Source organism: Manis pentadactyla, chromosome X (assembly GCF_030020395.1).
Source record: "Manis pentadactyla isolate mManPen7 chromosome X, mManPen7.hap1, whole genome shotgun sequence".
Classification (NCBI taxonomy): domain Eukaryota; kingdom Metazoa; phylum Chordata; class Mammalia; order Pholidota; family Manidae; genus Manis; species Manis pentadactyla.
This window is the reverse complement of record NC_080038.1, coordinates 99,829,702-99,897,491: the sequence shown is the minus strand read 5'-3', so window position 1 is coordinate 99,897,491 and position 67,790 is coordinate 99,829,702. Positions and strand designations below refer to the sequence as shown.

The window sequence follows — 67,790 nt, the reverse complement described above, 5'->3', positions numbered from 1 at the left end:
TCTCTTTTCTCTTTATAATTCTGGCTAGGGGCTTATCTATTTTGCTTATTTCCTCAAAGAACCAGCTCTTGGTTTTGTTGATGATTTTTTTCTATTGTTTTATTCTTCTCAATTTTGTTTATTTCTTCTCTGATCTTTATTATGTACCTCCTTCTGCTGACTTTGGGCCTCATTTGTTCTTTTTTTCCCAGTTTCAATAAATGTGTCTTTAGATTATTCATTTGGGATTGTTCTTCTTTCTTTAAATAGTCCTGAATTGCTATATACTTTGCTCTTAGGACTGCCTTCGCTGCGTCACATGGAAGTTGGGGCTTTGTACTGTTGTTCTCACTTGTTTCCATATGTTTCTTGATCTCTGTTTTAATTTGTTCATTGATCCATTGACTATTTAGGAGCATGTTGTTAAGCCTGCATGTATTTGTGAGCCTTTTTGCTTTCTTTCTACAATTTGTTTCTAGTTTTATGCCTTTGTGGTCCTAGAAGTTGGTTGGTAGAATTTCAATCTTTTTTAATTTACTGAGGCTCTTTTTGTGGCCTCGTATGTGGTCTATTCTGGAAAATGTTCCCTCTGCTCCGTTGAGAAGAATGTGTACCCTGCTGCTTTTGGGTCTAGAGTTCTATAGATGTGCGTTAAGTACATCTGTTCTAGTGTGTTGTTCAGTGCCTCTGAGTTCTTAGTTATTTTCTGTTTGGTGGATCTGCCCTTTGGAGTGAGTGGTGTGTTGAAGTCCCTTAAATAAAGGCATTGCATTCTATTTCCTCCTTTAATTCTGTTAGTATTTGTTTCACATATGTTGGTGCTCCAGTATTGCATGCATATATACCTATAATGGTTATATCCTCTTGTTGGATTGACCCCTTTATCATTATGTAATGTCCTTTATCTCTTGTTACTTTCTTTGTTTAGAAGTCTATTTTGTCTGATACAAGTACTGCAACACCTGCTTTTATCTCCTTATTGTTTGCATGAAATATCTTTTTCTATCCCTTGACTTTTAATCTGTGTATGTATCTGAGTTTGAGGTGAGTCTCCTGTAAGCAGCATATAGATGGGTCTTGCTTTTTTACCCATTCTATTACTCTGTGTCTTTTGATTTGTACATTCAGTCCGTTTACATTCAGGGTGATTATTAAAGGTTATGTACTTATTGCCATTGCAGGCTTTAGATTTGTTGTTACCAAAGGTTCAAGTGTAGCTTCTTTACTATGTAACCCTCTAACTTAACTCTCTTATTAAGCTATTATAAACACAGTCTGAAGATTCTTTATTTCTCTCCCTTCTTATTCCTCCTCCTCCGTTCTTTATATGTTAAGTGTGAGTAGTTGGTTTTATTTTTTGCCTTTAGTTAGTATTTGGTTGGTCTGCTTTCTTTGCTGTAATTTCATTTTCTCTGTTGACATCTATTCAGCCTTAGGAGTGCTTCCATCTAGAGCATTCCCTTTAAAATATCCTATAGAGCTGGTTTGTGTGAGGCAAATTCCCTCAACTTTTGCCTATCTGGAAATTGTTTAATCCCTCCTTTGTATTTAAATGATAGTCATGATGGATACAGTATTCTTGGTTCAAGGCCCTTCTGTTTCATTGCATTAAATATATCATGGCATTCTCTTCTGGCCTGTAAGGCTTCTGTTGAGAAGTCTGATGATAACCTGATGGGTTTACCTTTGTAGGTGACCTTTTTCTCTCTCTGGTTGCCTTTAATACTCTGTCCTTGTCGTTGATCTTTGCCATTTTAATTTAATATGTCTTGGTGTTGTCCTCTTTGGGTCCCCTGTGTTGGGAGTTCTGTGGGCTTCCATGGTCTGAGAGACTATTTCCTCCCCCAGTTTGGAGAAGGTTTCACCAATTATTTCTTCAAAGACAGTTTCTCTCCATTTTTCTCTCACTTGTTCTTCTCTTGTACTCTTTTTTTTTTTGAGAGGGTACCGCGTTCGCCCCTTGTGGCGGTGACGACAGCGATACGTACACAGACCTGGTTCACTTCAGTTCTTTACTGTCGCTCGGAAGGCCGGGAGAAGGTGAGTGAGAAGAAGCAACAGCCGGGGGGAGCGAATGAGAAGAAGAATGAGGGGAGAGAGGGAGACAGAGATTGAGAGAGTGGGAGAGTGAGTGAGTGCTTCTCTTTCCTGCTTATGCCTTATATAAAGGAAGCTGGCCTATGGTGATCAAGATCATGCAAGCCTATAGGAGCAACTTCCTTATGCTAATGCCACCAAACCAGGCAGGGTGGCGCCCAGGAAGCGTGCGCCATCTTAGGGCATTGGTCAACTAGAGTGGAAGGGCGGTGTTCAGCCATAGTGGGATTCAGCCTTGGCCGTAGGCCGGCCCCTACAAGAGGGCATCTCTCATGATCAAACGGTTGTTAACAACAATAAAATTCTGTATAGTGGACCCAATGCACAATCATTAATCAACCCCAAGCCTAATTCTCAACAGTCTCCAATCTTCTGAAGCATAACGAACAAGTTCTTACATGGTGAACAAGTTCTTACATAGTGAATAAGTTCTTACATGGTGAACAGTGCAAGGGCAGTCATCACAGAAACTTTCGGTTTTGATCATGCATCATGAACTATAAACAATCAGGTCAGATATGATTATTCGTTTGATTTTTATACTTGATTTATATGTGAATCCCACATTTCTACCTTATTGTTATTATTATCATTTTAAATAAAATGCTGAAGTGTTAGGTAGATGCAAGATACAGGTAGAAAACATAATTTAGTGCTGTAAGAGGGCAAATATAGATGGTCAGGTGTGTGCCTATAAACTAAGTATTAATCCAAGCTATACAAGGGCAACAAAACATCCACGGATGCAGAAGATTTCTCTCAAAACAGGGGGAGGTGAGGTTCTAAGCATCACCTCTGTTGATCCCCAATTTCTCACCTGATGGCCCCCCTGCGACTGTGCCTGTCTTAGTTTGTTCCTCCCTTGAGGAATCTTACCCGTCTCTGGCTAACCAGTCATCTTCCGGGGCCATACAGGGAAATGTAACATTGCTAAGTGAGAGAGAAGAAATATTATTTTAAAAGGTTAGATTTTTACTTCTTTGCAGATTTATGCCCTGTGGCTTCTATGCCCAGCATTTGTCTTGAGGTATCTTTACCACTTGGAAGAATTATGATACTTGGTAATTTCGATATGAGGCACGAATTCTACATAGGGGTTGTAATTAGGAATGAAGAAGAAAAGCTATAGAAGTAGCAGATGGAAGAAAACATGGGAAGACTGATTATTTCTTTGACATATCTTCTTGTAGAGTAACATAAGCATGTATAGGGTTTAAACTACTAATTAAACTGTGTACACACATTAACGTAATAGGAATACAGCTACATAACAAAAGTAGACCTACAATTACCAGCCATCTCCAGTGAAACCAAAAAGCCAGTTAGGCACCCTAGGCATTTGTGAAAACTTATCAGTGATATGATGGATACCGTCCAACTGAACTTGAATAGTTTGAGAAAAATCAGACAAATTAAAACAACACATTCCTGGGAACTGTTCACATCCCATATGTTATTTTAACAGTAGATAGTCTATAGTCGCAAGATTTTGGAGCACTGCAACTTGCACTTCTCCTAATTCTTGGTTGAGTTCCTACAGTATAGATCCAGTCAAATTTGTTGTTTTACTGTATGCACTGGCCAGCTTAGATATCTCCTTCTTCATTCCAATGGCAAGTCCAGGAACCGGTGGGATGAATGCAGCTACAACTGCAGCAGCGCCAGGATCCTTGTTGAAGTTTTTTGCTGATCATCTTCTGGAATGACTCTTCCAGAGGATGTTGATGTTGGAAGTTCTTCTTCATATCGTATCTTAATTTGTTTTCTGGGATGCCAAATTAGGCCTTGATTCTCTGTACAAACACAAACAAACCCTTTGCCCACACTTTGATATGACCTTTCAAAGATTGTGAAGAACTTATTGGAGATCACCACACAGGAACTGTTAGTCCATTCTTGGGTTCTGCAATTCTGCTGCTGTTTTGTTCCTTCAGTTTTTCCTTTGTTCTAGTACTCCGCAGATGAGTGAAATCATTTGGTATTTCTCTTTCTCCACTTGGCTTATTTCACTGAGCATAATACCCTCTAGCTCCAACCATGTTGTTGCAAATGGTAGGATTTGTTTTCTTCTTATGGCTGAATAATATTCCATTGTGTGTATGTACCACATCTTCTTTATCCATTCATCTACTGATGGACACGTTGGTTGCTTCCAATTCTTGCCTACTGTAAACAGTGCTGCGATAAACATAGGCGTGCATCTGTCTTTTTCAAACTTGAGGCCTGCATTCTTAGGGTAAATTCCTAGGAGTGGAATTCCTGGGTCAAATGGTATTTCTATTTTGATCATTTTGAGGAACCTCCATACTACTTTCCACAATGGTTGAACTAATTTACATTCCCACCAGCAGTGTAGGAGGGTTCTCGTTTCTCCACAACCTCACCAACATTTGTTGTTGTTTGTCTTTTGGATGGTAGCCACCCTTACGGATGTGAGGTGATACCTCATTGTGGTTTTAATTTGCATTTCTCTGATAATTAGTGATGTGGAGCATCTTTTCATGTGTCTGTTGGCCATCTGAATTTCTTTTTTGGAGAACTGTCTGTTCAGTTCCTCTGCCCATTTTTTAATAGGATTATCTGTTTTTTGTTTGTTGAGGTGGGTGAGCTCTCTATATATTTTGGACGTCAAGCCTTTATTGGATCTGTCATTTACAAATATATTCTCCCATACTGTAGGGTACCTTTTTGTTCTATTGATGGTGTCTTTTGCTGTACAGAAGCTTTTCAGCTTAATATAGTACCACTTGCTCATTTTTGCTTTTGTTTTCCTTGCCCAGGGAGATATGTTCAAGAAGAGGTCACTCATGTTTATGTCTAAGAGATTTTTGCCTATGTTTTTTTCTAAGAGTTTTATGGTTTCATGACTTACATTCAGGCCTTTGATCCATTTCAAATTTACTTTTGTGTATGGGGTTAGACAATGGACCAGTTTCAATCTCTTACATGTAGCTGTCCAGTTTTGCCAGCACCATCTGTTGAAGAGACTGTCATTTCCCCATTGTATGTCCATGGCTCCTTTATCAAATATTAATTGACCATATGTGTTTGGATTAATATCTGGAGTCTCTAATCTGTTCCACTGGCCTGTGGCTCTGTTCTTGTGCCAGTACCAAATGTCTTGATTACTATGGCTTTGCAGTAGAGCTTGAAGTTGGGGAGTGAGATTCCCCCCCCCCCGCACTTTATTCTTCTTTCTCTGGATTGCTTTGGCTATTCGTGGTCTTTGGTGTATCCATACGAATTTTTGAACTATTTGTTCCCGTTCGGTGAAGAATGTTGTTGGTAATTTGATAGGGATTGCATCAAATCTGTATATTGCATTGGGCAGAATGGCCATTTTGACGATATTAATTCTTCCTAGCCACGAGCATGGAATGAGTTTCCATTTGTTAGTGTCCCCTTTAATTTTTCTTAAGAGTGACTTGTAGTTTTCAGGGTATAGGTCTTTCACTTCTTTAGTTAGGTTTATTCCTAGGTATTTTATTCTTTTTGATGCAATTGTGAATGGAGTTGTTTTCCTGATTTCTCTTTCTATTGGTTCATTGTTAGTGTACAGGAAAGCCACAGATTTCTGTGTGTTAATTTTGTATCCTGCAACTTTGCTGTATTCCGATATCAGTTCTAGTAGTTTTGGAGTGGAGTCTGTAGGGTTTTTTATGTATAATATCATGTCATCTGCAAATAGTGACAGTTTAACTTCTTTTTTACCAGTCTGGATTCCTTGTATTTCTTTGTTTTGTCTGATTGCCGTGGCTAGGACCTCCAGTACTATGTTAAATAACAGTGGGGAGAGTGGGCATCCTTGTCTTTTTCCCGATCTCAGTGGAATGCTTTCAGCTTCTCGTTGTTCAGTATGATGTTGGCTGTGGGTTTATCATATATGGCCTTTATTATGTTGAGGTACTTGCCCTCTATACCCATTTTGCTGAGAGTTTTTATCATGAATGGATGTTGAATGTTGTTGAATGCTTTTTCAGCATCGATGGAGATGATCATGTGGTTTTTGTCCTTCTTTTTGTTGATGTGGTGGATGATGCTGATGGATTTTCGAATGTTGCACCATCTTTGCATCCCTGGGATGAATACCACTTGGTCATGGTGTATGATCCTTTTGATATATTTTTGAATTTGGTTTGCTAATATTTTATTGAGTATTTTTGCATCTACATTCATCAGGTATATTGGTCTGTAATTTTCTTTTTTGGTGGGGTCTTTGCCTGGTTTTCGTATTAGGGTGACGTTGGCTTCATAGAATGAGTTTAGGATTATTCCCTCGTCTTCTATTTTCTGGAAAACTTTAAAGAGGATGGGTATTATGTCTTCTCTGTGTGTCTGATATAATTCCAAGGTAAATCCGTCTGGCCCAGCGGTTTTGTTCTTGGGTAGTTTTTTTATTACCGTTTCAATTTCTTTCCTCGTAATTGGTTTGTTTAACTTTTGTGTTTCTTCCTTGGTCATTCTTGGATGGTTGTATTTTTCTAGGAAGTTGTCCATTTCTTCTAGGTTTTCCAGCTTGTTAGCATACAGATTTTCATAGTAGTCTTTAATAATTCTTTGTATTTCTGAGGAGTCTGTCGTGATTTTTCCATTCTCATTTCTGACCTGTTGATGTGTGTTGATTCTCTTTTTCTCTTAATAAGTTTGGCTAGAGGCTTATCTATTTTGTTTATTTTCTCAAAGAACCAGCTCTTGGCTTCATTGATTTTTGCTATTGTTTTATTCTTTTTTTAAAATTTCTTCTCTGATCTTTATTATGTCCCTCCGTCTGCTGACTTAAGCCTCATTTGTTCTTTTTCCAGTTTCGATAATTGTGATGTTAGACTATTCATTTGGGATTGTTCTTCCTTCTTCAAGTGTGGCTGGATCGCTATATACTTTCCTCTTAAGAGTGCTTTTGCTGCGTCCCACAGAATTTGGGGCTTTGTGTTGTTGTTGTCATTTGTTTCCATATATTCCTTGATCTCTATTTTAATTTGGTCATTGATCCATTGATTATTTAGGAGCATGTTGTTAAGCCTCCATGTGTTTGTGAGCCTTTTTGTTTTCTTTGTAGAATTTATTTATAGTTTTATACCTTTGTGGTCTGAAAAGTTGGTTGGTAGAATTTCAATCTTTTGGAATTTACTGAGGCTCTTTTTGTGAGCTAGTATGTGGTCTGTTCTGGAGAATGTTCCAGGTGCACTTGAGAAGAATGTGTATCCTGTTGCTTTTGAATGTAGAGTTCTATAGATGTCTATTAGGTCCATCTGTTCTAGTGTGTTTTTCAGTGCCTCTATGTCCTTACTTATTTTCTGCCCAGTGGATCTATCCTTTGGGGTGAGTGGCATGTTGAAGTCTACTAAAATGAATGCATTGCATTCTATTTCCCCCTTTATTTCTGTTATTATTTGTTTCACATATGCTGGTGCTCCTGTGTTGGGTGCATACATATTTAGAATGCTTATATCCTCTTGTTGGAATGAGCCCTTTATCATTATGTAATGTCCTTCTTTATCTCTTGTTACTTTCTTTGTTTTGAAGTCTATTTTGTCTGATATTAGTACTGCAACCCATGCTTTCTTCTCTCTGTTGTTTGCCTGAAATATGTTTTTCCATCCCTTGACTTTTAGTCTGTGCATGTCTTTGGGTTTGAGGTGAGTTTCTTGTAAGCAGCATATAGATGGGTCTTGCTTTTTTATCCATTCTATTACTGTGTGTCTTTTGATTGGTGCATTCAGTCCATTTACATTTAGGGTGACTATTGAAAGATATGTACTTATTGCCATTGCAGGTTTTAGATTCGTGGTTACCAAAGTTTCAAAGTTATCCTCTTTAGTATCTTACCACCTAACTTAGGTCGCTTATTGAGCTGTTATATACACTGTCTGGAGATTCTTTTCTTCTCTCCCTTCTTAGTCCTCCTTCTTCATTCTTTATATGTTGGTTGTTTTATTCTGTGCTCTTTCGTGTTTCCTTCAACTGCTTTTAGTGGGTAGTTGATTTTATTTGTTTGCCATTAGTTAGTATTTGGTTGGTCTGCTTTTTTTGCTGTGATTTTATTTTCTCTGGTGACATCTGTTTAGTCTTAGGAGTGCTCCCATCTAGAACAGTCCCTCTAAAATTCCCTGTAGAGGTGGTTTTTGGGAGGCAAATTCCCTCAACTTTTGCCTGTCTGGAAATTGTTTAATCCCTCCTTCATATTTAAGTGATAGTCATGCTGAATACAGCATCCTTGGTTCAAGGCCCTTCTGTTTCATTGCATTAAATTTATCATGCCATTCTCCCCTGGCCTGTAAGGTTTCTGTTGAGAAGTGTGATGATAGCCTGATGGGTTTCCCATTATAGGTGACCTTTTTCTCTCTAGCTGCCTTTAAAACTATTTCCTTTTCCTTGATCTTTGCTATTTTAATTATTATGTGTCTTGGTGTTCTCCTCCTTGGGTCCTTTCTTTTGGGAGTTCTGTGTATTTCCGTGGTCTGTTCGATTATTTCCTCCCCCATTATGGGGAAGTTTCCAGCAATTATTTCTTCAAAGACACTTTCTATCCCTTTTATCTCTCGTCTTCTTTTGGTACCCCTATAATACAGATATTTTTCCTTTTGGATTAGTCACACAGTTCTCTTAATATTGTTTCATTCCTGGAGATCCTTTTATCTCTCTCTGTGTCAGCTTGTATGCATTCCTGTTCTCTGGTTTCTATTCCATCAATGGCGTCTTGCATCTTATCCATTCTGCTTATAAATCCTTCCAGAGTTTGTTTCACTTCTGTAATCTCCTTCCGGACATCTGCAATCTCTCTCCGGGCATCTGTAATCTCCCTCCGGACTTCATCCCTTAGCTCTTGTATATTTCTCTGCATCTCCATCAACATGTTTATGATTTTTATTTTGAATTCTTTTTCAGGAAGACTGGTGAGGTCTGTCTCCTTCTCAGGTGTTGACTCTGTTATCTTGGTCTGCCTGAAATTTTGCCTTTTCATGGTGATAGAGATAGTTTGCAGAGCTGGCACGAGTGACAGCTGGAAGAACTTTCCTTCTTGTTGGTTTGTGGCCTTCCTCTCCTGGGAGAACAGCGATCTCTAGTGGCTTGTGTGGGGGAGCTGCGCACAGACAGGGCTTCTGATTCCTGCCCAGCTGCTATGGAGTTTATCTCAGCTGTTGCTTTGTGCGTGGCCTGCCTCGGGTGGCTTCTCTGATATGGTGGAGCTGCATTGGAGGGGGAGCGGCCGGGAGGCTATTTATCTCCGTGAGGGGCCTCCATGCTCCCTGCTGCCCAGGGGGTTAGAGTGCCCAGAGTTCTCCAGCTTCCCTGCTGCTGTACTAAGTGTCCCAGGATGCTCCCGTTCAGTTTTGGGGTCCCTGTCCCTTTAAGACTTCCAAAAAGCACTCGCTTTTCTTTGTCCCCAGGGTGCCAGCCTCAGGGACCTGCTCACAGGTCTTACTGTCTCGTTTCCCTAGTTTCCAGCACCCCACGCATGCACTGTGTCTGCGCTCTGGTATGGATGGCTGGGGCCGGGTGTTCAGCAGTCCTGGGCTCCCTCTCCCTTCCCGCTCTGACTCCTCTCCTCCCGCCCGGAGCTGGGGTGAGGGGCACTCAGGTCCCTCCAGGCTGGGGCTTGTATCTTACCCACTTCATGAGGCGCTGGGTTCTCGCAGGTGTGGATGTGGTCTGGATGTTGTCCTGTGTCTTCTGGTCTCTCTTATAGGAAGAGTTGTCTTTGTTATATTTTCATAAATATATGTGGTTTTGGGAGGAGATTTCCGCTGCTCTACTCACACCGCCATCTTGGCTCCATCCCCCTTCTCTTGTACTCTTATAATGAGAATATTGTTCCATTTGGATTGGTCACACAATTCTCTTAATGCTCTTTCATTTTCGGAGATCATTTTCTCTCTCTCTGCCTCAGCTTCTCTGTGATCCTGTTCTTTGATTTGTATTACATTAATGGCCTCTTACAGCTCATCTAGTCTGCTTTTATGTCCTTCCAGAAATTGTTTTATTTCTCTCTTATCCCTCCCAACTTTATCCTTTAGCTCTTACATATATCTCAGCAGGCCCATCAGCATAGTTATGACCTTTATTTTGAATTCTGTTTCAGGAAAATTGGTTAAATCTATCTCCCCAGGCCCTCTCTTGGAGGTTGTCTGGGTAATTCTGGACTGGATCAAATTCTTCTGCCTTTTCATGGCCGTAGAGGTAGTTGTACGGAGGTAGCGCATGTGTCAGCTGGGAGATCAAAGTTCTTTCCTGTTCGCTGGTCACCTTGCCCTTCTCCAGTGCCTGTGTCAGTTACCTGCACACCTGGCACAGTCTCCGGTTTAATCCCCTTGGCTGTCATGGGCGGGGCCACCGTCACTTTAGCCCAGAGCCCTGCATGGAGCAGCAGGTGTCCTGGGTGTGCTCTCCTGTGAGAACGGCCCTCCTTTACGCCTTGCCCCAGTTACCTCTGCCTGTGTTGGACAGTTGTGCACCAGTGGTGGCCTCTGGGTCTGGCCCAGGTGGCTGCATGCTGGGAGGAGATTCTGGTCAGTTGCTGTGGGCACAGCCTCTCCCCGGCTGCTCCGCCACTGTGTGCAAGCGCGGGGCTGCTCTCTGGCTGCTCAGCCACTGCAGTTGGGCTGCACCAGAGGCTGAACGACTGGCAGGCTGTTTATCACTGTGAGGGGCCTCAGGGCTGCATTATCTCCCAGGGGGCTGGTGCGCCCGAAATTCTCCAGGATTCCCAACTGCTGGGCTGAGTGTGCCAGGACACTTCCATCCAGCTGTGAGGCCCCTGTCCCTTCAAGACTTTCAAAAAGCACTCACTTTTCTTTTGTTCTGGGAACCAGCTGCAGGGACCTGCTCGCAGATTTTACTTTTCCATTTCCCTAATATCCAGCACACCATGCAATGTGTGTCTGCGCTCCTGGTGCGGACTACTAGAGCTGGTTATTTAGCAGTCCTGTGCTTCCTCTCCCTCCCCACTCTTACTCCTTTCTTCCCACGAGGGAGCTGGGGTGGGCGGAGTGCTCAGGTCCCGCCAGGCCACAGCTTGTATCTTACCCCCCTTGTGAGATGCTGAGCCCTTGCAGATGTAGATGTAGCCTGGCTTTTGTACTGTATCCTCTGGTCTCTCTTTTTGGAATAGTTGTATTTGTTGTATTTTCAAAAATATATATGGTTTTGGGAGGAGTTTTCCGCTGCCCTACTCACGCCACCATCTTGGCTCCTCTCTCTCCTGGAGTATCTTTTCATGTGACGTTTGGTCATCTGAATTTCTTCTTTGGACAAGTGTCTGTTTAGATCCTCTGCCCATTTGTTAATTGGATTACTTGCTTTTTGTTTGTTGCGGCATGTGTGCTCTTTATATATTATGGATGTCATTCCCTTATTGGATATGTCGTTTATGAATATATTCTCCCATACTGTAGGATGTGTTTTTGTCTGACTGATGTTGTTCTTTGCTGTTCAGAATGTTTTTAGTTTGATATAGCCTTCGGTGAATTTTTCTATTGCTTTATTCTTCTCTATTTTATTTATTTCTGCTCTTAACCTTATTTTGTTCCTTCTGCTAACTTTAGGTTTCATTTGTTCTTCTTTTTCTAGTTTCTTTAATTGTGTGTTTAGACTCTTTATTTGGGGATTTTCTTGTTTATGGAGGTAAGCCTGTATTGCTATGTACTTCCTTCTTAGAACTGCCTTCACAGCATCCCACACATTTCAGTCCTGTTGAATCTTTGTTTTCATTTGTCTCCATGTATTGCTTGATTTCTCTTTTAATCTGTTCATTGATCCAATGATTGTTTAGAGGTATGTTGTTTAGCTCCATGTGTTTGTAGGATTTTTTATTTACTGTGTAATTTATTTCTTGTTTCACATCACTGTTGTCTGAGAAACTTCCTGATACTACTTCAATCTTCTTGAGTTTATGGAGACTCTTTTGTGGCCTAGTATGTGATTTATTCTGCAGAACACTGCATGTACACTTGAGAAAAATGTGTATCCTGCTGCTCTTGGGTGGAGTGTTTTTTTAGATGCCCATTAATTCCATCTAATTCAGTTTATTGTTCAGTGCCTCTGTTCCCTTGTTTATTTTCTCTCTGGTTGATCTGTCTACTTATGTGAGTGGTGTTAAAGTCTCCTAAAATGAGTGTGTTGCAGTCTATTTCCCCTTTTAATTCTGTTTTGTTTTACATGTTTAGGAGCTCCTATGCTGGTTGCATAGATTTTTATGATGGTTATAGCCCCACATTGGACTAACACCTTTATCATTATGTAATGTCCTCTTTGTCTCTTGTTACTTCCTTTTTTTTGAAATCTATTTTGTCTAAGTACTGCCACTCCTGCTTTTTTACACCTCTTATTTGTGTAGAGTATCTTTTCTATCCCTTCACTTTTAGTCAGTGTAAGTCTTTGGGTCTGAAATGAGCATCTTATTGGCAGCATATAGATGGGTCTTGTTTCTTTATCCATTCTGCCTCTCTTTCTTTTAATTGGTACATTCAGTTCATTTACATGTAAGGTAATTATTGATAAGTATGTATTTTTGCCACTTTATTGTTTTCTGGTTGTTTTTATTGGTTGACAAGTCTTCCAATAGCCTCCTGGGGTTTCCTTTGTAAATAATCTTTTTTTCTTTCTCTGGCTGCATTCAGTACTCTCCCCCTTAGTCTTGGTCTTGCCATTCTAATGATTATATGTCTTGGTGTTGTCTTGCTGGCATTCCTTTTGTTAGGGACTCTTTGTACTTCCATGATATGATTGTCTTTTTCTTTCCCTAGATTGGGGAATTTTTCAAAAATTATTTCCTCCAAGAGACTTTCTATTCCTTTGTCTTTCTCTTCTCCTTCTGATATCCTTATTTTGTGACTATTGTTTCATTTGCATTGGTTACACATCTCTTATTATTCTTTCATTCCTAGGGATAATTTCTCCTCTCTGTTCCTCAGTTTGGTTGTGTTCCTGTTCTCTAATTTCATTCTCACTGATTGTCTCCTCTGCTTGTAGTAATCTATTCTTAAATCCCTCCACTGTATGTTTCATTTCAGTTACTGTATTCTTCAGCTCTGAGTAGCTCTTCTTCAGCTCTTCTATCTCTTTGCAGAAGTCCTCCCTGAGATCTTGTATTTTTTTTGTAAATCAGTGAGAATGTTTATGAATTTCACTTTAAAATGTTCACCATGAAGAGTAGTGATTTCCATTTCACTTAGCCCTCTTTTGAGTGTCTTATCCTGTAGTTTTGTTTGGAACATATTCCTCTGCCTCCTCATTGAGTCAGAGTTTCTGTGTTTCTTCCTTTGTATTAGATGGATCTTCTATGCTTCTTGGCCTATAGAGTAATAGCTTTATGAAGGAGGTATCCTATGGTGCCCAGAAGCTCAAGACTCTTTACTCTCCAGTGCCTGGTTCTATTTTGTTGGAGCCCCAACTGGTGTTGGTGCACAGTGGGTGGAGGTGCCTTTCTTTCTGGAGCACTGGCAGTTTTCCTCAGCTGCCTTTGTGATCCAAGCAGAAGCCTCTACTGGGATTGCTGTGGGTTGTGTGGCCTCTTCCTGCCCAGCCACTATGGCAGAGCTTCAGTGTTAATGGGGTTGGCAGGCCAATGTGAGCCTGTGGGGAAGAGCAGGACATGGAGCACCAGGCTGGGACACCTGCACAGAGGAAAGAGCTCTTGGGGCTGGCTTCTACAGGCAGCTCCCTGTTTGGGCTGAAATGAGAAAAGGAAGCTGGGACAGTCTCTCTCTGCCTGCCAGGCAGGAAACTCTGGTGCTGCTGTTGGGCTGAGTGGGTTGAATCACTGACAGTTCATTCTGGGAGGAACCTCAGGGCCATGTTTCCAGTGAGGGGGACGGAGTGTCTTGGGCTCCCAAGAGTTCCTTACCTATTGGTCAGAGGGAGGGCTGGGGAGGTATTGTCCATCTGCCCTTTCTCCTGATGAGAGCATTCCATCCAACCCTCACCCCTCTGGCACCATGCCCACTGTTGACAAGTCTTTCAAACAGCTGCCTCTGCTTTGGGTCTCAGGACTGACAGAGAGTGCCTGTCCTCCACAAATGGCTGGAGTCTCAGCCTTCCAGAGTGTTTTAGCTGTTCCTGGTGTCCAGCCCTGCTAATCACCAGAACCCAAACTAATGTGTACTCATGTTCCCAGGGCAGATCTCCAGGACAAGGTATGCAGCATTTCTGGGCACCTATCCCCTTCCTGCTCTGTTCCTCTTCCTTCTGCCTGTGGGATAGGTTGGGGATAGGGCTTGGGTCCAGCTCAGTCATGGCTCTGCCACTATACCCTTTTCTGTGTGGTCTTGTCTCCTTCCCTGGGTGTAGTTTGCCTGTTCTGCAGTTCTCAGGTCATTTTCAGGTTTAATTGTATTTGCTGTATTTTCTTCTTTTATGTGTATTTGGGAGGTGGTTTCCACCTTACCTTTCTACTCCACCATCTTTTTCTCCCTCCCTGCAACCAATTCTTCTTTATCCCTTCATATATTGATGAAGATTTAAGATGCTTCTGTATCTTCCCTGTTCTAAATAATGTTGCAGTGAACATAGGGTGGCATATTTCTCTTTGAATTGGTGTTTTCATTTTCTTTGGATAAATACCCTGAAATGGAATTGCTGAATTGTTTTATATATTCTGGGTCCTTTGAGATTCCATATGAATTTCATGGTGGGTTTTTCTATTTCTGCAAAAAATGTCATTGTGATTTTGATGATAATTTCATTGAATCTGTATAATTCATTACATAGTATTGTTTCTTCACAATACTAAATCTCCCAACCCATGGATATGGGATGCCTTTCAATTTGTTTATGACTTCCTTATTTCCACAAACATTTTATAGTTTTAAATGTACAATTTTTTGTCCCCTTTGTTGATTATTCCCAAGTATTTTATTATGTTATTGTAAATGGGATTAAAGCATCCAGTTTGGATTATTAATTGATAGCATATATCAACCTAACTGAATTAAGTACATTGATTTTGTATTCTGCAACATTGCTGAATTTGTTTATTAGTTCTAGCATTTGTGTGTGTGATCTTTATGGTTTTCTGCATATAAGGTTATATCCTCTGTGAATAGAGAACATTATACCTCTTCCTCTGAAATTTGGTTTTCTTTTGTTACTTTCTCATGCCTAATTGCTCCGTGTACAGCTTTCTAAAAGCTGAAATTAACTGCTGAATAGATGTGGGGAAGTGGACACCCTTGTCTTATTTCTGAACTTAGGGGAAAAGCTCTCAGTCTTTCACCACAGAGTGCGATGCCTTCTGTGAGTTATTCATACATGGCCTATGTTTAAGTATTTCCAGCCTATCTTTAGTTTGTTGAATTATTTTTATCATGAAAGGAATTGGAGTTTTGACAAATGCTTTTTCTGTATGCACTGAGATGATCATATGTTTTTGTCTTCATTCTGTTAATGTGGTATATTACACTGATTTTTGTATGTTAAACCATCCTTATCTTCCAGGACTAAATCCTAATTGGTCATGGTGTATAATCTTTTTAATATGCTGCTGAATTCAGTTTGCTACTATTTTTAAACTATTTCTGCATTAATATTCACTAATATTCATCATTTTCTTGGCAGTGGCCTTTTTCTGGTTTTGGTATCCAGGTAATGCAGGGCTTATAAGTTTGAAAATGTTACCTCCTTTTTAATTTTTTGGAAAAGTTTCAAGATAAATGGTAGTTTTTCTTTAAATGTTTGGAAGAATGTACCAATTCAGCTACCAGATCCTGGACTTTTCTTGTTGGTAGATTTTTAATCTCCTTTCTAAATATAGGCCTGTACATAGTTTCTATTTTTTCATGGCTCAATATTTGTAGGTTGTGTATTTACAGTAATTTGTTCATTTTATCTAGTTGATACAATTTGTTGTATATAATTATTCATAGTATTTTCTTATAATCCTTTTTCTTTCTCTAAAACCAGTAGTAATTTTCCAATTTTCATTTCTGATTTTAATAATTTGAATCTCTCTCTTTTCTTAATCAATCTTGCTAAAGCTTTATTGATTTTGTTGATCTTTGTGAAAAATGAATTCCTGGTTTACTTGATATTCTGTATTGTTTTACAATGCTCTATTTTGTACATCTGTGTTTGAACCTGTGTTATTTCCTTCTTCTTGCTGGCTTTGGGTTCAGTTTGTTCTTCTTTCCCTAGCATAAAGTTAGGTTGTTTATTTGAGATCTTTCCCTCTCTTTTAATGAAAGTATTGGCAGCTATTGATTTTCTCTTAGCACTACTTTCTCTCCATCCTATAAGTTTTGGTATGTTGTGCTTTTGTTTTCATTTATCCCAATATGTTTTCTAATTTCCTTTTTGATTTCTTCTTTGACCCATCAATAGTTAACAGTATATTGTTTAATTTCCATGTATTTGTGAAACTTCCACTTTTCTTTACATCACTGATTTTTAATTTCATTTCCTTGTGCTAGGTAAAGATATTTTGTATGATGTTAAGCTTTATTAAATGTATTAATACTTGTCTTATAGTCTAACATTTGGTCTATTCTGTAGAATATTCCATGAGCACTTGAGAAAAATGTGTTTTCTATTTTGTTAATGGAATGTTCTGTACATATCTGTTAAGTCCAATTGGTCTGTAATGTTGTACAAGCCCTCTATGTACTTTTTGATCTTCTGTCTGGTTGTTCTATTCATTAATGAAAGTGAAGTATTGAAGTCACCTACTATTTTGACAGATTTGCGTATTTCTCCCTTGAATCCTATCAATGTTTGCCTAACATTTTAGAGCTCTGATGTTTTCTGCTTCTATATTCACCAGTCATGTTGGCCTGTATTTTTCTTTTCTTTAGTGTTTTTTTTATGGCTTTGGATTCAGGGTAATGCTGGCCTCATATGATTAATTTAGAGGTGTTCTCTCCTCCTTGCTGGAGTCTTGAGTGCCCTTGTGCTGGGGTCGATTGAATGCCTGGGACTGGGTCCTGCTGGGTGCCTGTGTTCACAGGCGCCTTGCTGGAGCCTGGATTACAGGCATCGTCTGGGGACCTGAGGCCACAGGAGCTTCTGGGACAGAAGGAGCTGGTGGGTGCTGGGGTGAGCTGGGAGTCTGCATTCATGGGAGCCTGTCAGGGACATGGTGCCAGGGAAGTCAGCTGGTGCCATGGTGGGCTGGGTCAGGGGGTGAGTGTAGCAGCCTGGGACTGTGGCCTGGGGGCCTCAGTTCACATAAGTGTTCTAAGAGCCTGGAACTGAGGAAGCTTCCCGGAGCTGTGAAATCACCTGTGGCCACTAGCCACCTGGGGTTGCTGGAGCTGGCCAATCCCTGGTGGGTGGAAAGCCTGAGTTTTCAGGGGCCCTCTGAGAACCTGAACTTGAGGCAGTTGCCTGGAACCACAGGACCTTCCTAAGGTTGCTGGGGCTAGCAGGCACCCGTGTGGGATGGACCTTAGCTTTGTGGGAGCCTGCTGGAAGCCTAGGGCTGCAGAAGCTGCCTGGGTCCATGGGAGCTGCCTGTGACCACTGGAGCCAGCAGGTGCTGTGATGAGCTGGGGGCCTGGAGTCATACTTACTGGGAGCCTGGTGCCAGAGAAGCCATCTGTTGCAGCAGGAGCCACCTTGGGATCACTGGAGCTGGCAGGTGCCAGGGTGAGGGGGAATGGTTGGGTTCCTGGGAGCCAGCTGGGATTCTGGTGCCACCAGGGACCTCCAGAGCTGTCAGAGGCCTGGGTTCTCAGGGGCCCACTGGGATCCCTGTGGTTGAAGCCACGTAGAACTATGAGAGGTGTCCAGGGCCACTGGAGTAGGCAGGCACCAGAGGGAGCACGTGGCCTGGGTTTGTGGTAGTCTTCTGGGAGCCCTGTCCTGGAAGCTGTGTGGGACAATGGAGTAGGCAGACATCAGAAAGAGCCTGGGACTGGGTTCACAGGAGGCCACTTGGAACTTTGTGCCAGGGACACCACTTGGGGCCATTGTTGCCAGTAGACAATGGGAGGATGTGTATTTTTGGGTTCCTGGGAGCCCTCAGGGATCCTGGTTCCATGGGATCCACCTGAGGCTGCTGGGATTGGCAACGGAGAAAGTGAATAGGACATTGGTTTGTGATCAGCCACCAGAAGTGCTTCCTTGGAAGCTTCTCGGAGATATGTGAGCTGCCCGAGGCCACTGAGTAGGCAGGCACTAGGGGAATCAGGGTCTAGGCTTATAGTAGCTTGCTGGGCACCTGGTGCCAAGGATGCCATTAGGGGCTGCTGAGCTGCTTGTGGTTTTGGAGCCCCCAAGTACTGGGTGAGAGGCCTGGGTTCACAGGATCACACAGGGATCCATCTAGAGCCACAGGAGTCAGCCTGGTGCAGGGCTGGGTCCTCTGTAGAGCCCATGGTATCACTGGGTGCTCACTATGTTCTCCTTGCCGCAGCAGGAAGGTGTCTCCCCACACTGGGCTGCCTGGGCTTGGTGGGACAGTAAGTGTGAACCGATCTTTTCTCCCTCCCCAATATGTCCTTCTTACTTCTGTGCTTCACCCAGGTGCTGTCATCCATCACCTGCAATCTGCTTTTAGGAGGGTGTTTTCATGCATGGATAGTTGTTCAATTTGATGGAGGTTGGGGTGATAGAAACTGCTATGCTGCCATTTTGCTTCCATCTCTTTCCTTAAAGATCTCCTGATTTTGTATTTTCAGGCCTATTTTTAAATAAGACTGGTTGTGCTCTGATTGCCAGTACCTCTGTGTGTACCAATTCAGGTAAGGTCTAATTACTTATATCCATACAGGATTATTTAACCACTCAGGTACCAAATTGAGCATGCATATGCAACTGGGCTTTTTGTATGAGGGTCTGAACCTTAGATGGAACGTGAACTTGGAAAATTCAGGTGGCCTTTGTAGAGGAGAGGACATCAAATTGATTCTCCATCGCTTAGAATATAATCTAAATGCATAGACGTGGATTTGGTAGATTTAATAAATTTAACCCTCGTTTCTGTGTTTATCATTAGGGCCTAAGACATAGTAGATCCCTCATAAATGTATATGATACAGGTATACTACACTTTTGAAGACTATTAATGTACATTTACCTTTTAACCTTTTAACATTTATTCATGTAGAAGAGTCTAATTTTCTAGATGTGCCTATTTTCCTCATTGTGTATGCTGTGTGTGTGCATAAGCGAGGGGATTAGGATTATAACAGGAATACAAAAAAGAAGAGGATGTCAGTATTAAATTTTCAGCATGTGGAATAAGATTTTTTTCCTGGTCTATAGCAGGCAATAATCTTGAAAAGAAAATATTGTCAAGAAAAAAGAGCCATAAAAACTTTTCAAGTTTTCTTTGACATATGGAGAGCCAGGTTGGTGAAATAGGAATTTCATGTGGTATCTTGCACAGACTAGAGAGGAGTTACCCCTCCCATCATTCAGGTTGGGGCTTAGTGTTCCCAGGAAGGGCAATATGATTTAAAGGAATTCCATTACAAAGAGCAAAGGTGACTGGAATGCCTGTGCCTCTGTCTCAGATGACTGTGATAGGAGAAGGAGCAAAGAATGATGACAGCTGAGGAAACATGTTTTATGATCTTTTCTCTTTTCCTGGGCTAAGATCTCAGGGTAGGAGCCTTGTTAGAGAGCTTAAGGGAAAATCTGAAATCAGAGAAGTATTTGTTCTGTACCCCATTTGGGTCTCCTGGAGGAGACTTTCATTCAGTGTTCCCTCCATATCAAAACAGGTCTGTCAGCAACCACAGCCGAGTCAAGTTGATGGGTGGCATAGTCAGGCAGAGAGATGACCCAAGTTTAGTGCTCCAGAGTCTTCTTCAGCTCAGTGTTGGGTAGAAGGTATTTACAAGTCTCTGCATGCCCTGTGGAAATACAGGGAAAGTAGCTGATGATGCTGTCTGGAGAGTCATGATACAAACTGAGGGCTGCAGGGTGGGGGGATCCTGAGCAAGGTCATAGTGATTACAGAAAAATCAAGAACTAACATTTTCTTTCCAGTCAGAGCATAGTGTCTAAATGTGCCACTTGTTGAAAGAAGAAATTAATAACTATCTTATCCTTGTTAGTTAAAACCTGCCTGATAGCTCATCTGCACTATGCCAAGGTAGCAAGGTGCCTGCCTCTGTAACTTCTTTTCCCGACGAGGCTTGACTGAGGCAAGCACAGGTTTGTTATAGTGCCTTGAGTCTCTGCAGCTGTCCATTCTGACCGCTCGGATCTTGGAAACTCAGCTAGGCCATAGAGGTCCGAGCACGATTTTAAAGTACAGCGGTGCAGCAGTAACTCTGGGCAGCATCTCTCTCCTACTAGTCATGACCTGATCAAAATGAAGCAAGCCCAACTGGACCATTAAGAAGACGGTATTCAATCTCTGCTTGCCTGACTAGGCATGACTCTGGACACGATCTTCCTGTGGGATCATCCAGTTGTGACTGGGGCATTGGCAAGCAGGGAGTGAGAAGTCCTTTGATTTTTTTCTTTTTCCCACTGGCTCACGCTCCAGTTCAACTTGAGTGGCCAAGCTGAGCTCTGAGGTAAAGGTTTACATGACTCTGCTTCTGTACTAATTGGGATATGGTATGCATTTAAAGATCCAACAGAGTTCTGTGTACGTGGTGTTTCTATCTTTTTACAGCCATTATTTCTCCATCTTTACCCATAGGACTGAAGATGTCTGTAGCCCTCTATTTAAAGATAATGGCAGGGATAAGAAGCAAACAGGGGGGAAGTTATTTTTGGAAATAAATACCTTAGCTGTTAGGAAAATATATACGAAAAAGTCAATACAAGCATCAATTCATATAATTTAAAGTCACACACTTTATAACCATAAGAAGTAGATTTTATTTAAATTCAGTTTGTCAAAGTACATATATCTTTGCACAATTTATGTAGTTCTTTTTTAAAACTTAAAAGGCAGCAGGACATTTTATAAGCATCTCTCCGGATTTTATTTGCTGGTTTCACATATGAGAATACAAAGCTTGTTTAAAAGAACATGTTGCATAAATTATAAAATAATAGTACATTTATTTGAAAAGTTACTTCTTGAAGCACATTCAACATTTCATTTTAAATATTTTTATAATAGCATAAATTTAAAGGTAAAGTACTAACCAACTATCCTTTTTTGTTGTTTTCAATTTAAAAAGCTTTTTTGTAGTGCACACATCCTTAATATTTTCTTCTGTATGACTACAACAACAGGGAAGAATGTATTGGCACATAAAATATAATTATAAAATTATAAAAATAAAAGCTAAGTGTGGATATTGGACATTTGGTGTTTCCATGTGTTAATATTACAGAACATCTTGCCAATGTTACTGTACTTTAAAAACTGGTTTTGAAAACTTGTTTAACTTTGTAGGTGTTCACAGAGTTCACAGAAATGTTTGAGGAGAACATTACTTTCTATACAAGTGAGGCCCTGACACTCTTAAAGGTGAGGTCACAGTTTATATCAATGTAAAAAATACTTGCTCTTTTTTTGTATAGATTGTATATATGAAATTGCAATAATATTTTACTAGTAATATGTGACAAGACAAAATGTTAAGGAATAACAAATCTCTGTGTGCTTTGGAAGACGGTCCTGTACAAGAGTTAGTTTGAACATTTTAGCGTACTGTGATCGGTGTAACAAATTACGTCAGTGAGCTATTTTTTGTTTTTGTTTTTTAGCCTCAACAAAAGGCTTTCCTTTTGGTAAATGTGAGGTATTATCTAGCTATTTGGGATATTATTTGAGTAAGAGAATGATATTTTACTGAAAATGAGACTTTCAATTTTCAGTTTTAGATGTTCTCTTTTATATTTGTTATTTTCCAGATATTAGAGAACGTTATTTTTCCTAAAATAGAAAATGATTTTTAACTTCTGACACTTACCTTAAAAATTACCAATGCTTTTATAACATTTCATCCCTTGGCTACTATCAGTTTCCCTTAAACATTTTAACCTTTTAAAGTAATGAGACTAAGCCTGGGACTATTGGATTTCCATTTCCACTTAACACATTTAACAGCTATATGTAATTTACGCTTGAAAACTTGTTCTGACTTCACAAATGAGAGCAATTATAACTACATATTAAAATGACTCTAGAATTTTCATCTTTGATTACTATCTGAAGGAAAGAACATTCTTCTCTTCTTCCTACTCCATTTCCTGAAAGTACCCGTTTTCTTTCCCTTTGATGAAAATGGCTTTATGGTAGCTTCATCACCACCACACATGTACCCGCTCTTCCAATGTTGACAAGAGCTTCCTAACACAGAAAATAAAAACAGGGAAAGAAATGCAGTTTGAAAGAACTCTGTCTTTAACATAATATGGCATGCTGAAAAAGTCCTTAGCTATTCTGGTCCAACCTTCATCTTGCATAAAAGTAAGGGGAAATACAGGCCAAATCACAGTCCAGAGTGGTGGAAAGAATGTACATATCTTTGGAGTGACACAGACCTGAATTTGAGGAGCAGGTGATATTGAAGAAGTTTCACCTCTCTGATAATTTTCTCCTTTGAGAAATTGCAGCTAATAATACTCATCCTTCATTTTGTTGTTTACTTTTGGGCACAAGCCAAAACTAGGAGCAGACATTTGTGGATGAGGACATTGCTCTTTGAATCATAATATATACATAGAAAGTCAGCCAGAGAGTAAAGCTCTTAAATTATTGAACATATTCACTTTCCTGTGAAGAGAGTGAGTCCATGAAGTCAAAGGAATGTTCTGCCCTCTTCCACATAAGCACTTTTGGATCCTGCTAATGATCAACTAGATCTACTAGTAATTTTCTGTGGCACACATAGAGCATGCACTACAAAATCTTCTAAGAGAATCTGAATAGCCCCTAGAGAAGAAGGTAATCCAATTAATTCCAAACATACGTTTTGTAATCTTTTATTAAAATCTGAAACATACCAATCTTATTATTTTCAATGAGTACCTCTCTCCATTCATCTTTCTGGGCATCATATGACTCAACAGCATTCAAACAAGTATGTCCATCATACCCTCCAACCACATAGAGCCTGTCTCCAAGGGGTCATATAACACCAGCAACTCGAGGAACACCCAGAGGTGCCACAGTTGACCACGAATCAGTTTTTGGATCATACCTTAAGAGGTTTAGGAAGACAACAGAGAAAAGTCCAACAGTGTTAAAATTTAAAATATAGACATTAATAAAATGTATCTTTGTCTAAGAAGTTAAAAATACCTTATAAATATCAAATGTAGTCTACTAAATGTTAAGGATCAATACATGATGAAATTCTCTTCTGCCACCAGAGTTCACGTGAAGCATATCAAAAATGTATTTCCTTTGCAAAATACTATGCATTTCTTTGATCTGTACTCAGATTCTCTGTGAGCAAATCTCACATATTAGCATCTTAACATTCTATGAAAAATGCCCCTTCTCTCACTTAGTGTACTGATTGGAGAGCTTTTGTTTTTCTATTACCTTATTCATTATTTACAAAAGTTATACATGATCCAATTTATACAAGAGCTCACATTTTAAGTAATTCTGAATATAATGGCCTTTTTGCTATATATAATATAGTATCCTGGTTTTCGTACTATTTCTCATTAGAATGATTATAGTCTTATCCTGCCTTTTCCCCTCTGGGAGTTCCTATTTATCTTTACAGGAGCCTAGGATTATTTTCCATTTATTTTTACCTGAAGTTAACGCCTTATCCCCAAGCCTCTTCTGTAAGCAAATAAAAGGCAGTTCGGTTAGTGATATTAATTAAAATCTTCTCCAGGAATTATTTCCTAAAATTTGAAGCCTATTCACAAAATATGCAATTCTAAAATCTAAAAGAAGTGACTAAAAGAAAACTCATATGATTATACATGGAAATGCTCTCCTATTTTTTGTTAGCCTATTTGAAAACCCAATGAAAAAGATTTATTTTATGAAAGAGATTTTCGTGTATTACCTTCTACTAATTTTCTTATAATTATAATACCTCTCTTATTTCTATTATTATCACTTTATTCATATTATAAATTATCTGATCCAAGCTTTCCATTTGAACTTGGCTGCACACATCCAGGAATATTTTTAATAATATCTGAAAATCAGCAACAATTAACATAACCTCAATATCCAGTAGATACTTCTTAGTGTCACAAAGCATATCACCTGGAGTTCTGATATTACAATAAAACCCAGAAACAGAAAATCTCATAGCTGCATACTTTAGTAAGTTGAATCTTCAGCACAATTGTTATTAATTGATGCTCCACTCAGCTAACACAGTACACACATGTATGAATGGTGAACCAGGGCCCACAGGATATCCTTAAAGACTGGCACCCAAACCCAAGACTTTTATACATGTGCACAATAATGCTAAAACATCTGGCAGTTAATATTATCTGGACAGTGTTTGGTTAACAAAAGTGTTTTGGGGACTGTTGAATCTTTTGGGGAAAGAACTGGCAATATGGTTGCCATCTGTAAAGACACACAGAAGCAGTTATTTAAAAATAATTAGCCACTATGTCACTTTCAAATTAAAATAGCATTACGCCTCTCCCTTTTTGTTCCTTTTTTGCCTTTCTGTCTCTCCTTACTTTGGATAAAAATATCTGTATTCTAGTGGAAATAAAATGGAGTCTGCAACAAAGGGAATCAGTCCTGGACATTTTCTTCCACTTGGAAGAATAACTAGGGATAATTTGCTAGACTTCTTTGCCTCAATTTTCTCATCAACATTATGGAAATAGTAATCCCTGAGCCAAGCAACATAAGTTTATGTGATAGATTTAGAAACCTTTAATTTATATGATTATCTTAAATAATTGGATGAGACTCCCAAGGTACTCAGTAGGCCAACAAGTTTTTAATAAAAAATAATCTCAGAAAAATCGTCTAACAGTGATTGCAGTGGGGTATGTGGATGACTTGATAATAGGGTGAACGTTGAAACCACAATGTTGCTCATGTGAAACCTTCAGAAGATTGTGTATCTATGCTACCTTAATTTTAAAAAAAGGAAAAGAAAAGAAAAATACTCTAAGACATAGAAATGAGGATGATCTGATTCCACAGAATATGCACCTTTGATTGACTTTCTATTGACAAAGCTATTTTACAACTCTGTAGAGGTGGAGGTTAACTTGCAGAAAACTGAGTTTTCTTGTGATTCTTCTCCATAACAATACAAATGAATTTTGCCTGACACAGAATTAATGCCCACCATGTAGAAATGATGATGCCCAAAGATTACATTTTATTCCCTGTAGGATATTAACTATATTTGCATCTATTAACAATTTTTTTCAGCATTCCTAAATTATCTATATACCTTTTCTTCAAAGACTCTGAACTGGTTTTAGCATCTTATGGGCTTGCTTCATTAATTAATCACATAAAATCCTTGACACAAGTAAATTATATATTTGTATGAAAGTCACAACTTTCTGAAAATTATACTTTAGCACTAGCCATTTTCTCAAGGTTATTTGAAGGAAAATGCTAAAAAGGGGATAATGATAGTAGTAACAAAAATATTGTTCACAAAAATAATACAAACAAAAACAGTATCATGAACTGACTTCTACTGAGTACTTTATGGGTGCCAGGAAATGTACTAAGTACAGTAACATTGATTATCTTGTACCCTAACATTGATTATCTTGTCCCCAAGGAGGTTGATATTACAATCATTCCCATTTTTCACATGAAGAAACTGATGTTTAGAGATATAAAGTAACAGGATCAAGTTCACATAACTTGTAAATAGAAGTCCTGGGATTGGAACTTAGACTTCCCTTGATTGGTGCAATTAATTATTTGAAAAGAATAATCTCTTAGTGTTCTTAAGAACTGGCTTTTCTCCAGGCTCTATCAGTTGGTTTTCTTCATACTGCACCAACCCCTTCTTCTAAGTCACAAATTGTTTTTCTCATGCTGTTTTCAAGGCTGTCTCTTTGTTTTTGATGTTCAACAGTTTGATTACACTGCTCAGTGTGGGTCTTTCTAGGTTTGTCCTACTTGAAGTTCCAAACGACATTTCAACCTAAAATCTCTGATCTTATCTATAAAGCTTTCCCCTTTATTTCTACAGTTTTGATTGTGCTTTTTCCTCTCCCTGAAATTCCCTCCGTTTGTTTGCATACATACAAATTACAAATTTTACCTCTTGCATGAATTTCTCTTGACGACACCATCCCGCAGTGATCTCTGTCTTCTGAATTTTGACAACCTTACTGACTGTAAATTACTCATTTGGTCTTAATTAATATTAATTAACTATTATATTTGCATTATTTTTTCTATCTTGAAATGGAGTATGAATGGTATAACTGCAAAATCATAGAATTGACTTACTTTAAACATGTCACACAAATATGTGTTTCCCATTCAAAAAAGTTACCCTTGGAAAATGAAATAGTTAACACAATAGAGTCATAGTTCAGAACATAATACCTCTCTTTGGGAATACTTTCTGTATATTTTGTGGTGGTAAGTTTTCCTCTTTTGAAGATTGATTTGATTTTTGAAACAAAGTTATTTTTAATTGAGCTGCTGAATGGTTTGAGTGATACAGCTGGGTGTAAAATTTCTTTGTTACTACATTCCTTCTGTCTTATTATTTTAAAAGTTGACTATCAAACAAAGCAGTATATTCTTTCAATATATTTCTTAATGATGGATCTGAAATGCTTAAGGAGGATTTCATCAAAATATTTTGAGTCTAAGAGTAAGTGTGCAATTTGATAAAGGTTTAGTCCCCTGAGAGGATAATCACTTATTTGGAAGCCTAAAAATCTTTCTGGTAGCCTGAAAATCGTTATCATTTCTGAAAAAAAGAAAAACAACAAATAAATACGTGCATAAGTAAATGAAAAGATTTTACAGTTCCACACGGTTAGAAAAGCTGGTGCATTGGCTAGAAGCAGAAGAATCATGACCCCCAACAACATATAAGAATCCATTATATGTTGCAGCTCCCACATGTCCCGGCCTTTTAGACACTGAAGCGCACAGACTCCATTTGTTGTGTGTGGGTCAAAGTATTTCATTGATTTAAGGCAGAAAAGTCCATCACGTCCACCAATAGCGTATATCCTAGAAAAAGCACAAGTGTCTGTATGCGTATACACATACAGAGAGGGAGAGAGATTGTATTTCCAATTTGTGCATAGAATGAAAGTGAAAGAACCTTGCACAAAGCATTTAAACTTTCTGAATATATATATTCTTCTCTGGTAGTATTTTGTAGCAGATGGACTGACTCTGTGAATGGATACTTATTTGAAGGCACATGCTAAGGTCGACCTTAATCCAAGCCTCTCTCCTTTAAAATTTTTGTGAAAGTTACTTTGACTTGGCAGATTAAAGGATTCCATGGGAAATGAAATACAGAGAAAGAAGGGAGATATCAAAAGCATTGGCAGCGTTTGTCAATTATGGTTTAATAAAGCTATAAATTTTAAAAAGTTAACTCTCTTGCCAAAGACCAACTCTAGCAACCTTATAATTTTAGCAAGATTCAACTGCCTGGCACTGGAATCCCTATCGTCGTTTTTTAAATTTTTTGTTATTAAGGTATTATTGATATACACTCTTATGAATGTTTCACATGGAAAACAGTGTGGTTAGTACATTCACCCGTATTATCAAGTGCCACCCATACACCATTGCAGTCATTGTCCATCAGTGTAGTAAGATGTCAGAGATTCATTATTTGCCTTCTCTGTGCTACACTGTCTTCTCCATGAAACCCTCCACACCATATATACTAAACATAATACCCCTCAGTCCCCTTTTCCCTCCCTCTCCACCCACCCTCCCACACCCCTCCCCATTGGTAACCCCTAGTCCTTCTGGGAGTCTGGGAGTCTGCTGCTGTTTTGTTCTTTCAGTTTTACTTCATTGTTATACTCCACAAATAAGGGAAATCACTTGGTACTTGTCTCTCTCCACCTGGCTTATTTCACTGAGCATAGTATCTTCCAGCTCCTTACATGTTGTTGCAAATGGTAGGGTTTGTTTCTTTCTTATGGCTGAATAGGATTCCTTGTGTATATGTACCACATCTTCTTTTTCCATTCATCTACTGATGGACACTAAGGTTGCTTCCATATCTTGGCTATTGTTAATAGTGCTGTGATACACATAGGGGTGCATATGCTTTTTGGTTTGAGAACTTATATTGTTTGGGTAAATTCCAAGGAGTGGGATTCCCGGGTCAAATAGTATTTCTATTTTTAGTTTTTTGAGGATACAGATTGCTTTCCATAATGGTTGAACTAGCGTACATTCCCACCAGCAGTGTAGGAGGGTTGCCCTTTCTCCGCATCTTTGCCAGCATTTCTTGTTCTTAGTTTTTTCGATACTGGCCATCCTTACTGGTGTGAGGAGATATCTCACTGTGGTTTTAATTTGTATTTCCCTGGTGATTAGTGATGTGGGGCATCTTTTCATGTGTCTGTTGGCCATCTGAATTTCTTCTTTGGAAAATTGTCTCCTCATATCCTCTGCCCATTTTTTAATGGGTTATTTGTTCTTAGGTTGTTGAGGCGTGTAAGTTCTTTATATAGTTTGGATGTTAACCCCTTGTTGGATATGTCATTTACAAATATATTCTCCCATACTGGAGGATGCCTTTTTGTTCTGTTGATGGTTTCCTTTGCAGTACTGCAGCCTTTTAGTTTGATGTAGTCCCACGTGTTCATTTTTGCTTTTGTTTCCCTTGCTCAAGCAGATGCGTTCAGGAAAAAGTTGCTAATGTTTATATTCAGGAGATTTTTGCCTATGTTGCCTTCTAAGAGTTTTATGGTTTCATGACTTACATTCAGGTCTTTGATCAATTTCGAGTTTATTTTTATGTATGGGGTTAAACAATAATCCAGTTTCATTCTCTTACATGTAGCCGTCCAGTTTTACTAACACCAGTTGTTGAAGAGGCTGTCATTTCCCCATTGTATGTACGTAGCTCCTTTATAATACATGAATTGACCGTATATGCTTGCGTTTATATCTGGGCTCTCTAGTCTGTTCCATTGGTCTATTCTTCTGTTCTTGTGCCAGTACCAAATTGTCTTGATTACTTTGGCTTTGTAGGAGAGTTTGAAGTTGGGAAGCATAATCTCTACCAATTTATTCTTCCTTCTCAGGATTGCTTTGGCTATTCGGAGTCTTTAGTGGTTTGATATTTATTTTAGAATGATCTGCTCTAGTTCCTTGAAGAATGCTGTTAGAGTTTTGACAGGAATTACATTGAATCTGTAGATGGCTTTAGGCAGGATGTCCATTTTAACAATATTAATTCTTCCTATCCATGAGCATGGAAAGTGTTTACATTTATTGTTATCTTCTTTAATTTCTCTTATGAGTGTCTTGTAGTATTAAGAGTATAGGTCTTTCACTTCCTTGGTTAGGTTTATTCCCAGGTATTTTATTCTTTTTGATGCAATTGTGAATAAAATTGTTTTCCCAGTTTCTCTCTCTGCTAGTTCATCATTAGTGTATAGGAATGTCACAGATGTCTGTGTATTAATTTTGTATCATGCTGCTTTGCTGAATTCAAATATTAGATCTGATAGTTTTGGACTGGATTCTTTAGGGTTTCTTTGTGCAGTATCATGTCATCTGCAAACAATGACAGTTTAACGTCTTCCTTTCCAATCTGGATGCCCTTATTTCTTTGTGTTGTCTAATTGCTGTCTCAAAGACCTCCAGAATTATGTTGAATAAAAGTGGACAGAGTGAACATTTTTGTCTTGTTCCCGATCGTAAAGGAAAGGATTCAGATTCTCATTGTTAAGTATGATGTTGGCTGTGGCTTTGTCGTGTATGGCCTTTATTATGTTGATGTACTTGCCCTCTATATCCATTTTTTTGAGAGTTTTTATCATGAATCGATTTTGAATTTTGTCAAATGCTTCTTTGGCATCTATGGAGATGATCTGTGATTTTTGTCCTTCTTTTTGTTGATGTGGTGGATGATGTTGGTGGATTTTCTTATATTGTACCATCCTTGAATCCCTGGAATAAATCCTAGTTGGTAATGGTGGATGATCTTTTTGATGTATTTTTTAATTCAGTTTGCTAATATTTTGTTGAGTATTTTTGCATCTATGTTCATCAGGGATATTGGTCTGTCATTTTCTTTTTTTGTGGTGTCTTTGCCTGGTTTTGGTATTAGAGTGATGCTGGCCTCATAGAATGAGTTTGGAAGTATTCCATCTTGTTCTACTTTACGGAAAACATTAAAGAGGATGTATATTAGGTCTTCACTAAATGTTTGATAAAACTCAGTGGTGAAGCCATCTTGTCTACGAGTTTTGTTCTTAGGTAATTTTTTGCTTGCCAATTCAATTTCATTGCTGGTCTGTTCAGATTTTCTGTTTCTTTCTGGGTCAGCCTTGGAAGTTTGTGTTTTTCTAGAAATTTGGCCATTCTTCTAGGATATTCTATTTATTTGCATACAATTTTTCATAGTAATCTCTAATGATTATTTGTATTTTTGTGGTGTCCATAGTGAATTTTCCTTTCTCATTTTTGATTCTGTTTATGTGTGTGGTCTGAGAAATTGGGTTGTACAATTTTAGTCTTTTTGAATTTACCAAGGTTCTTTTTGTGGCCTAATATATGATCTATTCTTGAAAATGTTTCCTGTGGAAATGGGAATAATGTGCATTCTGCTGCTTTTGGGTGCAGAGTTCTGTAGATGTCTATTAGGTCCATCTGTTCTAATGTGTTGTTCAGTGCCTCTGTGTCCTTACTTATTTTCTGTCTGGTGGATCTTTCCTTTGGAGTGAGTGGAGTGTTGAAGCCTCCTAGAATGAATGCATTGCATTCTACTTCCCCTTTTAATTGTTAGTATTAGTTTCACATATGTAGGTGTTTCTGTGTTGGTTGTATAGATATTTATAATGGTTATATCTTCTTGTTGTATTGACCCCTTTATCGTTATATAATGCCATTCTTTGTCTCTTGTGACTTTCTTTGTTTTGAAGTCTATTTTCTCTGATACAAGTACTGCAACTCCTGCCTTTTTCTCCCTATTAGTGGCATGAAATATCTTTTTCCGTCCCTTCACTTTTAGTCTGTGTATGTCTTTGGGTTTAAAGTGAGTCTCTTGTAGGCAGCATACACATGGGTCATGTATTTTTATCCATTCAGTGACTCTATGTCTTTTGATTGGTGCATTCATACCTTTGACATTTAGGCTGATTATTGATAGGTATATACTTATTGCTATTGCAGACTTTAAATTTGTGGTTACCAAAGGTTCAAGGTTAACTTCCTTACTATCTAAGAGTCTAACGTAACTCAATTAGTATGCTATTACAACACAACCTAAAGGTTCTTTTCTTTCTCCTCCTTTTTATTCCTCCTACATTCTTTATATGTTAGGTATCATATTCTGTACTCTTTGTCTACTCCTTGACTGACTTTGGGAGTAGTTGATTTAATTTTCCATTTGCTTAGTAATTAACAGTTCTACTTTCTTTACTGTGGTTTTATTACCTCTGGTGACAGCTATTAAACCTTAGGAACACTTCCATCTGTAGAAGTCCCTCCAAAATACACTGTATAGGTGGTTTGTGGGAGGTAAATTCTCTCAGCTTTTGCTTCCCTGGAAATTGTTTAATCCCTCCTTCAAATTTAAATGATAATCTTGCCAGATAAAGTATTCTTGGCACGAGGTCCTTCTCCTTCATTGCATTAAATATATCATGCCACTCCCTTCTGGACTGTATTTTCTGCTGAGAAGTCTGATGATAGCTTGATGAGCTTTCCCTTGTATGTGATCTTACATTATTTCTCTTTCTGGCTGCTTTTAATAGTCTGTCCTTATCCTTGATCTTTGTAATTTTTTGAATTATATTTCTTGGTGTTGTCTTCCTTGGGTCCTTTGTGTTGGGAGATCTGTGCACCTCCATGTCTTGAGAGTATCTCCTTCCCCAGATTGTGCAAGTTTTCAGCAATTACCTCCTCAAAGACACTTTCTATCCCTTTCTCTCTCTTCTTCTTCTTCTAGTACCACTATAATACGAATACAGTTCCACTTGGATTGGTCACACAGTTGTCTCAATATTCTTTCATTCTTAGAGATCCTTTTTCCTTTCTGTGCCTCAGCTTCTCTGTATTCATCTTCTCTAATTTCAATTTCATTTATCGTCTCCTCCACCATATCTAATCTGCTTTTAAAACCTTCCATTGTATGTTTCATTTATGATACTCTGTTCGGTAATGATTGGATCACTGACCAGAATTCATTCCTGAGTTCGTGAATATTTTTCTGTACCTCCATGAGCATGTTTATGATTTTTATTTTGAAATCTCTTTCAGGAATATTGATGAGATCAGTTTCATTTGACTGTTTCTCTGGTGTATGTAAGATTTTGCTTTGAACCAGGTTCCTTTGGCATTTCATATTTGTATGTTGCACTCTCTAGTGCTCTTTTCTGTGGAGCTGCTCAGTCCCTGAAACAACATCGGGAGTCACAGGGGAGCAGTGTTAGTGCCTGGCGGGTGGAAAGAGTGGCTTCCTGCTTCCCGGCTACTATTACTGTCTCCACTGCCAGAACCAGTGTGCTGAGCACACAGGTATAAGCCTCTATGCTTTGCGTTTGTAGCTGTTGTAGGCAGGGCTTCCCTCTGGCTCACCTGATGCTAGGGCAGGGTTTGTCTGTTCATGAGCCAGGTGAGGGCTGGCCAGAGGAAGGTGCAAGAGGCTAGGTATCATGGAGGGGGCCTTGGAGCTGCATATCCAGACAGGGGGCTGGAGCACCTGAAGATCGTGGAAGTTCCCTCTGTGCTAGGCAGACTGCACCTGGACAATTCTGTCTACCTATCCTTTCTCCTGAGGAGTAATCTCTGTGCAATCATTGCCCCTTTAGCAGCCTTCTCACCATTAGGCTGTCTCTCCTTGTTTTTGTCCCTGAGCAGCTGGATATATATCCATTTTTCACAAGCAGCTGAAATCTCTGTCTCTCCAGGTATTCTGCCTGTCTTAGCTTTCCATTCCCCTAATCACCAGTGCACCATGCAGTGTAGGTTTGTGCTCCCAGAACAGATCTCAGAACTAGGTGTTCAGCAGTCCCATGCCTCCACTTCCTCCCCGCTTCATTTCTCTTCCTTGTGCCAGTGAGGAGCTGGAGTTGAGGAAGAGCTTGGGTCTTGCCAGGTAATGGATTTGGATCTTTACCCTGTTCTGTGATGTCTGTTCTTTCTCCAGGTGTATGCAGTCTAGCTCAGCCTTCTTTCCTGTTGCTCTTTCAGGATTAGTTGTCTTAATTATACTATCCTATTATATGCAGTTTTAGGAGGAAGCCTCTGTCCCACCTCTCACACTGCAATATTTAATGCTCCTATTGTCTTTATTAACTGCTTTATTTAATATAAAAAAATTGTCACTAACAAAAGAGTAACTTAAACAACTAAGGAAATAGGATAGAACCAAGAAACTGGAATTAATCCTAGGGAGATACATTGTCAATGACAGTTCTCTGATAAACTTTACAATGCCAATGATTTTGATGACCAGCATTTTAAATATAACTTAAATTGAATCCTGCATCAACAAAGAAAATAAACATTTACTAAACCATACATCTGTAACTACACTTCATGCTCAGTTATGAGCCCATTTGTTTTGTGAGTCAGCAAAACAAACTTAAATTAGTGAAATTTAATGCTTTCAGCATATTCTGCAAGAGTTAGGAGATGGCCACTGAGTCCCCTGTTATCATTCAGGTGAGACCAGAGATAATGACAGTTAGGAGTCTTTTAAGCTTGAAGACATGGTAAGCCTGGGTTTTCTCTTAACTATAGACATTTCTTACTTCATACACATGTGCTAAAAAACATCTGTGTTGAAATTTCTACTGAGATCAGTTATATGACAAAGTATTGGCTTTATACATAGTGAATATGGACACAGACGACTATCTCATGCCACTGACATATCATGGTGTCCGAAATTCTTATCATTCAAGTGCTTCCTATATGCTAGTCATTGTCTCCAAAGGTGCCTTGTCAGAAAGCACATAATTACTTGGAAGAAGTAACCATTCAGGTTCTTCGTAACCTCTAATACCATAGGACTTTAATATATTAGCTTTCTCTTATAGGCAAGTGATCACAAAAGGGAAAGATTCAGAAAGCTGGTACTAGATGTAATTCTAGAGTTGGGAATCCTGGACTCTCAGGAGAGAGTGAGTAGTAAAGAACAAAAAGACTTCCCTATTACAGAGACCAAAGTTTTGATACTAAAAAATAAGTCATAATGTAAAAAGTGGTAGGCTCTTGAGGGCAAAATTGAAACTGGTTTACCTACAAAAGTGCTTTTCAAGTTTACTGCACACACAAGTCACTTGAGGATATTGGTAAAATACTGATTCTGTTTCAGGAGTTGTATATAGGGTGGGACTAGGATTCAGCATTTCTTTTTTTCATGAATTTTTATACAGGGACATACAATGAAATGCACAAATCTTCGTGTATAGCATGATGAAATTTGACACGTGTATATGCTCATGTAAACATCACCCAGAGCAAGATATCAAACCAGCATATCTAAATCGATCTCAGGTAATGGTAATGCTGCTGGTCCCAGGACAACAATTGAGTGGCAAGGGACTACAGAATATTTAATTTAAATGCTCATTTGGAGAAGTGTTTTCTGTCATAGTGAAGGGAGGGTTCCAACACAGGTCTTTTACTACTGATAACTAGGATGTCTTCGTCACTGGGAATGCTTACTCACTGATGGAGCACATCAAGGAAGTGCTGTATCACATGACCTAGGAGAAAAGCGCATTCAGGTTTGGTTTTATTCACTTGCCATTTAATCCAACAACGCCAGCTGAGCTTCTAGGAGTTGACATACTGGCCACATAAGTCCACTGACATACCTCAGGGTCCCATCTTTCAACAGTATTTAGATAATTCGACCCATCATGACCACCAACAGCATACATTGGTCCTTCAAGTGTGGCTACACCTTAAAGGATAAAAATAGCATGAGGGCTCACCACTGTACACCACAGATAAGGGATACTGTTTCATTCTGCAAACAACTGATGGGATAACAATTAGTTTTTTGTTTCTTAAATGGTTTTATGTACACATTAATAATTTACTGATCTTAATATGAAACTAAATATGGTCTATTAATCCTAGGAAACTTTCAGGCTGTAGTTACTGTATTGTGAAAAGGTATCACTATTGTAACACTGAAATCAAAGGAGGTAGTGAGACCCACTGTAATAGGGATATCATAGAAAAGGCAAGCTGATTTTTTCTGGCATAATTTCAAGGCTAGGTTTTGAATGTATAGGGTAGATGAGAAATGATACTAAATCTTCGATCTAAGTGTTAGAATTGTAGGCTATCTGTGGTAGGTCTTTTTAAACCCTGCTCTATTATATTACAAGGATTTTAAAAAAGAGATTCCCATGGGATAACTAAATAAACAGGGCTTTTGGAGGTTTAGTCAGAAGTGTGTTCCTTTAGATAGTATGAATAACCCCTTTCTAAATGCTGCTTGTCTGCTCTGGGAATTCACATAATTGGTATTCTCCCCCACCTTCTTCACCATCTCAGTCAGTCTCTCCGTGGTATATCCTCATCACCTCTCTTGCCTCTTTAGTGATATCAATGAGATTTTTTAAACTTGCTCTGATTTCTCCACAAGGTATGTTTTCTAATCTATGTCCAGGAATCACACTGACACAACTGAGCTGCATAATTATATAGTCTACCATTTGGCATAGACTATGTATTAGATAATTTGGGGTAAACAATACCAGACCTTGTCTGCCACTTTTTAGCTGTGTATAAGTCAGTTCTTAATTGCCTTACTAAGGTAAGTATTCTTCTTTTTAAACAAAGGAGTCTAGCATGCAGAAAGATGTACTCTGCCAATATTCAGGAGAATCAAAGTTCCTCACTATTCCAGAGGTTTTTACTACATCTTTCTTCAACTTCTTGGCAACTTCTGGCTTAAGTATAACCTAGAGCTGCTCTGCAATTTCCTAAATATCCCTGCTTGGATCTGCATCCTAAGGCTTTTGCTGAAATACCAATTTGATGTTCTGGGAAGGGTCATGATTCATGCATCTAGAAACACAATGTCTCTCCATCATCATGTGCCCTTTCCTCTAAACTGAGCTTAGAAAAAGAATTCCTGGTGGAGCTTTATATTCCTGAACAATGCATTCCTTCCAAAAGTTATCTCGCTTTAAGCAGGCCTTGTTAAAATACCAGTAAAAGGGGATAAAATTGACAAGTCTGACATCTGAAACAAGAGAAGAGTTTGACAGGGTTTTACCATTTGCTTAACTTTTCAGCATGTTGGAGACATTTTGACTAAGGGTTTGGCTAAATCCCAATTATGTGCTGCTGAATTTAATTTTTAAAAATCCCTACTAACTATACATTCTTTAGAAACTAATTTTTAAAAAGCTCTATTAACAACTGCCCATATTTAGAAACTATGTAACATGAAGCTCTTACTTAAGCCATGCCTCGGTGTTGACATGGGAGGCATCACAGTCCAGATTTTGCTAGCTGGACCAAAACATTCCACAGTATTTAAAGTTTTTTAATCCTCTATTCCTCTGAGAACATAGAGCTTATTATCAATAACTGCAACCCCAAACTGAAGCCTAAGGCTACTCATGGTGCTACTATGTTGCCAGCTGTTGGTCCTGAGTTCATATTTTTCAATTGTTTGAGTACCTGTTAAAGGGGATATTGGGCAAAGTTAAAAAACACATGGATAAAAATGTTTAATTGGCAGCATTCACATTTTATTTATGTATGATAATTTATAGCAAAGAATCAGTAATTGCAACTCAAAATAATGTAAGTAGACCAGATGATTCTCCAACCTGGCAGGCAAGACAAGAGGAATATTTTAGCACTCCTGGATCCAAATATGATTCAGAATGAAATAGTTTATTTCCAAATATATGGCTAACATACTCCTAATGGCTTTTTTGGCTGCACTATGATACTGGTAGTACTAACACAGGTGGCAAACACAAAAAATTATCTTGGAATCTATCACTGACTTATTTACACATCCACTATGGTTTTAATTACTTATTCATTCAATATATTATAGTATAATTATACCATTCAATATATTAATTTGTGCCCTTTTAAAATTCAGCTTGGGGTGTGCGTATGCTAATCTAAAATGCATATGACTTAAGGTGCAGGAATGAAAATTCCTTTTAAATGGGTCTTTGGTGTTGATTCATAGAATGTTTCATGATGGCGACTCAAAGGATCATAATTAAGAATAAAATCAATTATTAGTATTAGTATTAAAATATGACATTGAGTTATTACCTCCTTTATGTGGTAATATTTCATTTTCTATTCAATTACTGCAATTCCAAGTTTACTACCATAGTATATTGTGACCACTGCCATAAAAATTGTCATTACTTCATAATAAGTTGTCACTTCTGTAGGCAGTACTTTCTGCCAGTCATTCACAATGGCTGCTAAATTTTACTAAAACTTGGTTTTGTACAACAGAGATGTTTCTGACTAATAACCAAGGTGGAAAATGTAAGTATTATTATTCAAATATAAAGCTTACCTAAGACAGCTTAGTGATATCCTGTATTTTTAAAAGAATCTAAAAATGAATAATTTGTCCCTTGCCATACCATCTCTGAGATTAATTGTTTTTAATAAATGAAAAACTATTGATTACGTTGTATGTACAAAAGCCCAAAGTTTACCATTTGACCATTTACAAATTTTTACTCTGTGATTATGCTTAAAGTTTTCTGATTATTTTAAATGGTAGGAGTGATAGTTGGCCCCAGCCACTTATGTGATATCTGTATTTAGCAACTAATTCCAAGTTACTTGCATGAGTCAGAGAGGAAATTAAAGACTGAAGAGGCACTGCCTTTTTCCTAAACATCAAAAGGGTAAGTTCAAAAAATATCTCAAAAAGAAAGGTAACTGAAACAACACACTAAGCACAGGCGTATCTGCAGAAATTATTTTTTAAAGTTTTATGAAGGAGTGAAAATTGGTACATTCTAAAATGTAATACTGATTTATGTAAATAAATGTTACCTCGGTAGTATTTTTGCTATACTTAGGTTTTTTTTCTTTTTCCTTTTTTGTTCCTAAGTGCTCATGCCGGTTCTTCAGCAGATTCTAAAACCCTCAAAAAGGGGAATCAGTTTTGTTGTTGTTGCTCTCTCTTTTAAATAGTGGCAATGTAGCAAAAAGGAACATAGGATTTGAGTGAGAATTCCATTTCTAGTCTTTCTAGGTGTTTGTCCTTGGGTTGGCTATCTAAACTGAAGAACCTTATAGTTTCTTCATCTGCAAATTAGATAATAAATACCTTGTAGCCTTATTGTAAGGATTAGAAATGATGTTTTTAAAACACCAATCAAGGATCAGATACTCAAAAAGAGTAGCTTTACTACTACTTTAGTTGGCTGCAACTTCCCACAGGGCCTTTTATGTCTGAATGCTGTAGGTACACAAAAAGTCTCAGAATCATGGCCTTACTCCCTCCCATATAAAACTGTGGTAATAGAGTCAAGGGACTGTAGGGTCACATTTGACTCATTTTCAGAAACTGACGAGTTGTAAATACTTAATACCATGTTCTGTAACAATAAAAAAAGAAAACAAACACAAAACCAAACAAACAAATACAACATTTTCCACTTCTCACGTTGCAAGTTAGGTTCTTTTTTTAACAAGAAACTAAGAATGACTGTACTTGTATTTTGTATTTAGTACCTCTTTAATTTAAATATCAAACAAGACACGTTTCAGCATGCTGTTAATATTCATTCTATTCAATAAAATGCAATAAAATAAAAAGTTGTCAGACCTGAAATAAATTATAAGATTTCGTTGTATTTGTTGTTTTCTGAAGAATACTAGTTTTGTGAGGTTACTCTACTACTTTGGAAATAATTACATCTGCAAGCTCTTGTTTTATAGATTTGTGATTAATTGGCATTACTTCCTGTATCACTTTCAATTTCCATATTAAAATTGCAACTACACATATCAAAAAAAAGGATCAGTTTCTAGTAGCACAGAACTTTGAAGTTTGTATCATTTTCTACAAGGTGTCCAGTGAAATTTCTACATATGACTTGGCAAGTATTAAGTAGTTTGATTTTATTTCCTAAACAGTCAACTCTTAATTACAAAATCCTCATCCCACTGTTTGGGCAAACATGGGTCTACTGACTTATGTGTAAAAAGGGCAGAACTACAGAAAAATAGGTTCTAAGAAGAGTTCAAAGTAAAGATAATGGCTTCAGAAACATTTCCTTATTCCCTTTGATAAAATTCTTATGTAAAACCATTACTTTATTCCAGGTTTTAACAGCTGATCTTATCATCCTTACATCAAGATTCTTTGTACCTGGCATTTGAATACCTAACAGGAAACTGACATCAAGGAGTTAGAGGCCACTCCTCTATTTCTGACAAAAAGCAAATTTGGAGGACCTTGTCCCTTCTATTTATGATAAACCTTAAATAAGTTTTCTTTGAACAAATATTACACTGCAGGGAAAATGCTCGTATTAAAAATTGCTGCCCCAAAAGTACCTGTTCCGAGTTTAGCCAACACTAATAAAAGGGTTACATACCATAAGATAAGAAAAAAAGTCACAAAATTACATAAAGAAGCCTAAAATTAGCCTTAGATGCCAATATTTAAATATGGCTTTAATACCACCCTCATAATTCTGAGGGTGTTGAGAATATATCCTCTCTTTAAAATGATATTTTCAATTAATTAGCTTGTTCCTGCTACCTCTCATAGCATCCTTGCATCCCACAGCGTAAAGCACCCCCACAGTCGATTTTCTAGGCTTGGTCTGAGGGCTTTGCAGCATGTGTCCTCTCTCAGGTAAGAGATAATACTTCATAGCTTTTATCAGGAGTTTCTGGCACTGTAGATCAGCAGTAAACACGGGGCTCTCTTCAAGATCCACCAGTAACTGAAAAGTAATAATTCATGGTGTAAAAAATGAGGAGCCCACCATTAGAAAGAACAGGTTCATTTAGAGAACTGTGGAGAAAACTCGAGCTAATTCAAATGTAGGAATGCTGTCATTTAATATTTTGAGTTGGTTACTGACATACTTTGTGTTCACTGATGATTTGAAAGGCCTCAATGTAGCAGCTAAAGATCTCTGCAGATTTGACATATTATTCATCCTTGGAATACATACACATTCACTCTCAAGGGGTGAAAGTGAAAAAACACTCATGAAATGTGTTTCTTAAAGCAGTCAAAGGAGGGGACAGTGTGTATGTACACAAAGCAAGCATCTCCCAGTCTACTGCATGTAGCTGGACAAGCAGCCACCTTTATTCTGGATTTAGAGGAGGGAATACAAACATGCCCAGTGAAAATAAAACAGCATTGCCTGCATGGTGTCACATCTTTATCATCAAATCACTTTTGTAAGGTATTCTGAAAGTAGGTGCTTTTTATCTGTATGCATGTACATGGGTACATCAGTGAAGTACACGTGTTAGCAAGAAGGCAACACATCAGCAAGAGTAGATGGCCAGTCCTTTCTGGCCAAACCATCACTGCCTGACAGACAATAAGACCCTAACTGAATGGGATAAACATTAGGTACAGTATTTTTCCTGAGATGAGCTGAGAAATTAAGTTTGTTTCAGAATTATCAAGCATCATTTAGATTCAGTCCTTGGAGTTTGGGGTCCACAGTATCACAGAACCTTGACAAGAGTATCAGATTGTTCTAATGAAGGTGCTTATTTCACTCCCTAAAACTTCCCTGAAGGTTCCTGTTCTGCACTGGTTAATCTCACCTCTGATCTCACCTTATCTATAATTTTTGATGAATAACTATTTTTACTTGGCTGGTGAGCCCCTAGGCATTTCCTAATGCATACACTGCTGAAATAGCTTTGAAAATTGGGCAGTGAAATTGCTTTTCCTCCAAAAATATTCTTCAAAGGGTTAGTGCCATTTTCTTCACATATATCATTTCTAGAATATTTGCTTAAGCTCACTTTCAAAATTGTTTTGGAAAGTCTGTATTCTATATGCCATTACCCTCCACTGCCATCATCAACAGAAGTCCACCGGAGTCCACATTGCAGGCTCTAAGGCCTGCTCAGGGGTGGGAGGCCAAGGTACCACTGGTTGTATGGGCTGGAAATGTACCCACCTTCTAATAAAGTAAGAGAAGTCCAAAATAAGCACTTTGCTGAAAGAATGTCATATTGACTTAAAGCAGTGTAGACTCCAATGGGTCTGATCCTTTACACCAGTGCATCTCAAGTGCTTACATACCTAAGAGTCATTTGGAGAGCTTGTCAAAACATAAATTCCTTCTCGCTGTCCCCCAAAATTGTTTCAGAATGTATGTGGTGGGGATCAGAAACTGAGTTTCTGACAAGCTTCCAGAAAATGGCATGCAGCTGGTCCAGGGACATTTTGAGTAACACTACCTTAGAAAATCTATTACAATGTATTAACCCTCTCATGAGAGTAACACACATAACATCAACATAAAATTTCTGTAGATGCTGAACCTTGGGTCTAAGATTGCATGTATATTTTAATGTTTCTCTTTTTGGTGTGACTATTGCCTTGCCCTTTATAATTTGCCTAACCCAAGAGAACAGTCAATGTTTTTCATTGCATATGAATAGATTCTCAAGCTTACTAGAGTTCCATGGAATTTATCTTAAGGCTAAAATGTTTTTAAAACTGTAGAGAAATCATCAATGAATTAACATTGTTTTTCAAAATTAACATTTAATTAGTAACTTTGTTGAAAATCAATGAATTTTTTAGTGTCTATGAGCCCACTGATCCACTAGGTCCCTCCTCCCAATGTGGATGATGTTTCAGGACTTTAGCTAGAGGCTCTATATGAACTGTGAAATATAGTCATATGTATGGTACATAAAGGATATTTACTATTGATCAATTTGCTACAGAGAAAAAAGTGTGGTTTTCACTAATGGTAGAATTATGTAGTGGGACTGTATTCTGCCCTCCCTAAAAATCACATACTAAAATTCAATATGAGGTGGGTCAGTCCTGAATCTTATGCAAAGGTGTGTGTACTTAGAATCATTTTTAGGATAATCCTTCAGCAGGCATGATGAAGATGCTATTATAATGATGGCCTAGTGCATCTGACTATTACAGTATGCTTTCAATCATAGCAGCTAATTACCCATGTCAGTAGTGATTATCCAGAATCTAACTCCTTCCTAGAGTCTCCTCTGACATGCTACTGTACCAGTTATCATCGCCTTGCCTAAAAGGTGGCAGAAAAAGATAGCGTTAACGTAGTCATTTACCCTGGTTGTTACAAGCGCCCTTTGGTGAGAGAGGAAACGGAAACTGATGTGTAAGCTGACGTTCAGGGATTACCGGCAGTGTTTCAAAAAAATTCCTTTTCTCTGCCTTCATCATAAATATTGCTAATTGAAGGCTGCATATGTCCTTCAAAAATCCTGTACACTCCAATTATCAGAAATCCTCTGAATAAAATAAAACTAGGCAACTAGGGAATGGATTAACGCCTAGTGGTTGTTGAGAAGGAGAGTTTGCTCTGCCTGGGTAGATGTCCCTACCTGTGGTGGAAGTAAGGGCAGTCTGATGTAAGAGAGCAGCACTGGCAGGTCTTGCTTCCTCACCTGCACATCATAACCCACCCACTGCATGACAGCATTGAAGATGGTTTCTTCATCAGGCACATTAACGTCATCACTGCCTAGAAGTTTGGAAATCCCATTAGCTGGAAGCAGGAGGAATTCTTCATTCTTTATTACATCGATGAAGTGTTCCTAGAAAAGAAAGGTCTTCTACTGAAACCTCGTACTTTGGAAACTTCTTAACACAATGAAAATATCAAAACATTTCACTTTGTTAAATTTCAGAAAAGGCCAGAGAGACAGAGATATGCATTTATACTGCCTGGGATAGGAGGCATGGGCGTTGGGGTGCTTGTGAGGCTGAAGAGCCAAATGCTTCCACTAGTGATATTTACACAATACAAGGAAAGACCTTAACTGTTTCACAGGCCACGCAGGGAGTAGCCGAGTTGATGAGTTGATTTTCTTTCCCAGCTGTTGTGGGTGACAACAGCTTATGACTCCAGAACTGATGTTGAGTTGGTCTGTAGTCAAAAACCGTAAGAGAAAGGCTGACAATTGTCAAGGTGGGTACTATGTTGAAGGGCTGGGAGGGGTAGCTCTGGCTGTGCATTTGAGGGGAGAAAATGCTGAATTCCTCTGAGATGAGAGGAAGAAATTGATGAAAAACTCTTTTCTCTTACAGCAAAACACGATGTTCTATTAACCAAGGCAAACGTTTCTTTTATAATGGACAAGAATCTCCAGATTCAGGATAATCTAAAAGGGACTCCTGTGGAATTGCTTTTGGGGGACAGTGGGACTTTCTCAATTTTTATATATTACATTTCCATTTTTTCCTTCTGTCATGATGTTATCCTGTATTTTGTCAAGCCCAAATTTCAGGCAACTGTGTTTCATTTTTTACCTCTCAAAACACAACTCTATTTTTTTGATTTATAAGGCCATACATTTTCTGTGACAACACAGTTATCATTTCCAACGTTTTCCTCAGTAAGGGTCTCCTTTTCAGTGCAATGAACTATACTTCTGAAGTGGAGATAAACATGTCTAGTTGGCAATTTATGTTGCCCATTAAATAGATATTCTGGAAGAAGCTAGAGACAGCCTCTGAATATCTGAAGAAGCTGGATAAATCAAAACACTCCCTCAGCTCCACTCTGAGTTTAGTCACTGTGCAACTGAGTTAACCAAATAGAAAAATACGTCAAGTTTGATATACCCATCAGAAAGCACTGATAACATAAAACCTTAATTAACTTGCTTGTTTAGACCAAGAGCCCTTTTGTGACGGAAGCGAACGACTGAGAAGGACCTGATGATCTTACTGTAGCAGATGTCCCCAGAGGAAAACCCTCTCACCTATCGCAAAGGAATAGAACTAGAAATGTTCCTACAACTCGTAGTACATCACATTTGTAGAGTATTTCACACTTTACTGGTTTCTGTCACGACCACTTTCATCAGCAATGGGATCTTGAGGAAGGTCGAATTTTTCTGAGGAGAAAACAGGCTATGTGAACTGTTTGATCTCTTGTGCAATAAACGGCAAGTATAGATTCAGACCTAAGCCTTCAGGTCTACTTCGTTTTGTCTGATACTGAAACTGCTTTTCATAAGTGACATAATTTGTAAAAGGGTTAAGAAAAAGATAAAGCACTCCAAAATTTGTGCTTGCCCATTACTGGTACTATATGTACACTCTGAATAGTACAGTGCTAATAATACTACAGAAGACTCCATACTTCCTTTTCCTTTCTGTCCACTCTCTAATGAAAGAACAGGAAAAAAAAAAAGTACATGAGATGGCGGGAGGGAGGGAGAGAAGGACAAAGGAAGGGAGGTGGCCGGTTTCAGAAAGCTAAGAAATGATTAAAATGCTTTACTTTAGGGTCATATTTAGATATAACCAGAAATTAGATTTTTTGATAGAATTGATTGTGGCTTCAGAGAGCTTGCCTAATGAGAGTGTTGAAAATTGTTCGGCAACACAGTGAATTAATCTAAATAAAAAATAACCATGTGTTGGTCTAAAGTATCTACATATGGCACTACCATACCCAATAGTGTAGAGAAATATTTAGTGTGCCAAGATTAATTCTAAATTGCCTTATATTAGAATTATTTTGCTCGTAATTTCAAGGTAAACACTCTCCTCTGTGCACCATCCTAAGAGTCTTCTTTTGTGCCTTTGGTTTCATATTCATTCTTTGTCCACACTTAGACACTGTTGTAAAACTTATTAAATGAATATAGCACACTTGCTCAAGGTTTCACTGATGCCGGGTACTGATTATAGGATTATGATGCTTAATTTATGTCTCGCCTTGAGCAGTGCAGTGTCCAGACTTTTGGTGAAATATTATTTTGATTGTGTCTGTGAGGGTGTTTCTGGATGAAGCTCTCTCACATTAGGGAGGGCAATATGTTTACTCACTTTACAAATCAAGGGACTGTAATTAATTCTTGGAGCTTAACATTATTCCAAGACATTAAACTTATTTGCATTTTATACTATCAATAGTGTATTACAAAAGCATTATTACAACAAGATCTTTACCAATTTTACTAAAAGAACTAAAGAAGGGGGATTTAAGGAGAACAAAGTATTGTGTTTTGATGCACAGCCTGCACTAACACTCAGTTTCAGTCACATAATACGAAAAGGAAGACAAGTTCATTTTGAGCAACAAAAATAATTCAGGCTGTTTATCAGAATATGTTTTGTCTGAAAGAGTAAGATACCAGATAGGAAACTGTTAATACTTAGTTCAAGAATTTAGGGAATTTAACAGGGAAGTTTTCATGTTCAGTTTTTGTGTAGGATTAACCTTTGAATTATATAACTGGTGTTCCTATAGATTATATGGCATCTGTATTTAGGATATAGGAATATAAATAGCATACGTAAGAGACATGTCAAAAATGCCAATTCACTATAATATGGCTCTCCACATTTCAGGAATATGTTTGAAACTTCAAATTCTGAATAATAACCAGAGCTGGGAAGAAGAAAGAAGAAGGTTTAGAAGAAACTTTTTGAGACCTCAAGTACTAGAAATTTAAATATTTTAAGGTCTTCATAAAAACTCTAGAAAATACTCTTTATTTAAATTCATCTCAAACTTAAAACTGTAATGATCATTTTATTTGTTTCTGTTTATGTGTGATTTTCTATTGTTTTGTTTATATATTTGTGTTTTATTTTTGAATTTTAAATAACTACCAATTTTCTTAGCTTGAAATATTTATCTTTTGACTGGATTTCACAGAAAGCACTGTTTCTGGTGTTGTTCGCTACTTCAGAAGTTAAAACATTCATTTTTTTCTTATATCAGGGAAATATTACCATTGCTGGTAATTTAATATCTTCTACTTTTTCTTACCTCATTACAGGAATCTGTATTTCACGTCACTGCCATCTAGCTGAATAAATGTAGCCTTATCCCATTCAACTTTCAAAGAATTAACACATAAAAACATGTTCATTTACTACAATTCTACTAACAGAATTAAAAAAGATCTTAAGTTAGTTAAGTTAAAGGATTGAACGGAAAATTGTTTTTAACCAAAATATATGTTTTCATTATGATAGAAGAAGTCCATTCAAAAGAATTGGCTCATTTAATAATTTTGATAGTTCAAGTTCTTCCAGTTAATATTGGGCCATTAATATTTTTATTTTTACTTTTTGTTTGTTTGTTTTTGTTTTTATTTTGTCATCATTAATCTACAATTACATGAAGAACATTATGTTTACTAGGCTTTCCCTTACCCCAAATGCCCCCCACAAACCCCATTACAGTCACTGTCCATCACATAGTAAGATGTTGTAGAGTCACTACTTGTCTTCTCTGTGTTGCACAGCCCTCCCCTTTCTCCCACCCCCCACATTATACATGCTAATAATAATACCCCATTTCTTCTTCCCCACCCTTATCCCTCCCTACCCTCCCATTCTCCCCAGTACCTTTTCCTTTGGTAACTGTTGGTCCATTCTAGTGTTCTGTGATTCTGCTGCTGTTTTGTTCCTTCAGTTTTTCTTTTGTTCTTACACTCCACAGATGAGTGAAATCATTTGGTACTTGTCTTTCTCCACTTGGCTTATTTCACTGAGCATAATACCCTCTAGCTCCATCCATCTTGTTGGAAATGGTAGGATTTGTTTTCTTCTTATGGCTGAATAATATTCCATTGTGTATATGTACCACTTCTTCTTTATCCATTGATCAACTGATGGACACTTAGGTTGCTTCCATTTCTTGGCTATTGTAAATAGTGCTGAGATAAACAAAGGGGTGCATCTGTCTTTTTCAAACTGGAGTGCTGCATCCTTAGGGTAAATTCCTAGAAGTGGAATTCCTGGGTCAAATGGGAAGTCTATTTTGAGCATTTTGAGGAACGTCCATATTGCTTTCCACAATGGTTGAACTAATTTACATTCCCACCAGCAATGTAGGAGTGTTCCCCTTTCTCGACAACCTCGCCAATATTTGTTGTTGTTTGTCTTTTGGATGGTTACCATCCTTACTGGTGTAGGTGATACCTCATTGTGGTTTTAATTTGCATTTCTCTGATAACTAGCAATGTGGAGCATCTTTTCATGTGCCTGTTGGCCACCTGAATTTCTTCTTTGGAGAAGTGTCAGTTCAGCTCCTCTGCCCATTTTTTAATTGTATTATTTGCTTTTTGTTTGTCGAGGTGTGTGAGCTCTTTATATATTTTGGATGTCAAGCCTTTATCGGATCTGTCATTTATGAATATATTCTCCCATACCTTAGGGTAACTTTTTGTTCTATTGATGGTGTCTTTGCTGTACAGAAGCTTTTCAGCTTGATATAGTTCCACTTGTTCATTTTTGCTTTTGTTTTCCTTGCCTGGGGAGATATGTTCATGAAGAAGTAGTTAATGTTTATGTCCAAGAGATTCTTGCCTATGTTTTTTTCTAAGAGTTTTATGGTTTCATGACTTACATTCAGGTTTTTGATCCATTTTGAATTTACTTTTGTGTATGGGGTTAGACAGTGATCCAGTTTCATTCTCTTACATTTAGCTGTTCAGTTTTGCCAACAGCATCTGGTGAAGAGACTGTCATTTCCCCAAAGTATGTCCATGGTTCCTTTATTGAATATTAATTGACCATATATGTTGGGGTTAATGTCTGGAGTCTCTAATCTGTTCCACTGGTCTGTGGCTCTGTTCTTATGCCAGTACCAAATTGTCTTGACTACTATGGCTTTGTAGTAGAGCTTGAAGTTGGGGAGTGAGATCCCCCCCACTTTATTCTTCTTACTCAGGATTGCTTTGGCTATTTGGGATCTTTGGTGTTTCCATGTGAATTTTTGAACTACTTGTTCCAGTTTGTTGAAGAATGTTGTTGGTAATTTGATAGGGATTTCATCAAATCTGTATATTGCTTTGGGTAGGATGGCCATTTTGACGATATTGATTCTTACTAGCCAAGAGCATGGGATGAGTTTCCATTTGTTAGTGTCCTCTTTAATTTCTCTTAAGAGTGTATTGTAGTTTTCAGGGTATAGGTCTTTCATTTCTTTGGTTAGGTTTATTCCTAGGTATTTTACTCTTTTTGATGCAATTGTGAAAGGAATTGTTTTCCTGATTTCTCTTTCTATTGGTTCATTGTTAGTATATAGGAAAGCCACAGATTTCTGTGTGTTAATATTATATCCTGCGACTTTGCTGTATTCCGATATCAGTTCTAGTAGTTTTGGAGTGGAGTCTTTAGGGTTTTTTAAGTACAATATCATGTCATCTGCAAATAGTGACAGTTTGACTTCTTCTTTACCAATCTGGATTCCTTGTACTTTTTGTTTTGTCTAATTGCCATGGCTAGGACCTCCAGTATTACGTTAAATAGCAGTGGGGAGAGTGGGCATCCCTGTCTTGTTTCCGATCTCAGAGGAAAAGCTTTCAGCTTCTCGCTGTTCAGTATGATGTTGGCTGTGGGTTGATCATATATGGCCTTTATTATGTTGAGGTACTTGCCCTCTATACCCATTTTGCTGAGAGTTTTTATCATGAATGGATGTTGAATTTTGTCGAATGCTTCTTCAGCATCAGTGGAGATGATCATGTGGTTTTTGTCCTTCTTTTTGTTGATGGATTTTCGAATGTTGTACCATCCTTGCATCCCTGGGATGAATCCCACTTGGTCGTGATGTATGATCCTTTTGATGTATTTTTGAATTCGGTTGCTAATATTTGTTGAGTATTTCTGCATCTATGTTCATCAGGGATATTGGTCTGTAATTTTCTTTTTTGGTTGGGTCTTTGCCTAGTTTTGGAATTAGGGTGATGTTGGCTTCATAGAATGAGTTTGGGAGTATTCCCTCCTCTTCTATTTTTTGGAAAACTTTAAGGAGAATGGGTATTATGTCTTCTCTGTATGTCTGATAAAATTCCGAGTTAAATCCATCTGGCCCGGGGTTTTATTTCTTGGGTAGTTTTTTGATTACCACTTCAATTTCTTTGCTGGTAATTGGTTGGTTTAGATTTTGTGTTTCTTCCTTTGTCAGTCTTGGAAGGTTGTATTTTTCTAGGAAGGTGCCCATTACCTCTAGGTTTTCCAGCTTCTTAGCATATAGATTTTCATTGTATTTTCTAATAATTCTCTGTATTTCTGTTGGGTCCGTCATGATGTTTCTTTTCTCGTTTCTGATTCTGTTGATGTGTGTTGATTCTCTTTTTCTCTTACTAAGTCTGGGTAGAGGTTTATCTATTTTGTTTATTTTCTCAAAGAACCAGATCATGGTTTCATTGATTTTTTCTATTGTTTTATACTTATCAATTTTGTTTATTTCTTCTCTGATTTTTATTATGTCCCTCCTTCTGCTGACTTTAAACCTCATTTGTTCTTCTTTTTCCAATTTCGATAATTGTGACATTTGACTATTCATTTTGGTTTGTTCTTCCTTCTTTAAATATGCCAGGATTGCTATATACTCTCTTCTTAAGACTGTTTTTGCTATGTCCCACAGAAGTTGGGGCTTTGTGTTGTTGTTGTCATTTATTTCCATATATTGCTGGATCTCCATTTTAATTTGGTCATTGATCCATTGACTATTGAGAAGTTTGTTTTTTAAGCCTCCATGTGTTTGTGAGCCTTTTTGCTTTCTTTGTACAATTTATTTCTAGTTCTATACCTTTGTGATTTGAAAAGTTGGATGGTAGAATTTCAATCTTTTTGAATTTACTGAGGTTCTATTTGTAGCCTAATATTTGGTCTATTCTGGAGAAGGTTCCATGTGCACTTGAGAAGAATGTGTATCCTGTTGCTTTTGGATGTAGAGTTCTATAGATGTCTATCAGGTCCATCTGTTCTAGTGGGTTGTTCAATGCCTCTGTGTCCTTACTTATTTTCTGTCTTGTGGAACTGTCCTTTGGAGTGAATGGTGTGTAGAAGTCTCCTAAAATGAATGCATTGCATTCTATTTCCTCCTTTAGTTCTGTTAGTATTTGTTTCACATATGCTGGTGCTACTGTGTTGGGTACATATATATTTATAATGGTCATATCCTCTTGTTGGACTGAGCCCTTTATCATTATGTAATGTCCTTCTGCCTCTCTTGTTACTTTCTTTGTTTTGAAGTCTATTTTGTCTGATACTAGTACTGCAACACCTGCTTTTTTCTCCCTATTGTTTGAATGAAATATCTTTTTCCATTCCTTGACTTTTAGTCTGTGCATGTCTTTGGGTTTGAGGTGAGTCTCTTGTAAGCAGCATATAGATGGGTCTTGTTTTTTTATCCATTCAGTGACTCAGTGTCTTTTGATTGGTACATTCAGTCCATTTGCATTTAGGGTGATTATCAATAGGTATGTACTTATTGCCATTTCAGGCTTTAGATTCATGGTTACGAAAGGTTCCAGGTTACTTTCCTTACTATCTAAGAGTCTAACTTAACTCACTTAGTATGCTGTTACAAACACAATCTAAGGGTTCTTTTCTATTTTTCCTCCTTTTTCTTCCTCCTTCATTCTTCATATATTAGGTATCAAATTCTGTACTTTTTGTCTATCCCGTGATTGACTTTGGGGATAGTCAATTTAATTTTATATTTGCCTCACAATCAGCTGCTCCAGCCTCCCTACCATGGTTTTACTAGCACTGGTGACAGCTATCCAACCCTAGGAACACTTCCATCTATAGCAGTCCCAAAATAGACTGCAGAGATGGTTTGTGGGAGGTAAACTCTCTCAGCTTTTGCTTATCTGGAAATTGTTTAATCCCTCCTTCAAATTTAAATGATAATCTCGCCAGATAAAGTAATCTTGGTTCCAGGTCCTTCTACTTCATGGTATTAAATACATAATGCCACTCCCTTCTGGCCTGTAAGGTTTCTGCTGAGAAGTCTGATGTTAGCCTGTTCGACTTTCCTTTGTATGTGATCTTATTTCTGCCTCTGGCTGCTTTTAACAGTCTGTCCTTATCCTTGATCTTTCCCATTTTAATTACTATGTGTCTTGGAGTTGCCTTCCTTGGGTCCCTTGTGTTGGGAGATCTGTGGATCTCCATGGCCTGAGAGACTCTCCTTCCCCAGATTGGGAAGTTTTCAGCAACTACCTCCTCAAAGACACTTTCTATCCCTTTCTCTCTCTCTTCTTCTTCTGGTATCCCTATAATGCAAATATTGTTCCGCTTGGATTGGTCACACAGTTCTCTCAATATTCTTTCATTTTTAGAGACCCTTTTTTCTCTCTGTGCCTCAGCTTCTTTGTATTCCTCTTCTCTAGTTTCTATTTCATTTATTGTCTCCTCCACCATATCCAACCTGCTTTTAATACCCTCCATCGTGTTCTTCAATGATTGGATCTCTGACCTGAACTCATTCCTGAGTTCTTGGATGTCTTTCCGTACCTCCATTAGAATGTTGATGATTTTTTATTTTCAACTCCCTTTCAGGAAGGGTCATGAGGTCCATATCATTTAAATCTTTCTTGGGAGTTGTATTAACAATTTTTCTCTGGGCAAGATTCCTTTGGCATTTCATGTTTGTATATGGCACCCTCTAGTGTCCAGAAGCTGTAGTCCCTAGAGCCGCTCAGCCCCTGAAGCAATGTCGGGGGTCGCAGGGAAGCGGTACTGGTGCCTGGGGGGAGGAAAGGGGTGTTCCCCGCCTCCCGGTGGCTGTGCCTGTCTCCACTGCCTGAGCCAATAGGCCGAGTACAACGGTATAAGTTTTTGTCCCAGAGCAGCTGGATATGGATCCTTGCTTTCCGCAAGCAGCCGGAATCCCAGTCTCCCCAGGAACTCTATTTGCATCAACTTTCCAACCCGGTAGTCATTCGAGTCTCATGAAAGCACCATGAAATGTAGGTTTGTGCTCCCAGAGCAGATCTCTGGAGCTAGGTATTCAGCAGTCCCAAGCCTTCCACTCCCTCCCTGCTCCATTTCTCTTCCTTCTGCCGGTGAACTGGGGTTGGGGAAGGGCTTGGGTCCTGTGGAGCCACAGCTCTGGTACGTTACCCCATTCAGTGAGGTCTGCTCTTTTCTCAAGGTGTGTGCAGTCTGACGCTGTCCTCTTTCCTGTTGCTCTCTCAGGATTAGTTGCGCCAATTAAATTTTCTATTTGTATCCAGTTTTAGTTGGAAGCTTCTGTCTCTCCTCTCACGCCGCCATCTTTAATCCAATCTCTGGACCATTAATATTTGTTTTTTCTTATTGAACATTTAACTTTCATTAGAAATCATAATTTGTGTGATTTTATACACTAAAGTTCTAAAAGTGTAAAAACGTCAGGGAATCTTTATTTTCCTAATACTATGGATTTTACTTGAAGTATGTACTTGTTTGGCAGAATTTTGGGCAGAATGTCCATTTCTTTAGCCTTTGACATTTAATAAAATCTTTTTAATTTCAAAAATGAGAAACTTGGGTGCAGTTTAGCCAGACAAATACTTTTATATGCTACCCATTAGGTACAAGTCGTCTGCAAATTGTATGTTTATATTGCTTTTTAATTTTATCCCTACATTATAATCTTTACATTGGAAAGGTTTTATATATATACACATATATATTCATAGATGTATGAATACATACACCCACATATACATAAATATATAAATACTTATGCACACATATATGTCTATAAGTAAACAAATCCATAAGTTACATATTGTATTATATAAGTTAATTTGAAGCAGATGATTTTACCATTGTGTTCTTATGTGCCACTCTCAGGAGCTCTGTGCTGCCTGGGCATCACCAAATGACAGAATCCCTAAGCAGTTTGAAGGTTGGAGCTGCATTATAAGAAAATTGGAGCAGACTTCAATGACTTGAGTCAGCTGCAGAAGACAAGCTGCACCTAGCAAATTTTCAGTAGTATCTTCTTTTAGTTGCAGAACACCGAGATGTTTTGAAAAAATAATGATTATATGTCCCATGAAATAAGGCACAAATAGGCTAAGTGGAAATTCTTCAATTCTCTCGTTAGCAGTGCTGTCTTTTCTAATGTACAACAACCACTCAGGAAATATATTTTTAGGCCAACATGTGCAAGGGAATCTGTATAAACATTAATAAGATGAACGAAGGGAGTCTAGATTATCAAAAACAACTGTAGCAAATGAACAGTGAATACTATCATTACAAAGAGCAAATTGTTATTTCTTTACCATCTTAAACCTGCATCTACACCTTATTTTAAAACATTTCTATATCATGACTCAAGGAGCATTATATAACATTATATAAAGATCATACAATTAGCCAAAGAGGTAGCTGTCATTTGTGTGGGAAAACATCTCGGCAAATAAGAGCATTGAGGCTATATGTCTGTTTTTTAAACTCTCCATTTCTTAGCTGATAAGGATGACTTTTCCTAAATATTTTGCCCATATTTGACACCTGGACTGTCTCAGAAGAAAGAAAATGCCGCTCAGAGTCTACAAATAAACAATTGCTTATATGGTTACTTTTGTAGGTATGAAAAGTAGGCTCTGTTTGATAATATATGTAAAGGCTATCTGTAAAGAACTTTTAAAAATGAGATCAGAGCTACTTAAGCTATTTCCTGTGTACTGATATGCTACAATAAACATATTTATTTATATAATAAATAGCTATTTAAGGTATTTCCTGTGTATTAATATGCTGTATTATTTTTGGAACAAGCACTATTGATGAATTATTGCAAATGTTATGTTTTTTTGATAAGTTATATTCCTATTTGTTTTGGTCAAGCAATATAGGTAAGTTACAAAGTATGATATTTCAAATGTATTATATAAATTATAAACTCTTCCTTTGTAAGTTTGCCTTTTAAAATATCTTCATATAGATTCCATGTGGTTGCATAACCATAAAGAAAAGAGTAATACATACTGATAGATTATCTATATTTGGTTCAATCTCTAAAATATGTTGTAAACAAATCCGGTTCATCAGCACACTTTTCTGTATTGTTCTTGTCCTGGATTTTGAAGGGAGAGCCCTGCCCATATCTCATGAGACACAGAGAAGTATGAACTATTCTTAGATTCAGATGTAAATATTCACTGGCTATAGACATTGAAACTTGGCCTGGTTATTAAGAATATTTGTTGCTTAATGAATGAAACCATAAAACTATTATAAGAAAACAGCAGAATAAAAGCTCCTGAATCTTGGAATGATTTCTTGGTTAAGCCACCAAAATACAGACATCCAAAACTGAAATAAACAAGTGAGACAACATTAAACTAAAGAGCTTTTTAACACCACAGGAAATAGAAATAAATTGAATAGAAGACCTATAGAATGAGAAAAATATTCAAAAACTCAATATCTGGTCACAGGTTAATATTCAAAATGTATTAAGGACTCATACAACTCAATAGCAGAAAAGAAAATAATTGAATAAAAAATGGACAAAGAACCTGAATGGACACTTTCCAAAGAAGACATACAAATGATCCAGTAGGTACATGAAAAGGTGCAGGGCATCACTAATCATCAGGGAAATGCAAATGAAAACCATGAGATCTCATCTCACACCTGTTATGATGGCTATTATCAAAAAGACAAGAGATAACCAATGTTGGTGAAGCTTTGGAGAAAAGGGAACCCTTGTACAGTTGGTGGGAATGTAAAGTGCCACAACCACTATGGAACACAGTACGGAGGTTCCTGAATAAAATTTAAAAAAAAGAACTAACACATGATCCAGCAATCCCACTCCTGGGTATATATACAAAGGAAATGAAATCAGGATCTTCAAGAGATATTTGTACTCTGTGTTTATTCCCATGTTACTCACCATAGCCAAGATATGGAACCTAAGTGTCCTTTGACAGATGAATGGATAAAGAAACTGTGGTGTGTATATCTGTGTATGTATATGCATGTGTGTATATATATGTGTGTGTATGTGTACACACACCATGGAATATTATTCAGTCATGAGAAAGATAGAAATCCTAACATTGGTGGCTACATGGATGAAACTGGAGAACATTATGCTAAGTAAAATAAGCCAGAAGATTTAGACAAATAATGTAAGATATCACTTGTATGTGGAATTAAAGAAAAAAGTGCTGATTTTATAGAAACAAGTAGGTTGGTAGTTGCCAGAGTATGGGAGGGGAAACAAAGAAATATAGGTCAAACGTTACAAACTCAGTTACAAGGAAAATAAGTTCTGAGAATCTAGTGTACATCGTGACATGGAAAGATGCTCCACATCACTAATTATGAGGAAAATGCAAATAAAAATCACAATGAGATATCACCTCACACCAGTTAGGATGTCCAGTATTGAAAAGACTAAGAACAAAAACTGCTGGCCAGGATGTGGAGAAAGGGACACTATCCTGCACTGCTGGTGGGAATGTAAGTTAGTTCATCCATTGTGGAAAGCAATATGGAGGTTCCTCAAAAACCTAAAAATAGAAATATCACTGGACCCAGAAATTCCACTCCCAGGAATTTATCCAAAGAATATAATTTCTCAGATTCAAAAAGACATGTGTGCCCCTATGTTTATTGCGGCACTATTTACAATAGCCAAGATATGGAAGCAACCTAAGTGTCCATCAGTAGATGAATGGATAAAGAAGAGGTGGCACATATACGCAATGGAATACTATGCAGCCATCAGAAAGAAACAAACCTTACCATTTGCAACAACATGGATGGAGCTGGAGGATATTATGCTCAGTGAAATAAGCCAGGTGGAGAAAGACAAGTGCCAAATGATTTCCCTCATTTGTGGAGTATAAAAATGAAGCAAAACTGAAGGAACAAAGCAGTGACAGACTCACAGACTCCAGGAAGGGACTGGCTGTTACCAAAGGAGAGGGAGAAGGAGATTGAGGGGCATAATGTGTGGCACATATGGTGTGGGAGGGATCGGGGGAAGACAGTGTAGCACCGAGAAGGCAAATAGTGACTCTGTGGCATCTTACCATACTGTTGGGCAGTGACTCCAAAGGGATATGGCATGATAACACAGTTAAATAAAGTAACCACAATGTTTTTTTATGTGAAACCTTCCTAAGAGTGTGTATCAATAATACCTCAATAAAAAAATATATATGTATATATATATAAAATATTGTTCAGTGTGATGTCTACATATAACAACATGGCACTGGTTATTGTATACTTGAAAGTTGTTTGAGAGTATAGCTTAATCATTACCACCATGGAAAAGAGTTAACTATTTACCATGCATTAATTTTCAAAATTTTGGTAACATTTCCACAAAGTACATGCATATCAAATCACTACATTGTACACTTTTAAATATGTACAATTTTATTTGTCAAATATTACTCAGTAAAATTGGCATGAGTGAATGAATAAGGAAATACTTGTTGGTCCCCAACTCATCTTGGGTACCTTTGTTTTATAGTTTGGGTAAATATGATATCATTATTTCCAAGGAAGAGACTGACTACAAATCTAATGTAGAATTGGTATATTCCACTTCCCTTCTAATTTTTACAAATGAGAATGTACCCACACCATGAAAGAGACATATTCTTGTATCAGTGTGTTAAAATAGCTCTATTCTCCCACAGTCAAAAGTTTTTATTGAATATTATTTACCTCTTTTTCTCATACTACTGAGTGTAAATCCTGATCCTTCCCCTTACTACCTTAGGATAGTTACTTAACTGGTCTATCCTTCAGTTTTCTCACTGGTAGAGTAGGAATAATAGGACTGTGAGTTATATAATGCAGGGTTATTGTGAGGATTGAATCAGCTAATACATACCAAGCACACTTACCTGTGTAAGCATACTGAACTAAGGAATTAAGTGCATTAGGATCGATTCCTTCCACCTTGACCTCTTCTTGAATGGCTTCACGCATAACTCAAGTAAACATCACAGCAAAATAATCCAACATTGCAATGAGAACCAACCTGGAAATAGAAATGTTTCATAGGAACTTAAATTAGTCCATAATTTCATTGAAAGGCATGAAATGCAGACAGTAAGTTTGTAATACTGGTAAGTTCTGTTTTCAGCATAAATCTTTCACAGTTCATTAAAGTGTTATGAAATGAGAAAGGTAAACTGAGTTGATTTTCTTTTAGAGGGTTTGTGCTGTTTTCCTTCATTAATTTCTCCCTAGCTTAACTCTTCTAAGTATCACACAGGGCAGGGCGGTGGAGCAAATATGCTACTGCGTTTTCAATACAGGAAGATAAACATTTGTTTTCCTTAGTGTTCCAATTTGTAATCAGTGGACTGATTTTTGTTTATTTATACTTGGCTATACTCACCAAATGTTCTGTCTGCATACGGATACTTACCGATGGGCTGGGATTCGCATGTTTCCAGCAATGAGTATCACGTCACACAGTTTTTTCTCTTTCCAGTAGTTCTCTATTTTATGGAGAGTTTTCTCTGCATGGTTTACAGCACAGAACTCCTCATCTCTGCTGACATCCATTTCTCCAGGGTGTTGTGTGTCTAATCTAAAAGGGGGTGAGAGTGAGAATAGGTGAGCGCAAATGTCCCATGGAAATTTAGACATCAACTACAAGAAATATATTGTATTAAAGTAAAATTGAAATTTACCCTCCGATTTTAAATATTTCACTGTGATTACTACCTAACCTTCCATCAAAGTGATGTGTCATGATTAGTATTTACACGTGGAATGGAACCATAAAAAGGTGTGGTTTAGCTGCACGGCTAATGGTAACTGTCATATGAGCAATCATAAACTTCAAAATACCAGCCTTTCTTTGATTTTTATTGGTATCACAGCTTTGCCATTAGGCATGAAATTGTAGGCTTGATGTAAAGTATTTTTCAAGTTTGAAAGGTATCATAGTGAGACAGGGACCATGGATGTAGTCAGAGTAGGGTGAGGGCCTCCGGAGGGGGCAAGGTGGGATATTTGCAGTCAGAGCAATGTAACTACATGCAAGGAAACCCCCCCTGCTAAAACTATGTTAAACATTGAGCTCTAAAATCATTCTTCAGTGAGATCAGTTAATGTTCCCCAGATAAAGAAGGGTAGCACATGTTTTATTATGCTAATCATTTGTAACCATGTGTAAGATTCACTTTAGCATACTAAAAGGACCAGGCCTATGTGCTGTCTTTCCTCCTTCAGATCTGGTAATTCTGCAAACTGAGCAACTAACTTAGCATGCAGACCCAGCTGTAGACGACATGGTAAAAGGCAGGAAGAATTCCATGTTAAAGATAAGATTGCATTTTAACACCAAGGAAGTTCAAGAGGCAAGATTCTTTAGCAAGTAGACAATACCTCAGCCCACCTTGGGGGCTGGGCAGGCAGCCTTTTGATATGCTCCTAGACCAAGGTGCCAGTGTCCCAGAGAGAAATCAAGGCAGGAAATTCCTTATAGTTAAGTTAATTTTTAATATTCAGGGACCACTTAACAAGTCCCCACCCCTAAGTTTTTTCATGTTCTCGAAAAATCCTCAGCTGCCTATAAAACCCCCTAGACAACGCACCACCCCGGACTCTCTTGTCCCCTCCTGGCATGAGCTGGGAGCTCTGTCCTTTCACTTTATCTCCAAATAAAAGCCTGTACCTTGCTCTCCTACCTTGACTGTTTGTGAAGTTCATTCTTCGGCTCTGCAAACAAGAACCCCGGCATCAAAAGTACTCACAACATATGAGAAATATTCCTTCAAGCATCTCAAGCCTGAGAGTTTGGTTACACTCAATATGTCAACCCCATTAAGAAAATTTACAACTTCCATCTTTTATATGTCAACGGGATACAATTGACATATAGCATTGAATAATTTAAGGTGTACAATATGATCATTTGAAAATGTATATATTGTATATGATTACAATAAGTTTAGTTAGAACACCCAACACTTCACATAGTTACCATCTTTTGTGTGTGTGGTAGGAACATTTAAGATATACTCTCTCAGCAATTTTCAAGTGTTCAATACAGTATTAAGTATAGTTACCATGCTGTACATTAGATCCCCAAAACTTACTCATCTTCTAACTCGAAGTCATACCCTTTTGACTATTTAGGCAAATATGGTAACTGCTGAATTTACAGTAATGGAAGCTGTTTATATGTCCTTTCAATATCACACAACAGCAGAATTTAAATACTAACACAAGCACATAGAGGCTTACAATTAGTAGAAACTTAAAAATTTGATGGTTGGATGAACACACTTGATACTTTGATTGTTACCTTTCTTGCTTCCAAGCATCATTTTCCAACCACCCAGTTAAGATTAATTTTAAGTTCCCCCACGCCCAAATCAGCTTGTGCTTTTTTTAATACAATTGGTCCAGGGTGACATTACTCTTTGTTTAGTTCAAATAAATGATTCATCTCTGAATCTTCTTTGGGACTTTAAGTTACTCTACTGATGCCGAGCCGAAGAATGAGCTTCACAGTCAAGGTAGGAGAGCAAGGTACAGGCTTTTATTTGGAGATGAAGTGAAAGGACAGAGCTCCTGGCTCACGCCAGGAGGGGACAAGAGAGTCCGGGGTGGTGCGTTGTCTAGGGGGTTTTATAGGTGTAGAATCTAGTATTAGGTGAAAACCGAAATATGGCATAAATGTAGCCATCTTAAAAGGCCTAGAAGCTATTATTTCTGAATATGTGACTTAGAGGTAAAAACTGGAATTAGGTAAGGCCTTGAAAAACAAGTTAATCATACATACCAAGCCTATCTCACTAAGCTCCCCTAACTCTTAGAAAATGATGTTATCTTCCTAAACCCCCAGGGTGTGGCGCCAGCTGAAAATTTATGTGTTTATGGAGAAACACTGTTACGTGCTTGTGGAAAAATACTGTCCCTTTGAAAATGCTATAAAAACCTCTGCCTTTGAGTGTTCGAGGTCCTTGTTGAAACCCGCTGCGTCGGGCTGACACTTGGACCCCAGCTAGCTGGTTCCTGAATAAAGTCCTCTTGCTTGATGCATCAAGAGACGCCTTCCGTGAGTGAATTGGGGTGGCGTCCTCCGTTGAGGAGATCCAACATTTTGGGGGCTCGTCCGGGATCGAGCGCTCACCCTGCTTCACTCCCGAAGTCGCCCTTGGAGGAGGTAAGGTTAGCGGCGCCTCGAATTGTCTGTGTCTCGTTTTCTGTTTTCCAGTGCGACCGGTTGGAATTCTGAAGAAGAGTACCCTCTGTCTGGCAGTCGTCCCGGGCCCGTAAAGGGTCTGAGACCGCGGTCAGTAGACGTACTCGGAGTACCGCAGGCTGCAACCCTGGGGGACGCCCCGGGGAGATTAGAGGGCCAGGGACGCCTGGTGGCCTCTCACCTGTTTTTTCGGCAAGGTGAATCTGATGAGATAGGGTTGATTTTCGGGCGCCAAGAATATCAACCCTCTGATTCTTTTCGGTTTCTGGTTAAAAATCTGAGGAAAACAAGGAGCGGCCACTGTGTGTCTAATCTGTGTGTGTCTCTGTTTTTTGTGTCTTTCACGTGTCTAATAATTGTTATACTGACGATGGGACAGAAAGTGACAACCCCCCTCAGTCTGACTTTAGATCATTGGACAGAAGTAAAGACGAGGGCACATAATTTGTCAGTAGAAATTAAGAAAAGATCGTGGCAGACTTTCTGCACCTCCGGGTGGCCCGCCTTTAATGTGGGGTGGCCCCTGGAGGGGACCTTCGATCTCTCCATTTTGCTAGCAGTGAGAGCTGTTGTTTTCCAGGAATCGTCTCAGCGATACCCAGATCAGCAACCCTACATTATAGTCTGGCAAGAGTTGGTGGAGAATCCACCGCCCTGGGTAAAACCCTGGGTGCAAAAGAAAATGGGCCCTCGAGTCTTAGTTGCCCAGGCTCAACCCCAAAACAAAGAAAAAGAGACTGCCAAAATTCACCCTGACACTCAGGATTTGCTCATGGTTGATGATCCCCCTCCCTACCCTCCTGCCCCTATGGCGCCTCCGGCCCCTGTGCCTCTGGCTACGGTGCCTCCAGTACCTTCAGCCCCTGGTGCTGAGGCAGTGGGGCCGGCTCTGAGACGGGCCCAGGGAACTCGGCGTCGCCGAGGGGCCATCTTGGACCCGCCAGGTATCTTTCCTCTCCGGTCTTATAGGACTCCCATCATCGGAGAGGAAAGAGATCCACCTTTCCAACCTCTGCAATATTGGCCATTTTCCTCCGCTGATTTGTATAACTGGAAAGCTAACCACCCTCCTTTTTCAGAGGAACCACAGAGACTAACTGGGCTGATAGAGTCCCTGATGTTTTCTCACCAGCCCACTTGGGATGACTGTCAGCAGCTCTTGCAGGTGCTTTTTACCACGGAAGAGAGAGAAAAGATCCTCCTGGAAGCATGAAAGAACGTGCCTGGAACCGATAGATGACCATCGCGACTCCCTCATGATATAGAGAGGGGGTTCCCGCTGACCAGACCCAACTGGGACTTTAATTCTCCAGAAGGTAGGGAGCAACTAACCATCTATCGCCAGGCTCTGGTGGCGGGTCTCCGCGGAGCCGCAAGGTGCCCCACTAATTTAGCCAAGGTAAGAGAGGTCAGTCAGGGAGCCACTGAGGCACCCGCAGTGTTCTTAAAATGCCTGATGGAAGCCTTCAAGCGGTATACTCCCTTTGACCCCACCTCTGAAGAGCACAGTGCTTCAGTGGCTCTTGCTTTTATCGGGCAGACGGCGCCCGACATTAGAAAAAAGCTTCAGAGATTAGAAGGCTTACAGGGTTTGTCGTTAAGGGATTTAGTAAAAGAGGCTGAGAAAGTTTATCATAAGAGGGAGACTGAAGAAGAGAAAGAATTAAGGAAAGAGAAAGAAAGAGAAAGTAAAGAGGAGAAGAGAGACAGGAAGCACCAAAAGAATTTAACAAGGATTTTGGCCGCGGTAGTAGAAAGTAAGGGACGCCCGCCCTCTAGTGGCAGAGCTAGCAAGGCAGGGCACCTGGGCAACCGGCCCCCATTAGAAAAGGACCAATGTGCATACTGCAAGGAAAAGGGGCACTGGGTAAAAGAATGCCCTAAAAAACCACCGCAGAGGCCTCCAAAAAAAGTGTTGTCCCTGCTAGAAGATGAAGATTAGGGAAGACGGGGCTTGGAGCCCTTCCCCGAGCCCAGGGTAACCCTGAAGGTGGAGGGGCAACCTGTTGAGTTTCTGGTGGACACCGGTGCTCAACATTCTGTACTGACCCAAGCAAAAGGCCCCCTCTCTGGCAAAAAGTCTTGGGTGCTCGGGGCTACGGGTCAGAAACAATATGCATGGACTACCCGAAGAACAGTAGACTTAGGAGTGGGACGAGTAAACCACTCATTCCTTGTCATACCGGAATGCCCCACACCCCTGTTAGGAAGAGACATTTTAACCAAAGTAGGGGCCCAAATATCCTTCCAAGCTGAAGAAACTCAAGTGACTAATCAGGAGAAAAAACCTTTGAGCCTAAGTGTCCTGACCATGAGATTAGAAGATGAATACTGCCTCTTTAAGAAACCAGAACCCTCCCGAGTTGGCCAGGAGTGGCTTGACCAGTTTCCAGGGGCCTGGGTGGAGACTGCGGGTATGAAGCTTGCTGTGAATCAGCCCCCCGTGGTCATAGAATTAAAAGCTTCAGCCTCGCCAGTCACTGTGAGACAATATCTCATGAGTAGAGAAGCCAGGGATAGAATTAAGCCCCATATTCAGAGGCTTATAGAGCAGGGGATATTAGTAAAATGTAAATCACCCTGGAACACTCCCTTGCTGCCTGTAAAGAAAGCGGGAACAGGAGATTATCGACCAGTGCAAGATTTAAGGGAAGTTAATAAGAGGACACAGGACATTCACCCCACTGTGCCAAACCCTTATAATCTCCTAAGCTCCCTGGCTCTGGAAAACACCTGGTATACAGTCCTAGATTTAAAAGACGCTTTCTTTTGCCTACGTCTGCACCAAAATAGCCAACCGCTGTTTGCTTTTGAGTGGAAAGATCCCTCCACAAGAACCACTGGGCAATTGACCTGGACCCGTCTGCCACAAAGATTCAAGAATTCGCCCACCCTCTTTGACGAGGCTCTATATCGGGACTTAGCTTTTCACCGAGCCTCAAACCCACAGGTAACTTTGTTGCAATATGTTGATGACCTATTGTTAGCTGCTCCTACCCAAGAAACTTGCCGGGAGGCCACTGGAGCCCTTCTGACTGAACTTATTAAACTAAGATATAGGGTATCTGCCAAAAAAGCTCAAATCTGCCAACAACAAGTGACTTATTTGAGATATTCCCTGAGAGAAGAGAAATGATGGCTCACCGAAGCCCGAAAGCAGACTGTAACACAGATCCCGGTTCCCACTACTCCACGCCAGGTCCGCAAGTTTCTAGGGACGGCAGGATTTCGCAGACTGTGGATACCCGGGTATGCTACCCTAGCCGCCCCCCTGTATCCCCTAACCAAAGGGACAGTCCCATTTGTTTGGGGACCTGAACAACAGCAAGCCTTCGATGATATTAAGAAGGCCCTCCTGTCAGCACCTGCCCTGGCGTTGCCGGACGTGACTAAGCCATTTGTCCTCTTGGTAGATGAACGGAACGGGGTAGCTCGAGGGGTGCTGACCCAACAATGGGGACCTTGGAAGAGACCTATCGCCTATCTATCAAAAAAATTAGACCCAGTAAGTAGCGGGTAGCCTGCCTGTTTGAGAGTAGTAGCGGCCGTAGCTCTCTTAGTTAAAGATTCTGACAAACTTACGCCGGGACAGAAACTCACTGTGGTTGCTTCGCATGCGCTAGAAAGCGTAATTCGGCAACCACCTGAAAGATAGATGTCGAATGCCAGAATGACTCACTACCAAACCTTGCTCTTAAATCGCGATCGCGTAGAATTTGCCCCGCCCGCCATCCTAAACCCAGCTACTCTGCTCCCCGATTTAGAGAAAAAAGTGCTCCATACCTGCCAGGAAATTCTGGCTGAGGAAACAGGGACCCGCCGGGATTTGTGGGATCAGCCCCTAGAAGGACCAGGGCTCCTGACTTAGTATACAGACGGGAGCAGTTACATCATGGGAAGTAAGAAGATGGCAAGAGCTGCAGTAGTAGACGATGACCGGATCGTGTGGGCCAGTGGACTTCCAATGGGCACTTCTGCACAGCAAGCGGAACTCGTCGCCCTGACCCAGGCTCTAAAGATGGCGGAAGGTAAGAGACTTAACGTCTACACTGACAGCCGATACGCTTTTGCCACTGCTCATATACACGGGGCTATTTATAGACAGAGAAGGCTATTGACTTCTGCCGGGAAAGATGTTAAAAACAAACAAGAAATTTTAGATTTATTAGAGGCCATCCATAGGCCTAGAGAAGTGGCAATAATACATTGCCCTGGGCATCAGAAAAACGACTCTCCGATAGCTCAAGGAAATCGGAGGGCAGACCAAGCTGCAAAACAAGCAGCCCAGGGAATGAGCATCTTATCCCTCCAGGTATACCCAGAAGCCACATGTATTAAGAGCTTCCAGTATACACCCGAGGATCTCGCTCGGATGGACAAGCTGGGATTCCAAAAATCCTCACCCCTTGGAACATATGAGTTAGGAGATGGGAAAATTATTCTGCCCCAGAAAGAGGCAGGAGAATACTTAAAGCAACTACATCAGTTGACGCATTTAGGAGCCAAGAACCTAAAAGCCCTGGCCCGGAACTCTCCTTATCACATCATTAGTTTAAGAGAGATGGCAGACGAGGTAGTGAGAAGTTGCGTTCCTTGCCAATTAGTAAATGTGAATAAACGTCAGGTAATAAGTGAGAAAAGGCTTCGCGGAGATCGACCGAGAGCTTACTGGGAAGTTGACTTCACTGAAATTAAGCCTGCCAAGTATGGACATAAGTACCTTTTAGTCTTTTTAGATACCTTTTCAGGATAGGCAGAAGCTTTCCCTACCAAAACCGAGAAAGCTCAGTGTCCAAGAAGATTCTTGAAGAAATATTTCCTAGGTTCAGAATCCCAAAGGCAATCGGCTCCGACAATGGTCCTGCCTTTGTTGCCCAGGTGAGTCAGGGATTGGCCAAAATCCTGGGGACAGATTAGAAATTGCATTGTGCATACAGGCCCCAGAGCTCAGGACAGGTAGAAAGAATGAACAGAACTCTAAAAGAGACCTTAACTAAATTATCCATAGAGACTGGTTTATGTGATTAGTTAGTCCTCCTTCCCTTCGCCTTATTCAGAGTTAGAAACACCCCTGGCCGTTTTGGACTAACACCCTTTGAGATAATGTTTGGGGCCCCGGCCCCGCTCAAATCGGCTCACCTCCATACATCCCCTGAATGTGTAACTAATAAGTTTCTGCTTGAAAAGTTACGGGCCCTAGAAGTTGTACAGAGAGAAGTCTGGGCCTCCGTCTGAGAAGCCTATCGGCCAGAGGACTTCTCAGTGCCCCATCAGTTCCAGGTGAGAAACTCTGTCTACGTGAGACGACACCGAACGGGAAATCTTGAGCCTTGGTAGAAAAGACCCTTCATCGTCCTCCTGACCACCCCCACAGCCGTGAAAGTGGACGGCATCTCCTCCTGGGTACACGCATCACATCTGAAGAAAGCATACCAGCCAGACCCGGATTGGCGAGTAACTCGGACTGATAACCCACTTAAGCTTCGTTTGTGCAGGAAAAAACATGCTATCAGTGGTAATTCTGTTACTCCTGCTACCTCCAGCCAACCAGAACCCTAATCCCCATGAACCCAGGTTGCTGATGTGGCAAGTACTTTCCCAAACGGGAGATGTCGTGTAGAGTGTTAGCAAGACAGCCCCCCTTGGGACATGGTGGCCTACTCTACACCCTGACATCTGCCATTTAGCTGCAGGCTTAGACACATGGGACATCCCAGAATATACTGCCCCTAATCTACCTATAAAGCTAGATGACTAGAATAGTATAAATAGGCTAGGGGGACGAGTGTTTAGCTGTGCGAGACCTAATACTAGATGCAAACTGAGTAAGATTCCTATTTACGTGTGTCCTCGAGAGAAGCCTACGAGAAAAGAACAGAAAAAGTGTGGCGGTGTTGAAAGTTTCTACTGTAAAGAGTGGGGGTGCGAAACCACTGGAGATACCTATTAGAAGCCTTCCTCCTCCTGGGACCTTGTCACGGTAACTAGGAGGCAATGCCCGTGCGGTTGTTACCACTCAAGAAAGACACCCCAGAGTTACCAGAGGCCATTTTGCAACCCTGTAGGGTGCGCCAACACCGGGTCTTGTAATCCCCTCAATGTCACTTTCACTGAAACAGGGAAAGAGTACTCTGAGTGGATTAAAGGCCGGCAGTGAAGAATACGGCTCTATGCAGATGAATATGATAATAGAGTAGTGCTACATATCAAGTTGAAAGCGGAGACTCTCCCGGCTGTCCCAGTAGGACCCAATATTGTCCTTGAGGTCAGCCGCATCTCCCAACCCCAGCCCCAGAGCTGACCCTAGCTCCACCAGTGAACTCTGCCATCATTTCCGCCGTCCCCACCCCTGGCCAAGTAACCCCCTTTCCTGGCACCGGACAATGCCTCCTCAACCTTCTCGAGAGGGCTTTCCGGGTCTTGAACACTACCAACCCTGGTACTGCCAAATCTTGTTAGTTATGTTTTTCCTCTGGACCTCCTTATTATGGAGTCTATAAGGATTAGAGTTGTTAGGCAGCTTTAACAATACAACCAGTCACGAGATCTGTAGTTAGGGCAGCCACAAGAAGCTGACTCTGACCGAAGTGACTAGAAAAGGGAGATGCCTAGGCACAGTTCCCCCCACTCATAAAAATTTATGTAATGAGATCATACCTGTAGCTTCCTCAAAAGAAAACAGGTATCTAGTCCCTCCTCCCGAGGAGTAGTAGGCCTGTAATACTGGACTGACCCCGTGTGTCTCTACCTCCGCCTTCAATTCCTCCCGTGATTTCTGTATTATGGTCCAGCTAGTGCCTAGGCTGATGTACCATGATAATTTCTCATTTGTAACAGAATTTGAACCCAGACGGAGATATAGAAGAGAACCAGTTTCGCTGACTCTAGCTGTGCTATTGAGAGTAAGAGTTGCAGCTAGAGTAAGAACGGGGACAGCCGCTATTATCCAAGAAAATCAGCATTACGAGAGATTAAGAGCAGCTATTGATGAAGATTTAAGAACCATAGAACAATCCATTACCAAACTTGAAGAATCCCTAACCTCTCTTTCTGAAGTAGTCCTGCAAAACAGGCGAGGATTAAATCTACTGTTCTTAAAAAAAGGAAGATTGTGTGCAGCCCTGAGAGAAGAATGCTGCTTCTATGCAGACCATTCCGGAATAGTAAGAGATTCAATGTCTAAACTCAGAGAAAGACTAGATCAAAGGAAGAGAGAGCGAGAAGCCAGCCAAGGTCTATTTGAATCCTAGTTTACTCGATCCCCATGGCTTACAACCCTGATATCCACTCTGGCAGGGCCCTTGCTTATTTTTGTATTGCTCCTCACCATAGGCCCTTGTATTTTAAACAGGTTAGTAACCTTCGTTAGAAAAAGAATAAGTGCTGTTCAAGTGCTAATGTTGAAGCAACAATATCATTCTCTAGCAAAGCAAGAAGAAACAAACATTCCATGATTAGAATGATCAAAAGAAAAAGTGGGGAAATGTAGAATCTAGTATTAGGTGAAAACCGAAATATGGCATAAATGTAGCCATCTTAAAAGGCCTAGAAGCCATTATTTCTGAATATGTGACTTA

The 67,790-nt window shown here is 39.3% G+C and overlaps 1 long non-coding RNA gene and 1 pseudogene across 1 annotated transcript; one reads left to right on the top strand and one right to left on the bottom strand.

Annotated features, from left to right (window-relative positions):
- The first annotated feature begins 17,473 nt into the window (after positions 1-17,473).
- Positions 17,474-21,448, top strand: LOC130681930 (uncharacterized). Its single transcript, XR_008995218.1, has 3 exons — positions 17,474-17,644; positions 18,422-18,467; positions 21,374-21,448. It is a non-coding gene; the product is annotated as an uncharacterized LOC130681930 (long non-coding RNA).
- A 765-nt stretch (positions 21,449-22,213) lies between these two features.
- Positions 22,214-61,143, bottom strand: LOC130681802 (kelch-like protein 4; annotated as a pseudogene).
- Positions 61,144-67,790: the final 6,647 nt, after the last annotated feature.